Genomic DNA, 72,089 nt, shown 5'->3' with positions numbered 1-72,089 from the left:
TTTTTTACACTATTTTATTTTTAATTAAGATGAAAATATATATTACTTAAAATTTAAATCTTAAAATTGCCAATTAACAACTGACATGCAATATACAAACACAGATTCTTACCTTTATGTTTTATTATTTACTCTGTCTCAAAAGAGAATAATCAGTTGTCAGACCAATTTACATCTGTGCTGCGCATCTCTCACCAACTTTCCGGTGTTAGCTTGATCACATGGTTCTCAATTTGCCAATCGCATCATTCACCATGCTTAAAAAATGATAATTCTCTTTTGATACAGAGTAAAGGTGACGACAAAAATGAGCTAAGTACAAATGTAAGACTGAGATACCAGATGCTGTGGAAGGTCTTCTTAAGTCAGCTTCTTTTATTACATATATACTGATTTTATATGTTGCCTATTTATCATCAATTTTATTTTACAATTCAATAACAAGTATTGTGGGTAAACTTAATACCCTGAAGTAAATAAGTATTCATTATATTTTGACTTTTTAATTTTTGAATTTAAACCATTCTTGTTTACAATATTAAAAATATACATAATTCACGTTTTGTTTTATTTAATTGTATTGTTACTTAATAAAATATATTTTATTGTTTCAGACATGTAATTTAAATAATATATTTGATCAATTAAATGCTTTAGCATACAAAAACACGAAGTCTAAGATTCCATTAAAAATAATTCTTATGCTCAAAGATGTCATAAATGTACATTGTACGTATAAATAATTGGAATGATGATCGTTATGATGCTTATCAAATATTAATCAATTATATAAAGAATGTATCAAATGAACAACAACCTATGTTAGTAGCTAAAAATATACCTGAAGAAGAAGAATATCATCTTCACATTTATAATAAAATATCGGTAATATACCAATAACATTAATACTTGTTGTAAAACTTATCTAAAATATTAAACAATAAACTTTCTTTTAAAGTCTATGGAACTACCAGTGTTATTGAAGAACACAGCAGTTGATTTTAAAATGTATACGAAATGTAAAAACATACTTGAAGAATATGAGCGCCTTCAAAATTTAGATGTATGTACTCAAGACATAAATATTAATTATAATCATGATTTAATTGCTCTATTTATAAAGGATATAATCCATTCAATATCTGAAGATGAATTTTCGGTAACCCACACAAAGTATGAAGAATTTGTGAAATCGATGTCTCTTATAACTTTAGATAGTCCTATTACTCAAACAACAGAGGCAGGAATGATTTTTGCAGAACTTTTATCTAAAAAAATTCTTTCTATGGCGGCCATCACTCAAGGGTGGTTATTAATTTTTTTTCAAAATTATAAAACATTCTTATTTTTGTTAATATTTTTGTTTTTGCAGATTTGATGATATTCTAAAATGTTGGAATGATTTTTCGATAGATTATCCTCAATTTTTCTCCTATATTGCTGCCATTATTGGTAATTTTTTATTCATAATTTTTATCAATTATTTAAAACATACAAACCTTATTAGTTAAAATGTTTCATTTATAGCTCCACTATTATCATCACCGAATGCTTCCTTCGACTTCAATAGTTTAAAAGATTCATGTACATCCATACGACCAGACAATTCTAGTAAATTGTTCACTGAAATATTATACAAAATTATTAGTTTCAAGAAGAGGCAGAACTTTAAAGAAGTATGTGACACTATAGTTTTCAGTTCTACTTTTCTTCTTTTGCTGTACAAGCCTTGCAGCTTCCACTAAGTCTCCAACGATTTCTGCATCTCCTATTCTTACCGTTCTATCCATCATTTTTTGCACGGCACATACAACTGTATTGTGGTATTCTTTGTGGGCTCTTTCTAGATGGTTGATTGATTATAACATTATAGATAAAATCAGGGCTTTCGGATATTATAAAATTTTAAATGTTTGGTCTATTAAATAGACTTCCAATGTCTGAGTTTTTCCTTCGTTCATATATATCAGTCCATATTTCATATGTTTCATAAATTTTTCTCACAATCTTTTAAACCTTAATAGTTTTCTTTCATTGATATTTGTCATTAACCATGTTTCCCATCCTTACATAGGACAAAGGTGTGTAGAGTAGAGTTTTATTTTAATCTTGACTTGAACATCCTATTTGTAGCAAAATAACTTTGATTTTTCACCGTTATTTTGAGATTTATCTCATTTTTTATGTTGTTTTTAATTTTTTGTGTATCTTAACCTCTAGATTTTGTCATACAATGTACATTCGTAACTTTTTTTAATAAAGTTGAAAATAACACTGCTAACTAACAAAATATAATGAAATAACTACAGTTACAAAAGTAATTTTGTTACAGTAATTTATGGTTTACGTTATTTTACTACCCAATACTGAGTACCTAGCATATTGAACGAGTAGAGTAAGTTATAGAGTAATTGTATTGCACATGGAAATTAATTTAAGTACTAGCTATACCAGTGGTCACAAAATAGCGGCCCACGCCCGTAGTCAAAATAAAAATAAATAAAAACTGTTAATATTATGTACGTTTTGTTGTAATTTATCATTTTTGTTCATTGGTTTTTACCAAAGTCAGCAATTTTGAAAGCCTGTGAATGATTTCCTGATTCTTAACCAAAAGGTGAACAGGCAAAAAAAACAAATTGTAGAACTAATACATTTATTGTTCTGCTCAGAAACTAAAGTATTATAATACTCTTTTGAACACATTGGGTAGTCAGGAAAAATATTTTATACCATGTGTATGTGGGTTTATAAATACAATATTTTCTACATTATTTCACTCTAAATTGACATAGCCCAATTGTGCAATTTTATGCTTGATATAGATGTGCCAATTGCTCTTTCATAAGAAAGCATTAGAATTTTCACTGCTGTTATAAGTGTTACAGTAATATCACTTTTTAGAGAGTTTTTAAAGTACTTCTCTAGCAGCTTTAGGTATTATAAACTTTTATAATATTGATGTACAAGATTATTATTACCTGTAACAGTAAAATCATCTGATTCTCCGCAAACGTTTGATATTACTATTTTTGTAATTTTAGGAACTACGTGGTGTATTGTGGATTTACAATAAGTGGAATATGTTAGAAAATGTTTCCCTTGACGTCTTTATGCCCAATAATCAAATAAATAAATATTTTAAAAAAGATGTAAGTTTTTAAACATAATTAATAAATGAGTGTATTTTTATTCTATTGCGTTTATTTTATAATATAATATTCATAACATTTTAGCAAATTGGAGTATTCCTTTTATCTATTTATATTTATGATAAAATTAAGTTAACTGATGATAAAGAACTGTACGATAATCTGCAAAACTGGATATGTGTAAGTAAAATAATTAAGGAATCAATTTAAATTATTGTATTGTTTGTTGTATTATGCATGAATAATAAAACATTGTTATTAAATATTTCATTTTTTAAAAATTTAGACTAATATCAGTGCAGAAATCATACAAAGCTCTCGGTTTGTGCGAGCATTGACTATAGCTCTTGTAATTTTATGTTTGAGTAAGTCACTAGATACTTCTGAATGTATAGTAAAGTAGTTGTTCGATTAACCAATATTAATTTTTAATTTGTAGAGTTAAATCATTCATATGAGGATTTCTTTGATCATGTTCATGTGAAATTGTTGACCCGCTACATTAATTTTAAACCACTCCCAAAACTTAAAATACAGTTAAGAGAAGTACAATGTATGTTTGGCATTCAAATAATGTCTGCTACACTTAAACATCCTCGAGGTTAGTTATTACCCACATAATTTTTAATTTCATTAATAAAGATGTGATATTGTTTTTCTTTTAGGAATGGTATTAAAACTGTTTAATAAGCTCTATCAAGAGAAAGTTATAAGCAAAGACTCATTTGAACTGTTTATTAAGGAATATGAAAAAATAGCTGAAATATAGACTGTATTATTTCAACGATCTACACAACATTTTTTTTTTGAATAAATTAGAAATGAAGTTCTAAACATTTATCAATTTTTCATATTAATTTTTTTGGAGTTCAGTTATTTATAATTTTATAAATATTTGTTTACAGTTTTTTTTTTAATGAATTTATATTTTGTAAAGCTAGTTCTATTAATTAATTTATATTAAAGCTGTTTCCTGAATAAGGAAATAAATATGGTCCACATTCTTTTTTTTGGCCTTACACTCTTTTTGAAAATTTGATTATTACAAATTAATTTTGGTATTATAACTATGTATAATTGAAAATTGTGTGTCTATAACTACATTCAATTTTAAACTTTGCTTCAGTACAAATATTATACAAATTATTCTAGTTTAAAATTAATTTTCTGTCATCAAACAAGAATATGTTCTGACAAAAAAAATGTTATTTACAAAATTATAATTGTTTTGACATAAAAAGATTTTATTATTGGAGAAAATAATTGTTTATTTCTATTAACATTTATACTAAGGTTGAAATGGTGTACAATTATATTAATTCGGGCAATGTGTATATTTTATCCAGAGTATGTGTACAGTGTCTAATTCTTTGTGGGCATTGTACATTTTTTCATGGGTACTTTTATTTAAAGTTGAGTGTAAATTCCCATTAGTTTTCTTTTGAGCGACTAAAGTCAGTTTGACGTTGGATATAAAAAATATGTTTATATGTTATATTTGTTAAAATTTTTTGGCCACAGTATAAACTAGGTACTCGTGATAAACCTAGTTTAAACTTTCAATCCTCAGCCAAAAAAATTGAAAATGTACGAATTAAACTTCAAACGTTCATAAAAATGTATGTGACTCCATTAAACTTTTATTTTAGTCAAAGTTAGAAAAATTTACGAATATTGCATTCAATTTTCGATTCTTAAATTAACAGTCTTAAGAATGTATAAGTTTCTAACAAAAAAAAGTTTTCAAATTTTCGGAGTGAATCAATTGATTCTGTTAATTTATGACAATTCTTAAACAAGGAGTATCATCCCTACAAGTTCTATTGGAGTTTGTTGAAGACTGAAAAAAAGTACAGATTGCTAAAAGTTGAAAACAATCTCGACACGAATTTTGTATTTACATAGGGGCTAAATAGTAATAATGTATCCATTATTCATACATTTTAGGAATCCTACTACCCACCAACTGCCCACCGTTGTTCGATATCTGTTGCAAGCTCGGGGCCATGTCACTCCCCCTTAATCCAAGTTTCCGCGTATACTATAAGTTGTACACTTATAGTTTATACCACACTACATCAGCAATTAATCAGAGTACCTATATCAATTGAAAATATTCAAATTTAGACTTTAGCCCAAGTAAATCTTTTAACATTAATGTCGTATGTCTGGAGGTCAAAAAAAATGTTTATACGTAACGAAAAAAATGCTACGTTTTTTGGCGCACTTCTTTTGGTGCTAGAAACTTGAAACTTACACCATGTAGTTTCCTGATAATGGTCGCATTGCGAATTATGCATTGATATGGAATTTTAAATTCATCCCCCTTCATCCCTTTCAATGTCTATCGAAGTGCGATCTGTTGTTCCTTTAGATGGCTAAGTTTCGACATAAATGAAAAATATATTGGCTCCAATGAATAGGTCATAATATTAATGATCTTTCCTAAAATTGTGAAATGTTTAATACGTACCTAGTATCTAATGTGATGAGATATGTTTGACTAGTTACTGTTTTGACTTGAGTATATTATTACCTATATGTATAACTCACTATAATATATTAACTAGGTACTATGTCTATTCGCATTATACAGGATGTCTTGCATTACCATTTTGTTTAAATTCGTTAAAAATAGATACAGAATACCTAATAGAAAAAAATAAAATACTGTACCGAGTTTCATTGACTGGAGTCTTTAGGTAACACTTCATATAGGTATTTTTCAAGTTAGGTATAGGTATAAGGTTATACCTTAAGGCTCAAATATAACTTAAGACACTTCAAGAGAAAAGGAAAAAACGGGAGTTATCAAGTTTAAGTTATCGATGAAGACGAGACTGGACTAGTATTATGTACATTGTAGGTAGGTATCCTCGGCGATACTAGAATATTAGAGACAATTATAGAGACTTGATGAAAAAGTAAATCTGAGGCCCTACAATATTAATATCTAGTTACCTAACTTGCAGGTTTATAGTACCTGCAAATTGTTTTTTAAAAATATTTTTTGCTTCCTAACTATAGGCTCGTCACCGAAAGATGTCTATCACTTTCTTCCCCGACTAATTCTGTATGATGTTCTATATTTATATATCATAACATAACTAAATGGCAAAATACACTTTACCACGCCCCTCACGAATTTCTTATACTTTATTTAAAAAAGACGTGTCTCGAAACTGTTTGAATTTTTTGCTGAAACTATTGTTTTGGAAGTATTATAGCCTTCTAAAGTTAGCGATTTTACGTTTATATACGCATACGTGCCACGCGGAGCAACTCAAGTTTGCTTCAAGACTGCCCACTATATTACTATAATATACTTACATACTTATGTTAGTTTAACAGACTGGCCATCGAGTCTATTGACATCTCCAAAAACTGCTTAATTCTGAGGACTCCCCGAGGTGGTCTCACACAACAAGCCGAGGGATGTTTTCGATTTTTTTGTACGAGCGCAGCGCAAGCAGAATATGCGCCTTTTTACAACATTGTTGAAATTCCCAGGCTCTACTTGGCAGTAAAGTAGTGTAGAGCGCATGGTAAAATCTCAAACTCTGGATGGCTATAAATAATGGTTTCTGCAAAAAATTCAAACACTTTCGAAAACAGCGTTACAACGTCTTTTTGAAAAAAAAATTTGAAATTTGTGAGGGGCGTGGTAAAGTGCATTTGTTCCATAACTATTATTATTAAGTGATATAACATAGAACATGAAACATTCAATTTCGACAGCCCCACATCCACAAAAGTAAATGTTGAAAATGTGTTCATGCATTCTTAAAAAAAAAAAAATATAGAATATTATGGAGGTTAAGTACCTATTTTTTATATCTACTGTCCAGTGTCCACGAACTAAGATATATCTTAGTATGTCTTAGTTCGTGCTACTGTCAAACGGATATTCAAAGGTATCCAGGATGAGCGAAAGTCCAAAAAAACTATGTCGTCTTCCGTGTCCTTTGGTCAAACCTAGTCGGACATTAAACTATATAATGCGCGGAGATCGCTACGACGTAACGTGTAAGACGAAGCTGAATATGTTATACCATCACTAGGCACTAGACATGAGTTCGACCACTTTGGACACCATCGCGGACAAAAATAATTAATGTCGGGTTACCTGGCATCCTGACCGAGTTGACCGGCTATGGACCAATTGCGCCTAAAACCAAATTTGTATTTTAGGGTCAATATACCAATTGCGCTGCATATAGGTTTGGGTCAGTGCGTACCAATTGCGCTTCTTATATTTTACGGTTAGTGTACCAATTGCGCTCTTTATATTTTAGGTCAATATACCAATTGCGCTTGTATTCAAATTTGCCTGATATTTATTGATCAATTGATTACTAGCTAAAGTGACTGGTTTTAATATATTTTATAAAAGTATCGGGAATTTTATGAAACATTATTATTATCACTCACATATCCCTACATATCCTAACCTAACCATCAAAATATTGTTACTGATTATTAGTGTACCTATTCATTTATTTTTATATTATTTATATTTATAATTACATTTTTTTAAACATTTTAATATTTAATGTAATTGCCCTGTTATACTTATGATTATATTCTCCTTTCCTCGTAGTGAAAAAATGTATTAGGTATTTAACAAATATATTATTTTGTAAACTAACCAAATTATATTATTCTAAATTATAATGCCATGTTCAAATTGTTATTTAAAAAAATATTATTATTATTAAAGCATGCAAAATACAAACATCGTGATTACGTTAAACTCAAAATTAAACCTTATAAAACTGTATAATACATCTCACAATATTATATTATGCATTAACACTCGCAAAAAATCGGTTAATATGTAATAAAAACCAAAAATATGTACATATATATATATTTAATCGAATAATATAAGTTTTCCTAAGTTAATGTAAAATGTATAGGGCACAATTGGTCTATCGACCTTTAAATGTTTAGAGCGCAATTGGTAAACTCCCAGTTAACCATCGACCGTCGTGGTTTACAGTCCATATTATTATGACACATTCAACAATCAACAACGTATCAGACCGGTGGATTTCCACCGAGCGGTATCCGACCGCAGCCGCCCACTATGGATGAGCGAGGGGCAGTTTAAACATAATATCGTGCGATGAGTGTATGAAATATGTGTGCGCAATGCATTTATACATTTAAAGTCATGACGTGTATAGTCTCGTAGATAATGTGGTTTATAGACGTACAACAGGTAGTAAGGTAGGCATGTGCATAGGCCTATAAGACCTACAGGTAATGGGTGGAGATCTCTTTTTCTAGTTATGATTTAATGGCTTATAAATTAATATAACTATTACGAATAGGGACCAGCCTCCAGAATGTTGATGACTTTCACATCTTTTTTGGAACATCATAGACGATACTTTCCAATCTTAAAGTATGTGTCGATAACCTACAGAGTGTAACAGGTAGATCTGGCAAATTAAATAAATTGTTCCATTATCAATATTTTTTAATTTTACTTTTGTATATAATTAACAGCTGCTTGCATCACATGTACGTTTAACGAGTTACTTTTATTTAAAAAAAAAAATTTTTTAATTTTTTTAAAAAAATTATATTATTTTGTATCAACTCTGAAAATAACGTTTTATTGGGTAAATCTTTATTATATAATCTTTGATCTTTGCATATTAATGATTGAAAATATAAATTTACACAGACTTTTGAAAATCGCAATTAGAATTACGGTAAGCTCCGATACTTGCGAAGTTTTTCGACAATGTGGCGGATAAAAAAGTGGCTAAGATCAAGCATGCTTCAGCAAAGGTTTACTAATTTATCTTTGCTGCATATTGAAAAAGATTTATTAAATCAGCTAAATACCGAAACTATTTCGAATAAAATATACTGCACGAAACCCAGAAAAATTATGCCGATTTAAAATGCATGATATATCTTAGTAAGTTATTTATTAACAAGATTATGAAATTAAAATGTATCAATATGTTGTTGATACTGTACCTAGTAAAAAAAGAGTATTATTAATTTCTTTTCTTTTATTTATTTGAAGTGTTTGAAGTATTTTAAAGGTTTGATTTATCGAGTATTGTAGGTTTAGGTGCAGGGGGCTTTGCCCTCCACAACTCTGTGGTGCATTCACAGATTTAGCACCCCGCGTTTTAGAGGTATAGTAGCGCCACTGGACCTTGAAAACGTTTATAGAAACATTCTGCTTTGTCTTGGACGGTTTTTTGGTGGAGACCAGTGTGAAGTGTGTGATTTGATATGAATGGAGGAGAGTTAGTCATTTTTCTTAGAGTAATATTTTGAAACGTCTGTATTTTTATAAAATTGTTTTTTTTTGGCATTGCTCCACAGTTGAAGATCGTCAAAAAACTCAAAAATGCAATACCTATAAAATTCCTCACAAGTTGCTGTTAGTGGAGATTAAAAAAATTGTAGAGCGTAAATCCTCAATCATTTTTCACGAGTAGATATTTAAAATTTAAATTTTTAAAAAATTCGTTAAAATCAACAAAATTTGAAAACTAGAAAATTTTTCTATTTATATCTAAACTTTGAAAACTCAAATCAAGGTTCCTCTTAAGTTTTGATAATAGTAGTTCAAAAATATTAAAGATATACATAATCATACATTAAAAAAATTTATTTATCTATTAATCTTCGTTAGGTATATTTTGGAGTAACTCTGTGGCACGACGTGGGTATGCGAGTCTGCAGACGAACTACTGTTTTATTATACCTAATTAGTAGGCTGATTCCTGTATCTACGATTTGGCTTAGTAAATCTTCCGAGTGTCAACCCAAATAGTTTGTTATTCTTAATTCGTCCTGATTACTGTTTAATCTATACTTGTACAGTGTTTCTCCCAGTTATTTATATATTTTATTAATAATATTATTGGGTCAAAAATGACTGTAATATTGCATCTTGCGGCTTAGACGCTAAGTCCCTTATATATATATATCAATATATTATCATCATTTTATATGTATCTTACCTATAAACGGAGAGAATGTAGTTACTTCGCGCATGCGACTGGTGCTGAATAGTGAGGATTTGGGTACTTATGGCTTGGTATGATGCGCGGTTTGGTTTGCGACCACATTCTATCGGCAAATATGAAGTTGCGACGAGCTAAAATGTAATAATTGTGAACAATATTGAACACTGCAGTAATGTACCTATTTTGCCTATACAATACGCCGGGCAACATTTTGTACTTGCGCAAAATGTAGGACCCCAGGTACCACGCATATTTTATTCTTATACTATTCTAGACAAGTAATATGTGCCTACCGATAACAATGGCATAACGGGCGACGATATAACATCTCGCAGTGATGTAGGCTGAATTGATGTCAAAATAGAATCTATCCTAATATAGGGTTGCCATTTATACAAAAATACAAGTCGGGACACTATAATACCCCCCCCCCCCCACAACACATTCTTTGGAATTTTTAATATTACCTTTTTTAGTCTAACGTTATTTAATATTTTTATTATATTATTATTTATAATAAATAAAAAAGTCAAAAATTAGAAATAGCACAAAATGTAATAATAGTATTATTATTATCTTATTCATAAATATAATTTTAAATTATCTAAAAAAATTAATTAGGTACACAATTTTTAGTTTAAAACAGAGTGGTCTTACTTATTTAGTATTTACTAATATGTGTATTGTTTAAATCTTATTTTAAGAAACCGGTATTTATCCACGTCCCGGCTGGGAAATGAAAAATATCGGGACTCTGTAGTAAAAACCGATAGTGTCCCGGCGAAATCGGGACGAATGGCAACCCTATCCTAATATAATAAAGAGGAAAAGTTTGTGAGAAGTTTATACAAAGGTACACTCGTACACAGACTATTGTCCAATTGTAAGCAGTAACATCGATTAAAATTGTAAATAATATTATTTGTGATGAATAGTGGTGAGAAAAAGACAGAAAAAAAAAACTTAGATTTGCGTGTATAAGTTATTTGTTAGATATTTCTACTTTGTTGAATCATAATATTTTCTACTTTTTAAGTATTCCTATAGATTTAAATTATTTTATTATTGAAACAACAGTAAATTATATTCCAGTTTTCAATGTACATTGTTTTTCAAAATTTAAAATTATATAATTTAGTTGGATTTCAGTACAAAATTTAGGATTTTGGAGTGGGCCCAGTCAGCATTTTCCGACTAAACGACCGTTAATCCACCACTGTACCTATAATATGATAATTTAACTAAAAAATTTTATTCTTCGTATTTTATAACGTATACGACCCATAACATCAACTATAGGTGTATACAAATTACAAATCTCGAAGATTGTGTTCTACCTATCTAAGTAATAATACAAACAATTTAAAAGAAAATCTAAAAAAAATGAATTAATGCGTTTTAGAATAAATAACAGGGAAAGCCATATTATTAGCAGTTAATATACACATATGGAAGAATTGAAACAAATATTTAAACTTAGAAACAACAATCATACATAACTTAAGTACTACTTAAGAAGTGTTCTGCGGTGACACAAACTTCTGTTTTTCAAATGAGAACCCCCATATTTTACTGTAAATTAATTAATGGATTTTTTTTTCTTCAAAATGTTGATGTATCACACTCAAAATTCAAATGAGCAGTAGTTGTTAAAATGTTTATGTTAAGGATAATAGTCCTTAAAACTGGCTTTACATAAACATAAAATAGAAGTAAAATTATATTTATTATTTAGTTTATTAATGTATTATTTAAAATACATTTTTACGAATTATTAATATTGATAGATTAATATTAATGACTATAATTTTCAAATCATCAAAGTCCCCATATCTCATAAGCTCATTACTATGGACCTTTTATCCTTATAACTTAAAGTTAAATAACTAAAAAACTATTAGTACAAATGTTGATTCAGATATGTCAAAAATTTCAGAAAAATAATCTACTGCATAATTTTTAGTTTAATAGGGGTATTCTCATTTGAAAAACAGAAGTTTGTATCTTCACAGGACACTCCATAAGTAGTACAAACAATCTTAAGAATTTAAAAATATGGTCTGAAAGTATTTAAAAATTACAATCAGATTTTGAAGAACTGCATTATTGAAGGAAAAAAGTGGTTGAGCATGCTTGGTGAATTACCCTGTACATATTTTAAATTAATTACAAAATATTTCATTGTTTTCATTGTTAAACATTTAATTTTAAAACATATCACATTTGTGTTGTTTGGATAAATACATTGGGTAGACAAGTATTCAAAAAATATTGTACTAATATCCAAAAAAAAAAAAAAAATGGGCACATCACTTATCTAATTAAGCATTTTAAAATGTTATAATAAATAATTATGATGAGAAATATTAACTAGTGCAGGGGCATTAAAAATAGTTCAAAAGAATTGTTAAGACTTACAACTATATAATATATGAGCAGCAAAAAAATTTTAAATATGTAGATACATCAATAATAAAATAAAACAATTAATATAACAAAAATAAAAAATCAATAAAAAAATTGGAAAGCACATAATAGTGGCAATAATTTGTTACTGTCTATAGTTATTACCATATAAAAAATTATGATTGATTCTAATAAAGTACATCCATGTTTTGTTGAGGTAATTTTTAGTTATTAACTATCAATAACACTAAGAGTATAAAAAAATATCCCTGAAATTCCTTTTATAGGTACATAAAAAATATTTTAAACAATATAAATAACAAATACACTTATCTATTTTTAATGAGGATCTTTGGTCATTATAATTAACAACATTTCTACATATTATATAATGTAAATTATTTAAGTTAAATAATTATTTAAAAAAAGCATGTTTGTGCCCTTATGCGTGAAGAATTAGAATAGACGTGTTAATGATTACCAAGCAAAATAGAAAGTTGCTTCATAATTAGTATGAAAACCATGAACACAAGATAATGACTTAGATCAGCGATACCCAACACATATTTAATTATTAAGTTGAAACAATATAACATATAAAAAATAATATTTTTTCTTTTTAAATTATTAAATATATATTTTTCTACTACAGATGGTCCATAGAATAAAAAAGGTTGGGCCTCACTGACTTAGATAGTCGTTATAATAAATGTATAAATATGCAGAAAGTGCGGCTGAACAAAACATCGTTTTTAACAATAAATTTTAAGTCCTCAAGACCTTTAAAAGTGGTCTTATAAGCTTTGAGGTGAATTGACGCCGTGCAACATACCATCCATGTGTTCAACTTCTGAAAGGTAAATAGAAGACAGATGATTATATTTTCAGTTATACTAATGGTTTTTGTTGTAGTTTTGAAGAGAACACACAAACACAATCGAATAAGAAAACATAAACCAACATAACAGTACTCAAATGTTATATTGTTTAAAAATAAAAATAGTTATAAATATTATAATAATATTATAAAAATAAATAAAGTAACATACAGTCTAGTATGGTTTAACAAAAATTAGAAATATATTAATAAATAATAGATAATATATATTAGTGTATTGGATGTGTGCTGTGTATTCCCTCGTTGTTACAAAACTTTTTCTTTTATGCCTGCTGCTTTTTTCGCCTCATTCTTAATGATCATTTGAGTAGTAAGGTAAGACTCTCGTTTAATCCTGTCGCTGAGAGCATTTGGAACATCTGGTATCAACCATTGAACGGCTACTTTCACTAATGATACAATATTCTGAAAAAATGATGGATTAGCACACAACAAAATTATGTAAATAATTTTTATTACTTGAAATATAACGACGAATGTTAGGCGTGCAACAAGCACTTCATAATAAAATGTGGGTCTTTCATACTTCTGTGGTGACCATGGTGGATTTCTATAATCTTTATAACTACAAAATTGATATAAATGTTATTAAAATAAATGTTGTTGTGTTAATATTGATATATTTACCGGCAATAAGTAACATTATTATATGATGATGACAACGGAGCGATACCACTTTCAAAGTCTTTGGTATCAAAGTAAGCTAGAGTATTGTTTAAGAAACCTTTGTCTGTGTGGTCTTCACTCACCAAACTTATGTACACCATACGAGGTATGTAATTGGAAGAAAACGCTATTATGAATGCCTATAAAATTATAATTTATTTTTAATAAATACAATTAATTTGAAAAAATGAAATACAAACATTTGTGATAACTGCTAATTTTCCCAAAATATCTAATACTCGATACCACACACCAATATTAGGCACTCTATGAGGAATTGGTCGACGGAAATACTTCATAAACTTTTTTGCATCTAATCTCATTTCAAACACATTGTTTAACAATGCAAAGAAAGGACCCAGTGGAAATGCAGTAACAAATAATGTTACAAAACCATATTGCATAACTAGAAAAGTACAAACATATTAATTTTAATAAGCCGATAAATTAAATTATTTTCAAAATATTACCCATTTCTAAATATTCTGGGAAGAGTCCTCTTGGTCCCCAATCCAAAAGTTTATAATCTTCAATCCAAGGTTTCTTAACAGCTGTAGCTAAATCTTCTTCTTCGGATGATGATTTCAGATTGTCTAAGCGACCTGTGTTCTCAGTCAATGAATTAAACCAATTCAAACCAACACTATAATATAAAAAGTTTTAGTTTTTGGCTTTTACTAAAAAACCAATATAATTTTACATACGGAATTATCATTTCGACAACAGTATTTAACGCTTGTTGTCCAACCATAATAATAAACAATTGGATGCTTAATTCCATGAGACATCCACCTGGACTACACTAGAATCATAATGCTCGTTGAATACTATTGATCGAGTATAGTTAAATGTTTATGTGCATATCTTACTTCTTCTTGTCGAAGATTGAATATACGCAAATATTTAGCAGGATAACCAACATTTTTGCCTTTCAAAAAAGCTATATAAATTATCGATGTATAATAATTCACAAATTGGAAGAGGTATATTTTTATTGTCAAAGATTCGTCAAATTCGGTTTGTGTGCGTAGTAGTTCCATTTCAGTCAGATAAATAGCAACTTTATCATAAACCTAAACAATATTATAAAATATTAAAAAATAGATTTGTTTTTTTTTTTAATCAGTAGAATATAAAAATTAAGCTATGTTCATTTAATGTAATCAATAGTTCAAACCAAAACGAATATTAATAACTCTGTACTTATATTTTTTCATAGATTTCAGATACTTATATTATTATTTGTAAACAATAGTTTGATTTTGGTGTTAATCTAAAGCGACCCCACTTAGAGGATGCTACACAGGCGTGTATTTTCTCCGCCTTAAAAATGTACGACACAGCAAAAACTGTTTTGCGTGGAATATTACTACTAAGGTCAGAGTGATAGTTGAGATTCTAAATTGATATACAATATAGTTGAGAACATTATCTGTGAAGTATCTTTTTATTTTTTTTTAACAAAAGTTCTTGATGTTTCAAAATCCATTATTTTTGTGTTTTTCAAAAATGAATAAATTTTGTAGATCTGATATCAAAAAAATAAATGATTATTTCACAGCCTAAGTTCTCTTTTTAATGTGGAGAAAATTTTGTTTCTAAGTTATGATTGTAGTCTTCTCAATTTTTTAGCACATAAAACAGTTTTTGCTAGTTGTACATTTGTAAGATGGAGACAACACACGCAGGTGTAGCGTCTTCTTAGCACGTTGACCCGTAAGTGACATAATATGTATTATCAGTACACCAAGCATATTTTTCAACATCATTCTAAATTTGTATATACTATTGTTCTTGAAAAAAAATTTAAAGGATATTTAATTAATAATGTAAAAAGTATGTTTAGGGAATTAACAAATAATATGTTTGTAAAACACATCATTATAGAACCAATACGTTCATCAATCTGCTTAGAATCTAATAAGGAATGAGTATATATTGAAGTATTTATTTTTCCATTTTTATTTTATGAATATACTACTTTCAGAGCCTCAAGTTGTTACATAAATTAAAAATATAAATACTTACAAAATTTAATAATTGAATGCAAACCAAATTAATGATAGCTGCTGTAGTTGGAATAAATATATTGCTATATGTACTCATCCAATCGGATTGATTTGTAAGACTAAGTGATGCTAAGACAGACATGCGATATAACACAACTCCAAACACAGCAGCAATAGCAACCACAATCTTAAAAAAAAAAGAGAAATTAAAGTTGATTAAATCAACACCTTAATTCTTAAGGAACCTTACTAATAGTAAAAGAACAGAAATGCTAAATAATGTTGCAGGGATTTTCTTCCAGAGAGGTACGGTTGGTTCAACATTTCCTGTGACTATGTTCACTTTAGTATGATTAGATCCAGCTAAACGTGCCAAGTATTGAGGTCTTGGATGTTCAGCTTCAAAAGTGAAGCCTGTCAATCCCCAGCGATGTGTAATGGTAGCTGAATACCGTTTCCACAGTTCAAGAAATAGAGTAGCTTAAAAATGAAATATATTTCAATTAGTAATATTTACATTATTGGGAAATAAATATTAACTTACCCCAAATTGACATCAGGAAGGCAAATATCACAGTCAGGTCGTTATCAAATAAATATGTTAACCTTGCGTAAAAACAAGTGTTTGAAAGTTCCCAATAATCACATGTACGGTCACACAATGGGCACATTATTGTGTCTGTTGCATTACAAATATCAGAACTAAACCAAAAATTGAATTGAATATATAATAAATTAACTTCAATATATAACTATGATACACAATATGAAATTACCTAAATCTATTATTAGGAAAGGTGAAGATACCATAAAAAAATACAATTAAACCCAAAATAGCAGCTGGAATCAACAGGTGTGTGTAGAAACCTAACCATGTGAAGTAAAATGCATATTTCACACCTAAATATTCTTTAATCTGATCAATTGGCTGTTTACGGATCCATTTACTCATCATAGCCCATTCGACATATAGCTGATGGCGTAATGAATTTTCAGTAGTATGCTCTCCCTGTAAATTATATTACATTTAATTATATTTACTTAGTAAATATATAATAAATATTAAAAATAACAATAAATACCTACATAAAATGTATCACAGGTTACCTTTACTATAAGCCGACAATATACTATTCCATAAAATCAAATCTACTAATGATTGTCACATTTTGCAAGATCAATTCAATACTTTGAGTAAATGAGCCCATTCTAATAGGTTTATCTCTCAATTTTGATAAAATCCAAGTTCATTCCATTCACAGATCACAGTCTCTTATTGTTTTCTATAATTCTATTATAGGTACTCTAAATAATTTTTCACTAATTCTTGGTCTTGCTACATTTAAAGTAAAAATTCCAATTCTTTTGCAATACTATACTCATATTAGATACCTCTTACGTATTGAGAATCTTCAAGTTGGATCCTAGCTAACCAAAATGTTCTTATGTCTCTTCATTTCAACTCTACAGATGCTTTTGAACTTCTTTCAAATATAAGTTTTAGAGTTAATTTTAACATTATTTTAACAAAAGTCCCTATTATTTTCCATACCTACTCACACCACTTATTATAGACACAACTGTTCACTACACCAAATGCTCCATGTCATTGATATTACATATTTATTTTAACATGTAAGTTATCTGTTATTTTTCTCCTATTTAATTACATAGTTGATTTTTAATACATCCTAAGCCTAACTCAAGAAACACAGTTTAATATTTTGTGCTTTGTAAAGTAAACAGAATATTAAATGGTTTTAACTTGATACGGTATTTTAAGAACATTTTGTTTGGATCCTTCGTTAATAGTCATAGTCAATTAATTATTTGTGATCAGAATATCTAAGATTTAGTCATTAGCTTGGATTAGACATTTCAAAATGTATTACCAATTCATTGAATGAATAATAAATAGTAAATAATATAATATATTGCAACAGCTTACAACATATATTTTATCCTAAATGGCTAAAAACCATAGAAAACTATATACATAGTGGCGGCTCATGCTATGGGGCACACGGACATGAGCCCCAACTACAAAATTGAAAGACAGAAGAAAAATGAATATTAAATTAAATTTAAGTAGGTGTTTATTCCATCATAATATAGTTGGTATATTATTTACAAATCATATTGAGAAAAAATGTTTTAAAATACTTGCGTACAATACGTACATACTATAATATCGTATGGGCATTGGACGGTGGGCACAAATTTGCTGTGCCCTGATGGCCCAATCTACAAAACTAGTTTTCCCCTACTTTTCAACACAAATTAAAATGGCGTTGCCGGGAACAATCGGATGGTATTCGGATTCTATTTTTATTGCGATTTATGAGATTTTGTTGGTCTGATCGTCTTTTGTTTAACTGTATAATTATATTTATTATTTACTCTTATACCATTATTTTATTTTTATAATATTATTTGTTATGCAAGACGTATATTAAAAAGTTTTTATATACAAAAAATGAATTTTATTGTATATTAAAAAGTTTTTATATACAAAAAATGAATTTTATTTTATTTCAAAAATCAACAGGAATTGGTGGTAAATTCAAAGTTGTGATTGTCAAAAACGAGGGAAATATTTGTGCCCCACCTTCAATGAACCTCACAAGCCATATGTAGGGCAAAGAATATTAAATTGTATAGTTGTACCTATCATCAAGTATCAATAATAAGTACTTTAGTAATCTAACTTTATGACAAGGGAATAATATTTGATATTTAGCCATAACAACTCTAACAATAATATTTACTATAAACTTAACTTATAGTATCACAAATTTATAACAATTTTTTTTTCTAAAAATTGTTTTTAATTTTAATATACATTTTTGGTGGGGAATTCAATCACACTGTAGTTCAGTATCATACTCATTCCTCTGACCTCTGCCCTACCTAAACAATCATTTTGTGTTTAGAGAAAAGTATGGTTTCAACGATTTTGTATATGGGTGCTATATTATGCAAGTAAGATAAATTAGCATAGAGTAGAACAGTATTAGTATACACAATATGTGGGTAGACCTATCTAAATTTAACAAAAAAAACTTTTCTAATTTTAAATGTAAGAAACAATTTAACCGTATTACAGTTAAATATAAATCAATTCATTTTTACAATTATGTAAAAAAATGTTTACACACATGATTTCTATACTTCAACGAGCAAAACTGTGTAAAAAAGTAACAAAGTTAGTAAGATAAAAAGGAATAACATTTAATAGTCCAAACCAATAATTAACTTAAGTTACTTTATTTAAATTTGAATCTATACCTAGTTAGTAACAAATGGTTTGTTGGAGAAGCTAAGACAGTAAATATCAGTGGAGTTATATTTTAAAAAACTCAGTCAAACGAGTTTTTTTTTAAATTTCATGAACTAAAGAAAGAAAAAAAGAAAGCGACCATGTTCTACTTTAAAAAAATAGTGAATTGGTCTTGTTAGTTAACAGAAATAAATGAAGATAAAACATTGAAACTATAAATTTAGTTTCTAAAATATTATACTTACATCATGTAAAGGATAAGCAGCTCTATAAACACCTCCATCTAAAAGACACTGAATTCCAACACAATTGACATCTGCTTGATCTTTTCCCCAGCTAACCCTGTTTAAAATGAAATCTATAACTAATGTTCGAACTTCAGCAGAAAAGAATTCTGGATCCTCCTCATTAAATCTAAAATATCAAACATCAAATATACATGTAAAATAAAGTAAAATGTGGTTGCAATAATGATATCCGAAGACTAACAAATAACTTTTTTCCCGTGAATACTCTGCAGTCAGAATGTATTTAGTTGGTGCAAATGGTCCAGGATCGATAGTAATAAAAACTCTTATAATGCGACCAACAATTTTTTTAATCTTCTCCATTAGATCAAAACCTTTTTCAGGAACATGTTCATTCATTGGATACTAAAATAAAAAAATTTATAACTCAAATATTAAAACGACTACAGTACATAATGCAAAACAAAGCGGTTTATTTGAATATCTATTTTACTAGAAATTTCACAATTAGACATTTACCAAAGAATAGTTCTACATAATTCTTTATTGCTTCAAGCGTAATCTATTTATTTTTTATTTATAAAATATTTAAATATTTATTATTTGCAAACTTTAAAGTTATTTTTCAAAAAGACTAGAAACAAAATTTACCTCTTTCATGGGCATTCGCAGTTTTAATATTTCACAATATCTACGTAACACTGGTATAGGTGCATGCACTTTGACAAATGTCAACCCACCAACAACATCTTCTTCAAGAAGTAATCCTTGTTCTTTAATTCTTTCCTCAAAAGCAGATCTACGGTTCCAACCATCTATGTCTACTGGTGCTTTGGCTTTGGATGATGAAACAAGTACAAAATCCACTGATATATCACCTGGCGTCGAATCAAATGTTATGCTCTCCGGCTAAACAATAAAAATCTATTAAGATATATTCAAAAATATTAAAATAAGAAGATTTAGTGCATTATTTATTTTTTCTCTGATTCACTCACAACATATTTTGAAATAATTGATCTATTATTAAACTTAAAATTTAAGTTTAAATTTTTCTGAAATACACAAGCATTTTTAAATTGTAATTTTTTACATAGGTACTCATAACTTGCATACAATTTGGAATATTGTAAAAAAAACAATGTATATCACAGATAATGATTTTAACATTAAGTTTGATAAAAAGTATAGGTTGGTTTAAGCTTGGTCAATTCATTTTAATGTTAAAGGTAACAACACAACATTTTTCTGCTTCATGTAAAATTGGTATTGTGTGGGTATCAGATAGGGGAAATAAAAAGTGCAAAAATTACACTCTACAGAATTAAATCAAATGGTATTTCTTATACAATATTAATACCCTTATATGCCGAGCAGCTTCTGGAGAATTATGTATCAGATCTTGAGAACTAAGATATAAAGACATACGAGATAATTCTAGGTCATCTTTGTACATCCTGGTAGTCTCCATTGAGGCAGTCTCAGCCTCAGAGTCACTCATCTATAACCATAATTAAAATTATATTATCTAAATTGAAATAAATATATATATTTTAAATAAGTTTTGAATTAAATATTATTTTCAATTTTGATAGTCAAAATGTGTTGGTTTAACTTTTTGGAGCAGAAACTTTGCTTCAATCTTCAAAATATTAAGGGAAGTTTGTGGTATTGTGTAAGTTATTGGATCTAGTAAGTTAGGTTTAAAAGTAAAAAATTGTAAGAATACTTTTATAAAATATAATTGGTAAAAATAACAAAAAACAAGTTTTTGCAAATTGCTGTAGGTACTATATTCATTACGAAGCAATAGTTATAAGAAATTTAAATTTTCATCGGACATTAATTACCATTTCTTCGATATGACATATTTTAGCAATATGTTGGCTCTTTTTAAGCTATTTATAGGAATATAACATTTTTAGTCACTCCCTTTGCCACATTTTCAGAACATGAACTCTCTGATTACTGTCTTTTAAAATTCATACAATGTTTCTACTGCTAAATTTAAGAATTTAAAAAACTAATTTATTTTTTGCCTCTTTGCAACTCTTAGCATATATTGCAAACAAATAAGTAAATACTATAGCATATTTTTATGATGTAAAAGCATATTATGAAAGTAGTTGAGTTAATGAGGCCAGATATCCTAAGAGATTTATTTACTATATACGCTGTATAATAGGTATATTAATATAACTTATGCAGTGTCCATTACTGGGATAGCTTAGTATACAACTAACAGAAAGGCTTCACCACAAATTTTTTTTTAATTTCCTAATTTAAAAAATGTACATAATATGTCATACAGCCATTTCTATATTCAACACAACTTAAACAGTTTAGTTAGAGAATCTAACTACCATTTTAACATAAAATAATATTTTTAAATTAGTTTTATTAAAGGATATATTTCTTATCGATATTCTTAACTCTTAAGTTATAAGTATTACCTGGGTTATTTATGGTTTAAATATCAATAGATAAAATATGCCAAACCAATAGATGGGTACACTTTAGAAGTTTATAAAATATTATGGTTATGAAAATTAAAGTTACTAGGTTGGCTGTCATATAGAATGCCTAGTATGCTTTTGTTTTAACATGTTGACAGTGTTATTGAACCATGCTAATAAATGATCACACATTTTTCAACAACTCTTGTAAGTAATAACAATTTAATTTAATAAATGTGAATATGCAATAGAATATTTTTAAAAATTCAATCATTTTGAAATAGTATATGATATTTATGAATGGTATGTGTAACTTTATGGATTAGTACATAAATAGGTAAGTAATAATTTTTTATAATAAGCACACAAAATTGATCAATGGCTATTTATATTTTTTATTATTATAAAGCTATGCTTAGGGTCGTATGAATGCATTAAAATACTAAAATGTGCACTGAAAAAACCTTAAATATTCTTTATGAAATGCGCTTAAAAATATAAAAATCTCAAGTTTAAAATATTTAAAATTGAAGATATTCATAATTAAATAGGTATGATGTTCATAAGATCAAAATAAAAAAATAATGGACGAAAATATTTTTATTTTAAAGAGGGGGGGGGGGGCAGAAGTTTTAACAGACAAAAACTTTTAAAAATATCAACAAGAGTCATATTAAATCAAAAATATCAAAAATATGCTAGATAGTAGATATGAGTTTCAAAATTGAACTCATTAATACTTAATTTAAACTTTGTAATAAGAACGCTGTTTTTAAAATTAATTAAAATTAATTAAAAATAATGCAATTTTTCCTACAAATGCACATTCTTTGGCTATGATAATTTAGTATTGTAAATTTAAAAATATATTACTCGAATGTACCAAACAGGCGACCAATTTCAGAAGCACATAGATTAATACTACACATTAATACTCGAAATTAAGCAAACAATTTACCAATGAGTACTTACATACTGGATATCCAAAGGTGAATCATTGACTAGAATAGAGTGTTTTGTAATCAAAACATTCTAGCTCATTGGATATTTTTGAGGGTCAATAAAAATCCCCTCCAGCGTGCAACTAAAATGACTATAACACAAGCGTAATGCATATAGCACACACACATGCACTAAGAAAGTTAATCAAGGACAGCAAGATAAATACATACTGCAATAATTAAATACCAATGATAAAACTTAAAACTCAAACATTAAGCTTGAAAGTCAATAGGCATTTAAAGGAACATACTATTGAAAATGTGTGACGGAAGATTATCAGAATCTAACAGATTGCACAAATTATCTGAAACAAAATTAATTAGCTTTACATTAGGTACCTATCTGTTTGAGTATGTGAGTTACTGTGACATACATACAAAACGAAGATTAAAATAATAAACAAATAATAAAATCGATTAAAAATATAGGTAACTATTATTTTTTCTTAAATATTAATAACAATAATAACAATCTAATAAACTATACTCGAAATGTAAGCGAATCTAACTTGTTGAACCGGAGTGCTTTTAATTTTTATTTAACAACCGATAGTGACTAGTGATAAGCTTATCAAATTTTGTTTTGTGGGTTAAAATTTTAACTTGTAATTTGATACCATCGAGATGTATATATTAGTATATACATCTCGATGTTTGATACTAAGTACTATCAAGGTTCAAGTCTCAGATAGTCAGATTTAGCCGATTTAGGTATAATCTAATGATCTAAGGTTCAAAAGTTAATGTTCAATACTTCAATAAATTTACATAATGTATGAGATTATACAATAATATAATATTGTTATTATTTATTATTTTATTAAAATTATAAAATATTATAGTGCGAGATTCAATTTCAGTTAACCTTTATTTGGTTCTTGCGTTTTTTCACAGTTAAAATGAATAAAATATTGTTTTTATAATAATTATTATTCAATTTCACAACATGGCATTTCCTACATAGGTATAATGGGATGCTTGATATAAATATAATCTATTACTTACCTGATAGTTTAGCAGCTAAATGGTGTCAGTAAACAAAAAAATATTAATAAAAATAAAATGCTAGGCCAATGTGCCAAATGGCAAAACTTCAATAAAATATACAATAGTGGAAAAAAAGATCTTTTATTGCCAAAAAAACCTTTTACATATTAGATACAAGAGTAAATTTGAGTAAGTTATAAAATAAAAGTTCATCAACCATATTTGAAACTAGCAAAATGCACATTATTCAAATTTTAAATATTTGATTGTGTATTACTCAATCACAAAAATGAAAAAATAAATTAATGAAATTGAAATCGTTTACTTTTGTCTACCCCGTTTGCTATAATTTCCCTTCTTTGCTTTCTTGCTGGCTTCTGCTGCTGCTTTTGCTTCCTCAGCCTAAATATAAAAATGCATTATGAATAAGTATTTGTTAGAAAACAAAAGTCAAAATGAATTATATGGTTTACAAATTGTCCAAGCATGAAAAATGTAGAATTGTATTAATAAAAATTGTACAATTATGTAAGTGTATACTTTATCTCTTATAAGAGACAAATGTAACTTAGAGCTGTGGTTATCTGTGCACGGCAGAGGCTAATGTACTTCGTTTGCATGGCACACACATTGCAATTCCAACAACTGTCAAGCTTGTTATTGTAAATACCAACAGAGATAAACAATTTGTTTGCTATGACCAATCATTGGATACAACATCTGACTACAAAAATCGATATTGAGAAGTGTGGACTATCCAGATAGTATGAAAATCTGAATATACTGTATATTATATTTCGCTCAGCAAGAGAACAAACCGTGGCCTGAAAAAAATTTGATTCTTCTGCACATCCTAATGTGATGGGAGAATGATCTTGGGAATGCACTGCATTGGTGCATTCTCTTGCTAGACAGAGTTTAGTTATTATTTAGGTACCTAAGCTAAGCTAACCTTTTTATTTAAAAATTGTAGTAGTTGAGATAACCAAGTTGTGCACCTAAGGTAGTCGAGATAACCCAGAAGTACCATTAATTATTAATAACTAGTTAATTAGTATTGATTAAGTTAATAATATAATATAATACATTTTATACAACAAAATAATGAAAATTATTTAAAAAAAAAAATCTAATATTAATAAATAACAATTGAGGTTGTTTCAATAAATGAGTAAGTTAACTTAAACTTACTTTACGCTTATTTGGTGTTGAAGAGAATGAAAAAAATGAATCCAACCTTCCTTGAGTTGTACCAGATCGTGCTTTGAGTAGCTTCTTAACTCCATTCCTTACTCTATCTTCACTGAATCCTCTATTACCACATAAAAATTTTACTAAGCCTTCTTCATCTGGATCCATCCATTTTAACTAAAACATTTGTTTTAATGTTAATATAGTGAGAACTCTATGTTAATAAGTTTTAAGAGAAACAAAAATAATATTTGTTTAACGGCAGGTGATCTATAGGTACAAGTTTTAAAATATTTCTTTTAAATACTTATAAGTATAACATTTTTCTAAAAAATCATATATTTTACTATTTTTTATCATTTTTTAATAACATTGTGCATTTTTAATTCTTTAATCTATAGAATATATTTTGGATATTAGGTTAAATCAAATTTTGGATTGGACGACTAGTTTTTAAGTTATAAGTATTTAAAGTTTAGATGAGTGAGTTGAGCGGCTTCCCTGTAAAATGGTGGTTCACTCATCTAAACTTTAACTTTTAACTAATAAACTGCTTTTCTAAAATTACATTTTTATAGATGAAAATACTTCAGATATTTTGCTTTGAAATATAAAATTAAAATGTAAGTTGTAATTCAAAGAGTAAAAACATAAAAATGATGATTGATTTATTTAAAATATTAATTAAATTAAATTACTTAGCTTTAGTTTATAAATAAAAGGGAATTCAAAAACAGTTGAAGGGGAAAGAAACAAATACAAAATATTGGAAATTGTGCGTTACTAAGAGAGCTGTATAAATAATATAATTTATAACTCCTATAGTTAGGACCAGAGACTCACAGATCACCACAAACTATCGGCTCATCTTGTCTGTCAAAAATTGTCATAAGCTCTATCCGCCTTTCCTTCAACCATATCAAAAAAACACATGGTTTCCATCCAGGTCATTCTACTTCTATATGCAAACTTTTACTAACTTTTAAAACATCATACAAGGTATTATACATTTTTTTACAAGCAAACTAACCTAACAGGCCTAGGATTGCCACCTAATCAAGTTCCTAACTTCCTAGCTATAGGTAACTGATTCCTTGACTTCCTGGTTGCAGTGCTATATAACAAATCATTTAAAAATTTTGCTTCCAGGGATGTTTAATGAAGCCAAGCTACTAATTTTTTTCAATATGTGAACATGTGTGTCAATTCAACGGCAAAATGACCTAAATAGAATGGTTAATTGGGACTTATCCCCTAAACAAGCGTAAATGCTCTACTGCTTATGCTTTTCTGTAATTTTCATCAATTTAATTAGGACTCTTATTGTACCCACCGAAAACTGTAGATAGGTGATCTGGCCTCTACTCTCACACATAACTTCTTACCAATAAGGTGCATTGAGGTATCCCGTTGTAAAGCATTTAAACTATTAGTATTCATACTTAGCACATCTAGCATTTTAAATTTATAGCATCTCTTAATCCTCTATATTGAACTCTAGTATATCAAATCTTCAAATATGGCTGGGGATCTATCAACTGTCAATAATATGATTGAACGAGTTAGAAAAAAAATCCTACTTGCGATTACGCATTCACAAGATATCCCTTAATCATCCACACAAATACACCCTGGCTTCAATTTTTTTCAATCTCCCACTTGCTGATTGCAGACATGCGAAAAATGTCATAGAAAGACATATATCCTACTTTATAACTAGTGAAATCAACACACCAGCAAGCATAACTTTCAATGTCCCTTCTAACTATACCCGCTCACATATCCACTAATTATCCGGTTTATAAGTACCTCAAACCATGGCCCCGCTATTTAACTTTAAGTTGTTTATATTGCATCAATCTATCTGTTCATCTGCTAATTATAACCTCATCGTTTTTTGGCTCGACCTGTACTAAAGAAATAAAAAATAAATGAAAGAAAATATTACATCTATAGTTTCAGGATCTGTTATTTCTGGTTCAATAAATAATCGTCGAGCTTCCTTATATGGCCAATCTTCAGGTACTTGATATTTTTTGGTATCTAAATTTTCAATTATGCTTTCTAATGATTTGTATTGTCGCATTAGCTCAATAGCTCGTTTTGGTCCAACTCCTTTAATACTGTTACAGTAATCACATCCTAATAGTATACACAGATCTATGAACTAAAATCATAAATACATTAAATACACTTATTTTTGAGTTGATAATATCAAAAGTAAAATTCAACTAAAATTACTTCATCTCTAGACATTTCCATTGTTTCCAATACTAAATTTAACTGAAACTCTTGAATTGGCATTTTTCTGGCTTCGCTGAATGTCATATGACGTAATAACACAGGAGAACCAAATGTTAAAGCATCCATATCCTCAGTAGCAGTGGCGTACACTTTACCAGCTTTTACCAAAGCAGCACATTGAGCTTCAGCTTCACATGGAGCCTATAAAATAAATAATTCCACATTAATATTTGTTAAATAAACCTTAGACTAAAAGACAGAATATTATTTGATTTACTAAAAAACTCTTTATATTATACATAATGCAAAATATTATTCAAGTTACAAATTTGTATAACAACTGCAAGTTTAGGACGATTTAACCTCGCAGGAATTAACTTAATGCTGTTTAACTTTTAAATTAATTGAGGTAATAGAAAAGGGTTAGTCCCTAACTGTAAAATTCAGAAATGCAGCAAATGTATAGCACATTAGTTCCTAAATTATGGAAAAAACATCAGAATTCTAGTCTTAGGTCTAACAATATAATATAATAATCATATTATGTTTGAGTAAAATTGAACTCAACCAGTACATGGAAAAAAACCATAATTTCTAATGAATTAATATCCTAATGTAATAATATAAGTTTCTAAGACAAATAATTTTAGATTGTTAGCAAAAAGAAGAAAACAACTTTTAATAATGACTTTTTAACATTGTAAAAATAAAATAGCCATACAATAAAAATAATAAAAATGCAAAAATTAAGGGAAATAGATGACCTCCTTCATAAACACCAGAAGTTGCAGCAATGGCGTCAGATTTCACACATGAACTATCTGTTTACAATCAAAAAGATATGACTAAAACCATAACACCAGCTCATCAAATCCCAAGTTCAACAAAACTTTTATTAGAAAAGTATGATCAACACAGTCAAATGCTTTTGTAAGCCCCAATAAATTACATCAACATGTGAACGGGTTTTAAAATTATTAAAAATACATCATTGGAAAAAACAAGGTTGCCAGGCAGAAACCAGGCTATTTATGTACTGTTCATATGTTATTGACTATATAAGTCGGAGCATGACAATATATTCGTGGACCGGATCCAAAATTGTATTTTTAATGAATCTATCATTTTGATTATAATATTATTATGTGTCTATCAGTAGTAGTGGTCTATAGATATTAGATAAGGTTTAAAAACTTGAAACATACTTCTACAAAAGGAACTCCCATTAATTTTAGCAATTCTTTGCATTCAGTTGTATGAGTTGATGTTACTTTTACCAATCGTTTACTGAATTTGTCAATTCCGGTAGCATCGCCTAGAAAACAATAAATCAAAATTAGACATAAATACTTTATATTCAAGTCTAATAATCATATTATGTTACAATACCGGCTTCTTCTGCTTTTTCTAACGATTTTTGTGCTTCCTGCCTTCTATCAGCTCGTTTTTCTAATTCTGATGATTTCATTTGAGGTGGTTTACCATCAAATACATATACTGGTTTAATACCATTTTCCAAAAGTCTTATTGTACGATAGAATGTACCCATAATATGACTGGGACAAAAACGTGTACATTAAATTGATTTTATTATACATTATATTATTATATATTAATAAAATACCTAGTAGTTTCACCATCAGAGCTTGTCAATTGTGCTCCCTCACTGCGGACTGCAATCAGAAATTGATAAAGACTCATAGAAGCGTCAATCGCAATTTTCCGGCCTGAAATCAAATATAAATATTAATTATAAGGTAAATCCTTAAGTGATTAAATACCTAGTGAAGCAATAACTTTGTTATTTGTATTCAAACTGTTAGTTTATTAGGCATAAAGTAACTCACCAAAATGATTTTTAATTTCATTTTCCTTAATGGCATTTGGAGCAAAGTCTGCTATAAGTTTCGCTAAACCGGTAATACCCATAACGGAATTTGTTTTAAACTAAATGTCACGCTTTTCTACAAAAATATGGTTATTAAATCAGAATTTGGTGTAGTACTCAAATGAGTAAATGACGATGATACTATTGATGAGAACACAGAAATTAGTTCTAGAATCGTACATGGACTATTTCAAAATATAAAACACGATGACAAAAGAAAAAGTAGGCACAACAGCAATGCAGTAATGTAGTTCCAATTTCTGAAACCTGGCCGAGTTCACTATTAACAAAAAAATTGAAATAATAAATAATAAACAAACATTTTAGCGGCAAAAATACTGAACTCAGAGATAAGGAGTTTTTGAGGTTAAGCCATAGATAAAAGTTAAGCACAATTGCCACGATTAAAGATAGTACTATCTGTAAGATAAGATCTATCGTGTAAAATAGTAAAAAAGATCATATTATCATATACATTTGTATATATGTGTAAATTGTATATGATCTAAGTGTATAATGTTCATGGTTTAAGAGTTAAGACCTAGGGTAAAAAACCACTATTATTAAGAACTTGTTATAATTGTGTAAAAAATCAAAGGCATTAACACGGCTTTAGATGCTAGAGGTAGATACTAGATAGTGAAAAAAACACCTTGAGTGTAATATTATTATTAGTATTTTATATTAATTAATCACAGAGTGTAAAAATATTTATCTGCAGACCTGCAGTATTATCTAACATAATATAAATATATACTTTAATATCTATATGTCTTGACCTAGCCAATGTTATTCAACAATCAACTTGTTCTTTGTATCATTATTATAATTTAATATCATGGTGTAGGTAGGTACATAATTTTTCGGAAAGGCTAAAACACAAATTATACTAATTATTATATTACCATTGATTATAATGTACAAATAGTGTACCCATAAAGTAATTTTACAAATCACAGAAATATTAATCTTTTTACCTTTATTCTGGTAGGTAGTAGTTATGTTTTGTATTAAATTAATAATAGGTATATTTGTAATATAATCAATTATATTGCTGTGTATAATAAGCTAATGAGGGCCCATAATTTGTATTAATGCTTATAGTTATTTCTATGGTATATGTGTGTGTAGTAGGTGCCTATAAAACCTATTTTAACCTATGTAACAAATTGAACAATTGAATAATATTTTATTGTCTAATTAAATTGTTGTTGTAGGAGAGTGTGGGAATACTTTTGGTGTTCAATTTTTTTTTGGACCCTAAAAATATAAGGTCTGTAAGGTTCTAATCTTTGAATTACACAGAACATTTTTAACATATAAAATTGATTTCAGAAACAGATTACTAAATCCCTGTACAGTGTACACTCAGTACCTAGAGCAGCGGTCCTCACTAGGATTGTAGAATGGGCCAAATATAGTTTTCGAAAATTATTTGCGGGCCACATACTTTAATGATAATAATTAAAAATATAAAATTGTACAATATATATTGTTAGGAAAGAGTATTGTAGGGAAAAGTACATGAATGACACACATTTTTTTCTTGGATTTATAATTATAATTTTAAATGTCAATTCATAGTTTACTTTATGCAAAATACAAATCATTCATATTATTAGCATTGTATATTTTTTTGTTCATTTATTAAATTATTAGATTAATATTGATATTTTTTTAAATTCAAATTAATTATTTGATTTAATGTTGTTTTGATGTTGATAGACGGTATCTTTTTGATTCTTTTATAATCTTGTTTATGTCTACGGGTGTATTTGATGTTGACAATAGCGTACTACGTGGTGGAAATGAATAAACTCATAATCGTAGGTGCCTACTTGTCTGTCCAACTGGTAATTCAATACAAGTTTAAAATAGAAAGATAAAATAAATAAAAATAATAAGATAATAAGCAACGTTCATATTATTCATTGTTTATAGAATTTTGGATTTTAGAATGAACAATTTAATTTTAGTGCTGGCCTCACTTAAGTTGCTAAAGGGCCGCATGGGGCCTGCGGGGCGCGTAGTGGGGACCGCTGACCTGGAGTATTAAGTTATACCTAAATGTAACTAATAGCTATACATTTAAATGCTTATTGTTGGTATTAAATACTTTATTTTGATTTTTTAGTGTTTCATTTAACACAACAAATTAATTGTGCTATTCAACTCAATTGGAAGTTATATGATCTGATAATTTTATAATAAAAAGATGTTAAACTTTTTTAACCATCATGGCTAATTGTACATAAATATAAATAGATTTAATCCTCTTAAGAACAGTTTATGAAGATTTTCAAGCTTATTGTAAATAAATGTTTTTTATCAACATTTATCGAAAAAATAACAAAAAAATTGGCTTAAAAAGAATCTTAAAATAATATCATATATAGAAAATGATAATTTTAATATTTGTTGAACATTTTAAGTTTATAATTTGAGAATCAAAATAAAAATGGTTGCCTTGAAAATATTCATATTTTTAAAATATTTTTTTCAGTTTTTCCTGGTTATCTTAAAAACTATAACTGACATCATAAGGTACCAATTAGATCTATTTGCTATCAGACATCATGCTTAAAGTTTAATTTTGAAGCATGTTTTAAAATGCCTAATAATGTAAGATTTAGATCAACTTGTATATTAATTATGCTCAATTATTATTTACCTCAAGATTAATATTTTATATTGAAGTTACAAATTTATTCTGTAGTTAAAAATGATATAAGTCTACAAATAATTACAATAATTGTATAATTCTAATTGAAAAACCATAACTATTTAAATATCAAAATATGTGTTTCTATTAAATCTTATCTTTAGTAGAGGTATTATTGTATATTCATACAGGCATACAGCTTTATAAATATGTAAGTCTTTAGGCTTATGATAACAATCTAGCCAAATAGGTATAGAGGAGTATAGAAAACCATGAATTAGAATTAGAGTTAGTTTAATTTATAGAAAAAAGTAAACTACTAGAAAAATGTTAATGGCATAACTTTTTCATTCCTTTCTAAACAATAATATTAATGAAAATAATAAAATTGCAAAGGGCAATCAATTCAAATATAAAAATGTACATTCGGTGTAAACAATTTTTCATTATTATTAATATTGAAATAAATTGAACAATTTCCAATATTTTGTTTTAAAAAAATTTGATTCGGTATACAGATTTTAGTGTTTTAGTTACAGAACATATTTTGAGAACAATAATTTCATCATCAACATAATGAAAAATGAAACACTGATAAGATTTTAAATTTGATTCTCAAAATTATTCTTATTTTACATAATACAAATTACAATGTACTCTCCACTAATCAGGACAAAGCCCTCATATTAAGTGATTCAGTGCAATCACCTCCATAACCAACATACATACAAAATGTAACCTCGCCCAAAACATCCAAAATACTATCCTCACAAACCCCAAAACAATCAAACTCACGTGGGTCCCATCACGCATTGGCATTCCAGGTAAAAAATGTGCCGACAAATTGGCAATGGAAGCCACAAAATCTCCGGACACCAAATTATACTCACATGTAACATATGAGGATGTATCCCATGCTCTAATAATCAAATGTTACTCTCTATGGCAAAATACATAGGAAAAACAAACTAACCATAACAACAAATTTAAGCAAATAAAACTCACAACAAAAAAATGACCACATCGACTAATTAAACTTACACGTCACGAGGAGATCATGGTTACCTGAGTACGCATTGGGCACATCAGACTCACACATTCTCACTTGATGTATAAGGAGCCTGAACCCAGGTGTGAAACGTGCCTCACCGAACTCACCGTCAAACATGTATTCTTAGAATGCCCCAACTATCAGAAGCACAAACGAAATCAAACTTAAACACAATCTCACTCAAAGGAGCATTCAACCACGGCGAAGAAAAAATGATATTAAACTTCATCAAGATAGCTGATCTTACTTTGAACATTTAAAACAATGGATCAACAATACTTCACACAAGCACATTCACATATAAAAAAAAAAATTTAACCTAATTTTGTAAACCATTGTAGGCGAATAAATGATGTATTTGAAGCCTTAAATAAATAATAATAAAAAAAAATTACAATGTTTTAGTGAAAATAATATTATGTCCATCAAAATAAGTAAAATTACTCATATACTATAAATAAATTAATACCTGTTACAATGTGTAGACAGAAAATAAATTGATTGATGAAATAAAATCTTTATATTTAAGTATTAATATAATTTAAATTAAATTAAGTCAAAATGACTCATAAAAAATACCAAAGTCTTAGAAAAACCATAAAATATTGATTCTGTACATATTACAAATAGGAAAAATTGTTATTTAAAATATTAGCATTCATAACACTATGTATGTAATGTATAAAGGAAAGAAGTTATATACATAACTAAATATATATTAACTGGACTAAAAAGTAAGCATTTAAATATATATATATAATAACCTAATAAGTAATAAGTTCCTTTTGGCTAAAATGTATTTAAGTTACATTGAATTTAAATAGAATCATCAGACATTAACCATGTGGGTTTTTTGGTGATATTTGAAGTGACTTGAGCTGGTAAAAGATTTTAAGCAAATTTCACATTTGAATGGTCTGTGGCCAGTATGTGTGCGGTAATGAACAACCAGTCCACCAGCGCTAGAAAATAATTTATCACATACATCACACTTCAATGTTTTTTTATCATTCGAAATCATATGCGATTTTTGGTGGTATTTGAAATGACTGGAACTGGTAAATGACTTGAAGCAAACTTCACACTTGAATGGACGATCACCAGTATGCATTCTGTAATGAACTACAAGGCCACCTGAACTGGAGAACAATTTGTTACAAATACCACATTTCAAGGTTTTTTTGGTAATCAACTGCGAATGAGACTTCTGATGATACTTGCAGTGACTGGAACTAGTAAATGTTTTAAAACACACATCACACTTAAACGGCCGGTCACCAGTGTGAGAGCGGTAGTGAACAGTCAGGCCACCGATGCTGGAGAACAGTTTGTCACATACATCACATTTCAGCGGTTTTGTATCTTGTAAAAAGTGATGAGTTCTCTGATGGTACAAAATACCATTAGCACAAGAATATTCTTTGTTGCACACATGACATTTAAATGGTTTATCTCCTGAATGTACACGCATGTGGTAATTGTAATGACTTGAATTTGAGAAAGTTTTATTACATAAATCACATTTGAAAGGTTTGTTACCTGTATGTGTTCTGTAATGGACAGTCAAACCACCAGAACTAGAGAACGATTTTTTGCACACATCACATGTAAATGGTTTGGCTTTAATCTCGGCTTTTTTCAACCCAAACTCATGCAAATATTTTTTGGTATCTAAATTTTGACCCATTTCTTTAGGTGTAGAGAATTGTCCATTTAACAATGTGCTACTTCTATGACTGAAATCAAAACTATTCATTATAATTAGTAAATAGCTAAACAAAACTATGGTTAATTTAAATCTTACTGGGGAGGTCTGAAAAAGTCATTTCTATTAAATCGAAATGCTGGACTGATTTCTATTTCACTCTCAAATAGACTACTGTTGAACATTTCTCTATCAAACCTGATAGTTAATCGAGCACTGGAATTTAATTCATAGGCATTAGCTGGTAGACCAAATGTTGGCATGTGACTGTAAATAGAGCAAGAAAATGATTGTGATTAATATCTTTTTATAAATAGTTGTTATTAGAGTATACATTTTTAAAATATTTTTAATATGATAACCGTACCATAATTACCTAGTTAAAATGATAAATAATAATCATTATTTAAAAATAATTATAATACCTAGATAGTAAAATGTATTATAATAATGATACAAATCTAAAATAATACATAAACTATAATTATATTACAATATTAACAAAACCCTAATGCCAGGTTGCATAAAAAATTGATTAATTAATGGTTTACTAAAATGTAATGGACCAATTATGGGCCACTAAATATTTTTTTAAGGGACTATTAGCTCACTATTGATTCATTATATGTCAAGTAATTGTTGGTGCAACTCGGCATAACAATACCTAATTGATAATAGACAGTAAAAATTGTTTTCTAACCTTTAACTTAACCTGACCTAAACTTGAAGGATTAAGTCTTATTGAAAGATACATAAAAATAGAACATTGGTAAGTACTTTCTTTCATCAGTAAGTCACAATTTGTATAATCTGAATACATCATTTTTACCTCATATTGTTGATCCGGGACCCATGGCTTGGAGAGCGATCATGTTTTATGTTCTCCACGGCATCGACAACCTGTGACGTTGATACTGGATGATTGGTTTCCATATTCGGAGTTGTCCGATTTAATAACAGAACTGCACTATAAGAACCATGAAGAATACATGAAACGTATGCTTCATTGATAGAAAAACCAACACTGCCTATAAAACAGACGAATAACGCATTCTACCTACTTGCCAATGAATATCACAACACGATCACATATTATGACAAACGTACTCAGAACATAATATTATTACAGTGAGTATAAAACAAGAAAGATGTTTTCTAGTGGATGAACAATTATTATTTCTTTTAGTTGAAATGAAGTTAATGAAGATGGTTTTAAATGTGTTAAATTCGCATAAAGGTATCTTATTATTCGTGTTATCGCAATCGTATTGTATAAACAATAATACCGACTCAGCGTAATTTTGATAAGAATCGAGCCGCAGAGCCAGCGTTCTGTTGATCCAGCAATGCCAATAATTATTGAATTATTATTATAGTTAAAACTGGTAACCACGTATTAAGATGTCTGTCTATATTGTAATATTGTAAAAATTATTGTGCTTTTGTTAATTTCCTACTCGATAATCTCGGAAGCTACAAAACCTATCGAAACATAACATATTATTCATATATTACGTTCGGTTGGTGCTCCTATTGGTTTTTGTTTTTGTGAGGTGCCGCCAAAATAAATTTTTTTCTCTCGGTAATACACTGTAATTTTCCGGATCAGTTAGTAGGTAGGTAGGTACCTACCTAATAACTAATAAGTAATAGCCAGTAGGCAGTAAGTATATTATTACAAAAAACTCAGCTTATGGGTTTAGAATAATATCATATTATATATTATCCATAAATTCATTATTTTAACTTAACATTCATTACAATATATAGTAAATTATAGATAGGTAGGTAGTAGGTACTAGGCACCTACCTATAGAAATAATGGCAATAGACAGTTTTTTTTTATATGACTATTACGAAAATACGTCGTTTGCACTAGAATTTGCAGTATTAAAAAAATATGAACAACAAAATCTTTGTGCAGCTAGGTAGTAGGTACTAAATAATTTTATTACAAACCGTTTGCTTGTGGATAAAATAGGTATTAAAAATAATCAATGTTATGAAATTTGAAGTTTATTATTATTGTTAATATTTATGATTGATAGTAAGACAAGATCTACATATATCTTAACGCCATAGATCTACGGGGCTAACTAAAAAAATATACTCAGTTCAAAAAGTTGGAAAAATAGCTACCGATGGGTAGGTAATAATATTATATTAATATATCAATACTAATATTGTGATAAGCACTTAGGTCAGAGATTGTAAAAATCTTAGCTCTTTTACTGCCTATCGTAATTATTACTTGTCGAAGGTACCTAGGAAGATATATTTTATTATTTTATTATTAATCATTATATCATTATAAATTATAAAGTTCTTAAATTATTCAGTGTTCTAGAAATTAAAGGTTAGATAAGATTATAAATAAAGGATTTATCGCCGACATGAATCTTTGTAAAAATTTGAAAAAAAATAATTAACTAAAAACAATAATCTATATATATAAGAATCTAACTTGATTTTGGAGACGAAGGAAACCGGTTTTGAACCCTCATTATAATAATAATAATAATAATAATAATAATAATAAACTAATTACCATTTATTTTCATATATTCACCGATAACGATGTCTGTTTTTTTATTTTATTTTTTATTTTATACTCGTATTATTTGTATAGCCAAAAAATAGTCTTATGTTTTTTAATTAAATTTAAAAAAAATAATTTCTTCCGGAGGAAGATCGGGAAGCTAGTAATTAATAAATGAATACAAATGTCTCGTGTTGAGGAAATTAAAGTACCTATAATATTATTGTAGATAGTAATGGTAGAACGTAGATACCTATTCACAATATAAGTTTATTATATTATAGGTGAGTATACCCATGAAATATATTTTTTTTTATTGATCTAGAGCCTGGCAACTATAGCCATTATAGCTGTTGTTTGTGGAGCGGTACTGTTGGTTTGGAACACGTATTTATATGTGTGGCAAGGATTTTGTTGTTAAAAAGCCTGGGTGGTCACCCATCCGGGAGCTAGCAACGTCGACCGCACGTACACTCAGAGTGCGCACTCAACTGAGTGTAGACACCGGCACACCGCGCCACATATTATATATTATATCAAAGTAATTTATTTTACTATAAGTATTAAACTACTATGCGTTACGTTGATTTCATTTTTGTTAAAAACATTGTATTTATTGCTATATTGCATATTAATGACTTAGGTATTGTAGAACTGTTGACCTAAATATGTTGAAAATGTCATTGCGTATGGTAAATTTTATAATTTTGTAAGTGCCCACGAATAATGTTTTTGGATGACAACGAAATAACTAACATAATATTTAATTTAGACTGAATTTGAATTGAAAATGTCTATAAAATAAAACTCTGAATATATTATATTTTTTAGATTTTCTGATTACAACATAAACTAGATGCCTACTTATACTATACCTTGTTTTAATTTTCAATTTTTCGCCATAGTGAATAATTTATATATTTTTTACTACAAAATTAATTTCAAATTTTCTTGATTTTAATGAACTTTAATTTAAACTTTGAATTTCAAATGTTTATAAGAACAATTATGCTTATACGTATCTTTAATATAGGGTGTTTCATAAATACTGCAGTTTTTGAAATGCTGTGTAGTTTATCGCTGTTAGGTTGGTGGTATTGTTCTTATAATTTCTGTTACCTGTGGATGTTGAGATTTTTACTTTTTAGTGATTGATAAATAATATATTGTGTATTTTGTTTATTTCTCTTTATGGAGCTGTATATACAATTGAGCAACGTGTCTTGTCCATTAAAATCCTTTATAAATACGGGGAGTGTGCTGAGCTTGTGATAACTGTTAGAAAACTTCGTACAATCCTCGGACAGCGTGAAGTACCGCAACAACAATAAAGAGGCTGACCAGTAAATTTTAAGACAGAATCAACTGCGTCATTAAAGAGTAAAACTAAAAACTGAGTTCTTAATGAAAATTTCTACTATAATAACTTTTGCTAGGAACCTTGTATTAAATTTGTATGTTTCTTGTACAAGCAAAGAATTTTTTATCGACAATAATTTAAAAAAAAAAATAACAAAATTCGTAAATTACTTATGCCTATATTATGGCGAATAGGAAATATAAACATGTCAAGTATTTACAGTATTTTTTTTGTTTTAGTTGTATCTAGATGCCAATAAAACAATATCATTTTTGGTTTTGAGTCAAAATTTCAGTTCTTAAGATTATTAATTATTGACTTTAGGATACAACTATTGATAGTTGAAACACGTCATGCTTAAATATATAGGTAGGTAGGTATCGAAATCGGTTCACGTGGTTTCATCGTGACAGACGAGGTACAACAGATAATTTTTCGATTGGACTATTGGAGTATCGAATTTTTTTCTGCAGTGACATTGTAAGAAATATTATAACATTAACAAAATAAAATAAACTAGGTATTCAACTGGATGAAACTTTGTTACAATGGTCTGTCAGCCAGCACTCAGCCGTCAGCAGACTATAATACTTTATTAATTATTTACTATTAGTATATTTGTTGATATTATTGCTATTAAAATGTTATGGCGTAAAGAAAATGCTAATATAAACACTCGGTGAACATTTCAAGTATCTACGGTTTTCGTTTTTGAGTTCCACTAAAAACAAAATCGATTTTGTCGAAAACTAATTTTTATTATCAGTTCCCGTTTTTCAATAATTCATTTTTTGTTTTTCTCAGCGTATATAATAACTACTGGAAATTTTCAATTTGACCTCTCGAATGTACTAACCGGATGAAAAGTTACTGTATAGAAAATCGAAGCATTATTTCAACTAGGACCCATCGGCTGAAGATACAAATATAAAAAACACACATCATTGTAATATCAATACATCCGTTCAAAATCTAAAATGGATGATGAAATATACTTATACCTAATGAGTTATAAATATAGGCCTTCTTCACTCAGAATCGTTTTCGTGTGCAATTGAATTTAAATATAACACATCATACATTAGTGCATTACTGTGACAGTCTGACTTATTCAATGATGATAGTAAACCTACTGTATATCAGGGGGGTTATAGGTACTTACTTTCCTCCTTTTTTATTAGTTATTACATACTTGTTACTTAAAAGTGATAAAACATAATAATTTAAATAAATTATGTAAGTTACATCATACAAATGATGGTAAGTATATTTTTTTAGAACTATTAATTATTATGAAATATTTGTGTCATTAAAATTTTTTTGTCCCTACCCACTATCCCACTTTATTCAATTTAAATATAAATCATTTTAAAATATTTTTATTATAACTTTTTTTTGGTTGTATGAGTTGAGTAAATAATGAAACCACCGGATGTTGTATAAGGTTATGGTTGACATTTGATATGGATGGCAACGTCCCAGCTGGCGTTAGGTGTTGACTTCTAAATATTATAACAAAAATGAATTTATTAAAACGAAAAAACTACCTACAAAATTATATTCTGCAGGCGCCATTCGAATTTGCGCGAATATCAATAGACTGTATAGATTCAAGTAAATGTTCGAAACAAGTATTCAAACCTTCAAGGTTAGGTAGTTGTGAATATTTTTAAAATTTCCATTTTGTCGTTTAGGTATTTACCTATTGATTATAAGAAAACAATTTAATTATGGATTCTGATCGGAACAATGAATGCATTGATTTTACAAAATTGTGTTTCAGGTATTTTTAATTTTAATCTTTTTTATAGAAATCATCTCCTTCAGAAATAAAATTAATTTAATTTTCATCTTCAATAACTTTTTTGGTGGGAAAGTGAATCAAGCTAATACTTTTGGAGAGGACCAGTATAAATTCCTGTTACTTTTCTTAATAATTTGGGGGAAAATAAAGCATAGGACATTTTTAGGGAAAACCAACAGTAGTTTTTGACAAAATCAATAATTTTCTTATTTTGTTGAAATTTAAAAAGAAGAGCCACGACGATACTTTACATTTTCAACAAACGCTAAACATTTTCTAGACTTGCAAATAACATTTTCAAACCAATTTTTTTCTTGTGCTATTATTGGACATTTCAAATTTTTATTATTTTATTATTTTTTCTACTTATGCCGATGAAAAATGTTTCACTTTGTCAAAAAGCTTGAAATTGAATTTAAAATTAGGTTTTTGAATCCTTATTTCTGAACTAAAAAAAATGTTGAGTGTAAATTTAAGGTAACCCGCAATGGCTGTTGGACTTGGGTATTGATACTTGGTCCTCACTGAAAATATTAAAAATAATGAAAAGTAACTAAGTATGTGCTTATGAGACCTAATTTAAATAAGTAACTAAATATTAATATTGGTGGAGCGTAGGTGACGCACTAACATTGAATGATTTATTGGAAAAACATATCTTTGTTGTTCAATTATTCATATATTGCAAGTGTAATAATGCAACCAGGACGTAGATGAAAAAGAATCGTTATCGGTCGTATAATGTGATTATTTTAAGGCGTTAACCCTTAATGTTGTTTATCAAAAAAGTTGATTATATTTACTATACACATTTATGAGTGGCAAAAAAAACAAAAATTTTACATTTGTCAGGTGTGGGGTTCGAACCCACGCTCCCGTTTGGGAACCAGAGCTTAAATCTGGCGCCTTAGACCGCTCGGCCAACCTGACTGAGTACTAGGATCCATTGATATTACATTTATTAAACTTAAATATTGTTTTTTTTTGTATCATTAGATAATAATACAATTATTTTATGTTGATGTAAAAATAATACGCCATAAATTACAATAATATTATTATTTTCTACAGTTCTCTAGTTTCGAATATACATAGTATATAGCTAATGCGCAATTATACCCAGCTAAATAGGTATTTTATAGGTAGTAGACACTAGGCAGGCGCCAGGCACGGCTCTTAGAAACCTAAAAATTGTTCAGTCCTCTCATTAGATCAGACTACCCACTGAAAGATTTATTAAAACGTTAGAATATGTCATGTTCGTGTCGTTTTTTCCATATCTTTTTTTTACCGATATCTCAATATAATCAACGGCGCAACTAGAATACATTTTCGAATATTTTGAAGACGAACCAGAACAATAATAATTTTAGTAGGTACTTACCTATATTACTAAAATTTTCATTAAATAAATTCAAATATCGATGTTATGGCACAATATTCAATGATCATATTGCTTAACCCATCGTTTTAATCTTATCTCATCGTTCTATCTATTAAAAAAAAAAGATTACATGCATGACAATCTCATCAACCTATTATAGAAATTGTGACTCATTTTTATCGGCTTCCTGAGTAGCCATAATACATAGGTCGATTGAGTCCAAAACCATTTATTAAGTTCCACCTAAAAAATCCTCACCCACCTGGAGTACAAGTCTGTTTGCCAGGTTCTTAAACTTGTGCGATAGGTGACAGGATCTTGGTTTTAGTTATTCAAAGGGCGATTAAAGGTCAACTTAATGGTTGATGCCCATGAATACCTACTTCGACCGAGGTCCTGCAACACTATAGAGTCCTGCAAGGTTCTTTTTACCTCCTTATTAATAATGCCAACCTTATCATCAATGCACCGTGCAATCAAAAATCATTCTCAATTACAATACATAAATTGTATTCTGATATTTAAATAAATTCGTACTTTGGCAATCATTTTGTCTTTGGTATTTTATGTTTATTATTAAATCACCTGTTTTAATATAAATATTAATTGTCTGTTAATTAAATCCTAACAATAAATCATTCATTGTATTATTACTTATATATAGTTGTTACGTGTTATATATTATGTCATTGTTATGTTACCTTTGTAAAAAACCGAATGACATTTATTTTATGAAATAAAAATACAACATAGCTTACCTACTTGTAAATTGTAATCACTGCATAAATTGTAAGTGTAGATAATTATTATTTTTTATTCTACAATTTTCAGCTCGTCATATAAATTATAGGTCCACTGAATGAGTGTCTAGACGTAAACTAATATCTATTCAGTTTTCGTAGTATACTTGCGGTCTGCGATCAATGAAAATATTTATAGAAACAGGTATATTATATTGTGGAGAAAATGTTAGATCCACGTACGTCGTACACCTAAGTACGGACCAAGGGCATACGATGCGTACCTACGTCGGTAAGAGATAAAAAGGATTTTGATATTTAACGTCACCAGTTGACAACACTACCGGAATCTTGTATCATAAAATATTATGATGGGTGCAAATGAGATGAGCACAGTCGAGCCATCTAGAGAACATCACAATAGTATAGCAATATACTTTATTTTTATTTGCGCATAAATTTGATCAAATGCGTACTTATAATCATTTAGAGGTAATATTTAAAAAAAATTATAAATTGTGTGTTTGAGTATAGGAAAAAATATGTAATATTGTTTATTTAATTGCAATTAAATATACAAATAAATACATTTAGGTATAATTTTAGATTCTGAGTAGAGCAATTAATGTATTGAATATTGATTTTTAAATTATGTGTATTTATTTTTATTTTTTGTGTTTGTATACCTACCTATATATATACATAAAAAGTAATAGAAAAATGTTTCGATTTTAAGCGTCGAGGGTGATCATACCTAACCTAACTTACAAATTTTTAATTTATTTATCGGTAAAAAACGAGGAAAAAAAGCTTGATTATTTAATACAAATTTCTTCTTAAATTATTATCTCAGTAATAATTCAAAATTTTTAAGATGTAAAAGTAAATTTTTTTTACTAGAATTTGAAGTTAACTTTCTACAAAAATTGTCAAAATCACGAACATTTATAATTTATTTTGTAGTTAAAAATATATGTAGTATTCAAATTGTATAGCTTTATGGTCTGAAAATTTAATACAACGGTTTGGCGTTTGACATTAGTATAAATCAACTTAACACAATACAGCAGAAAAATGGGAATATTTAATCTACACAAATTTTTGTTTTTTTTCTTTATATTTCATTGAAAAATTGAAATTTTTACCAAATATTATATTTATTTTTGAATTTTCTATATACAATATACATGATATAATTCTTTAAATATATTTAGTCTATTTTTTCATCCTTTCATAGACATTTGAAACTTTTTTACTTGTTCAAATTATTTTTTATAAAAACGGAAAATTAAAAAATATAATGGATTTAGTTGTTCTGTTGAATTAAAAAAAATATTGATCTTAATGACTCGAAACTATCTGATTCGCATAAATACATAATAATATACTTATATTATTTTTTCCTTCACATAATTACATATTTTTTAGATATTTAATTTAGACATATTTTAAACTATATATACCTAACACGATATGGATATTGGCAGTTGACACCATTCTATGGTAAATTGATATGTCACTACATCAGTAATTATTATTATTATACTAAGTTATTAACTATAATAATTAATATAACGTGCTATAATAATATTAAAATATATGTGATATTTTTGGCAAAAAATAGTCTAACCAACGCTTTATGTATACTAAAAAAAAAATAAATTACTTATATCTATTTAATAATAAATTATGAAATATTCTTAAAAATAGAGTCTGACACACCGTATCCTCTTAGAATCGTTATTATTTATCATCTAATTCGTATTTAACACATTACACATCATCCATGACAGAGGTAAACTTAAAACCTACTATGCAACACTAGTATACAAATATACTACGACCCCTACAAACAGCTAATGGCCTAAGTTGCCGGGCTTTAGTTCAATAAAAAAAATTTTATATTCCGAGTGATGCGATAAATATATAGATTTTACAAGGATGTGTGTGTGTGTTTTTTTTGTGTGTTTGTGGACTTACACAATAAGTAGTCAAAATAAGGCTTCGATTTTATTGATTTTTCGATAAAAGACGGTACTATAAAATGGATATGATCATGTCATATGGAGCATAATATTATATATATATATGTATAAACGTTAGCCTTTGATACTGTGTTAGCTATATGTATCGATTAAACTTTGCATTATTGAAAAGCATGAAAAAATAGATTTTTTAAAGTCTTATATGATTGCGACATGCCGTTAAAACGGTTTTAGATCCACAGATAAAGTATTTTTAATGGTAACTTGTATAATTCAACCCATCAGTAAGAAAACGAGTACCCAAGGATGCCAAATTATTTTAACTACATCACATAAAAGTGTTAATTTAATGTTGGTGTAAAATTATAATATGCTTATTGCATATATTTTAATGGGTTCAAAGAAATTATTGATATATATTTTATATGATGTTGATATTGGTAAGCATGTAAGATAATGTACCGAGTGGTTCTTTTATTATCGGACATTCATTATTTCAAAAAGTATAAATGTTTGGAATACACTTTGTATATGGTTTCTATTAGTCGTCAAAAATCAATTCTTAAAAAATATATATATTATTTTAAATCATTTTTATCTTTAACATTTTTTTCGAGGTTTTTCTTTTTGAATGGCAACAATATATCGCAATAAACGTTTTAATTTCATAATCCAAAGCAAAATATTTTTCTAAATATTCTGATACATACAAATTGAATTTAAGACAAGTAGTTATTATATGAGTTATGTATTTAAAGTAAAAAGAGTGGAGTGAAATGGTGCGGAGTTATTCCGCAAAATGTTAGTCCACTACTCAGCTGCTCAACAAAACTTTAAATACTTACTCATTAACTACTCATCTTAAATGCTATTTTTATGTATCGAAATACTAAAAAAATATTCTACATTCGAAAGTAAAATTCAAACTGTGTGTTAAAATAAAAAAAAAAGTAAAAACTTGAAAAGCTATAATTTTTTTAAGTACCTAATGCCTTGGAACTATGTAAAAAAGTTTTTTCAAAAACATTAATACTTTTCGAATAATGAGGGACCTACGACTCCTACATTAAATTAAAATAAACTCCGGCCGCCACCAAATATAATTGTATGCACTTATAACTTATAAGTTATAAGTAAGTTATATATTATTGCTCCACTAATATATTAGTCCATTAATACATCTGCATATAGTGCACAATAAAATACAATTAGGTAATGGGTTTTCTTAATTTTATAATTAATATTACACATTAAAATGTAGGTATAGCCGTACCGACTACAGATGGTAAAAATGTCTCATGCACTGCAATACTTACAATTAGTAGTATTTATAACTATCTTGCTACCTATCTATATTGCAATACTAAAGAAATATTATCAATTTTTTCATGTTGGAGACTAGGTACGGTTTCGGGCGGATTCAGTAGCGGGCAAATTATTTATATTTTTCAATAATTGTATTTAGTTTTTATTGTATTTGAAACACGAGTCCGACAGAGGCTCAGTTTACTAGAGTGTTGTTGTAACTATGATCATATTTAAAACTTTAAGTGCTTAAAAAAATCTCAACAGCTTGTTGTAAGCCAGGAATCCAAGATATTTGTTTTTATGATGGGTGCAGGGGGCAGCCTTTTCTATCATCTACATAGTTGCGATCTATATACTATGGCAGTATGTAACAGTCGAGTTTTGCGTTGTCCACTAACGACGGAGTGTTCCGAATGGTTTCCGACTCCGCGGTGAAGTCCTACACCCCCTACCGACTACCTACCCGGCAGTGGTAGCACTGGACAAGTGGACAGGTGGGCGAGCGTGGCGTAGCGGTGGATCCCCGACGACGATGAGGAGGGTTGGTTTTAAAATCAACACGTTGGCGGCGGTGTCACGGCGGGCCGCTACCGCTTCCACCGTCCGCGATGCCGGCGTTGTCGTCAACGGCGACGGCGGTGGCTGCGGCGGCGGCGCGCGGCGGCAGCGACGACGATGACGACGACTCGCGATGGTTGTCGGTTAGTAAACTTTTGTCCACGGTCCGATCGACGCGCCTGTTGCCGCTGCTGACGCCGCCGTCCACCTGTCCTTCCGTCCGTCAACGAATATTATACGAATAAATAATTATTATTTAAACTGGAAGACGACGATTCCGCTACTGCTATAGTATGCAATCCATCCGACGGTTGTTGGCGTGCGCTTTCGTCGCGGTCGTCGTGTGTCGGTGCATCGGTGCCCCGTCGTGTTCGCCGGATAAGCTAGCAAGGTACCGGGTGGTGGTACGCACGTTCTGGACCCGTGACCGGTTCCCCAAACATTTCCCCGAATGGAGACCACAAGCACAGTGGAGCAAAGTCGTCGGTGAGTCGATTTTAATTTATCCCAGTTTAGAAAGTCTTATGATATTTACCGGCGATTTATATCCTAGACACACATTGCCTAAAGTATGATTACTTAGGTAGTGCCCAAATACTTTTAAGTATTTATTCATTTGAAAAAAATATGACTTTAAAACACTGACAAAACATAGTAAAAAAGTAAAATTATATGGGGGTAATTATTGTATTATAATATTATATTGATTAGTATTTATTGGGTATATTTTATATTATTATACCTATCTGTCTTCAGATAGGTATAATACATTAACAGCATATGTATGTAAAAACTGTTAGTCTAAAATACATACAATTGAATGGGACCGTATTGGTCCCGTTGGTTTCAATGACAAATAAATATTGTAATTAGCAAACTATTTTGATTATTTCGATTATTATTTATAAGTAGTAGGTACCGTATCAATGTACCTAAACTATGAATAGGAGAACCAATAATTTAACCAAAAACTTATAAATAATACATTTTAATTATAGTTTCTTCCATCTCAAGAATGACAATTATTATTTATTACTTAAATAGAAATGGGGATAAAACTTCACATTTTATACAGGTATCTCATACTTATCTAAATAAATATATTTCTTAGAAAATAATAAATTACTTAAATAAGCAATTCATTTTTTCTATTATTAATTATTATAATAAACATCATGTTTAAAACCATAGCTAATAAAATATTTAGTATCTATAATATAAATTAAATCGAGTTTAAGTTAAATGAGCCTAGGATGAACTAAGGAAACTTAGGAAACCCATTAGAACATTGCCAATGAGCCAACTCTGATTTTATTAGCAAGAAAATGCGAATTTAACAATAAGGGCTCTAAATAGTGTAGATATTGTCGCCATAGACTTGGTTATGTCACCGCGTATTGGTGTATATCGATTTTATGACATGTTAATCACCTGGAAATATTTAAAGACATTTTTAACAATCATAGGGTTGATTTTTTTAAGAATAATTGCTTAATATATTTTATTTTATTTAGTCTATAATAAGTGTATAATATAGTATTTTAGTAAAACAATATTTTTGTGAAGTTACCAGGATAGGTAGCTTTATATTTTATAATATAATAATGTTCCATATCGATGTCATATTTTGTCATATTTTGTCATTTTTGTATTTTTTTTTATTGACATTTAAATTTTAAATTAAAAAATATTAATGTTTTATCTTTATAGGTAGAATATTATTCAAACGCTTGTGTAGTATCATCTTCTTGACTTATGATTTTATTATAAACTGTATTTAAATTTATGACAAAGATTAACATTTTTTCTTACCTTTAAGATATATTAATGTTAAATCTGTCACAGAAATCGTCTTTAAAAATGAAAAACTCATGATGAAAAACAATTCATTAGAAATATATAGGTATCTTTAAAGTGACAACCACAAGTATCAAAAATGTAATTTTATAAACAATAAAATTGATTAATGTAATTTAATTAATTATATTAGGTACCTAATATATTCTCTTGATAGTTCTCTTGAGAAAACAATTGAAGAAAATGATTATGTTGTACATAGTGCATTGGATAGTATAAAATATTTGATTAGTACGGCGAAACTCCTAAATTGTGGATACTTATTATTCAGGTGTAATTTTTTTTTAATTATTCACTACCCATATAAAGAAATATAAAAAATTGTGTATAATGTGTGAAAAACGAATGTATGGATCGACTACCTAATGGCTAATATAAAAACCGAATGTTTTAATAAACAGAATAATGATCATTCATAAAATATTTTAATCTTAACTTAAGATTTTTTTTAAAAATAAAATGTACAACTGTTTTTTAACACATAAAAAGATTTGTGACATTTGTGTGTAAATTCAATTGTTATTCTGACTTCTAAAGTTATACTGTGAATTAAATTAAATTAAGTTGGAAAATATGCACTTTAATTACAATATTATCACTTATTAATTATTATCATTATTTATAAGTGTTAAATAAAAATGCTTAAAATCTAAAACTTATTCATTTATCATTAATTAGTATGTGGATTTGTAGGTTTATTACAACTTGTAAAACATTTATTTTGTTTTACATTTGTAAACTATAAGTTACTAATTAGTATTCATATTTTTACTTTATTTTAAATTTATATCGCTTTATATAGTTCTCGATATTGTTTTCAAGTGCATAAATATATACGCATCTGTAGCGCATCAACAACTCATTTTAATTAACGTTGTAGAAGTCAAATGACTAGCGTATAAAACTATAAACTTTACGTACACTGTAGTTTTTCTTATAAATAGGTAAATATAACACAAACACACACACACACATGCGCGCGTGTACATTATACATTAGCATATAATATAGAGGTATATGTGTGTGTGTTTTATGCTACGGATATATTGAAGGTAGGGTCAGCCAAAAGCCGCAAACAGTTTCCGGAGGGGAAAGGTTTTTTTGACGTCTCGGCTATATAGAAAGTACTAATGGTAGCGAAGTGTGGGGTAAGTTTTGAAAAGCTCCTGCTGTGAACCATCGCAATTGCCTTGGCGTTTGAAATCCATTGATGAACATGGACCTCGTTGTCGGAAGGATGCACACGCTATGTGAATACAGAAAAGGTACCTACTGTCGTTACGTGGATATGAAGCTCTTCTTTATTTTTTTATGACCATACTCTATGGTTGTCTGAGTAAATATATATTTTCTGTGTTTCTAGAAACTTTCTGAAATCGGCTAGTTTTATCATTTTGCATTATATTATACATTTAAATCTACATTATGTGTTATTATATATATATATATATATATATATACATTATTCACAAATACTGTAAACAAAATTACAAGAATATAAATGAAGACAATATTTAAAAAAATAAAGTAAACTAAAACATTTGAATGAGAGATATTGGTAAAATATTTAAAAAAAAAAATAATTCTAATGTAGGATATTATAATATAATATAAAATATAATATGCATAGTAAATTATGAATACGTTTTATGTAATTATACATTTTCTGATTTTATATGATGAATGTCAGAATGTATGAGTGTATTCCACTAATGCGGAATGTATCTTAATAACAAAAGTATCATCTAACTTACACATGATTTGTTCCTCTAAAAATATGTTCAATCAGTCAAAATAATTAATGACTAATATCACAAAAATTAAACAATCAATTGTAATCAAATCAATTTAAAGTTTTAAAAGTCATCAGTTGTAACTATACGTACTATAATAAATGTGTTAATTAATAAAAACAATAGGTATTTATAATTTGTTATAAGAAAGTGGATAATTTAATGCATTTTAAGGAATTTTCTTCATTGCCATGTTAATAAAAATGTCAGAATGTCACCCTTAAATTACCCTTCTATCTACCACAAACAAATAAATAACCATATTGTTACAATCTTTTATTTTATACACACACACACACATTCACACATAATAATTTGCTTATATTTGTTTGTTTTGTTTAAATTATTCCAAAAGTCGCTTGACGTTTATTCAAATAAAAATACAAATAAAATACATAAATATATAAACTCAACACCACATAATTGTATTCGTTTCTCTATAGTATGTAAAACAAATTCTGATAAAATATTAGAAGAAACCTTTGGCGCAAAATCAAATTGTCTGTTTCTCTGTCAAACGGGTTTGGCTATTCTACTATTCTCGGATTGTCTCAGTGAGAATCGAGAGTGTACTAAAATAATTACTAGATAATGTATAAATAATACATTTCAAACTGTAAAATGCAACTATCAAATTCAATAGGTAGGTATTGTTGTTATTACTTATTATAATATTATGGCCAATACTCCAAAACGAGGAGACATGAAAAATACCATTGTGTATCGGAGTGTATAATAATAATTATACTATTCTGTTGATGTATTATAGGTAAATACAAGTAAATAATATACACTAGAAAATAATACTGACGAAATAGAAAAACTTTGGCGTAAGAACTATGGCCTTTCTAACTTAAAGGTATTCGCACACAGATACGATATTGCTGCAGTGGGCGATATAATAATTAATAAACTGTACATGCAAGTATGTAACATATATTTTTAAGACCACAACGGAAACAATAATGTCACCATGGCCTAGTGCCTACCGGCACCTCGGAATTCGCAATGCCGAAAAATGTGTAGGAACCTATGTAATAATATGCATGAGTATGACTATCCATATTTTCCTATTAGTTATGTCTTCCTAAAATTATTGTAAATTAAAACATTTTCGTTTTATTCGATTTTTAAAAAATTACGGACCCTAAAAATTTGTCACTCTAAGTTACCCTCAATTTGATTCCTTTAGCTCTTTTTAACTACTTTTTTTCTGTTATACGTCATAAAAACCTCATTTTTAATTTTGCGTGATACGAATGTATTTTATTAATATATATTATATATTTATATAATTATAATAATAATTATAGAATTATTGTTGTTGCATTAATTATTTATTTTGATTTATAAAGATACATAAAGATACATAAATCGTTGAATATAATAATTGTATTAAAATTAAAGTCACGATCGTGGGTCAGATGTATTGACTTTTAATAAAGCATTTTAACTATCTTATTTATTTTGTAATATTTATTTTTACATTTTACTATTTTTTTTAAATAGGTAGGTATTAAATTATTTTATGAAGGTATGACGTCGTTTTGAAAAACGTATGTGTCTTTGAGTTTTTCTGATGCTATATTTGCTTTTGAACAATTTTATAACGCAATTCAATTTTGAAGATTTTCTTCATCTTCTCCAAAGGGGAGTACTCTTTGATAAACATAGGTTATCGGGTAAATAGCGTCTTATTTAACCTAGCTAAATTACCTACCAAACGATGACGTGGTTTGATTTGTTGTTTTAGTTGATAAAAGACAGAGAGAGGATTACAGTACCTGTATAATGTATAGTTGTTTACAATATAACTCAAATAGAATTGAATGCTCTATTAGTAGATACCATATTGAGTAGCAATCCGCTTGGTCCTCGGTATGCTAACATGTTTTCGATCCAACATACAACGAATAAACAGTCACCTAAGTAACTAGGTATTTTTAATAACTGTAATAAGTAATGACTAATGAGTAACTATATCTTAATATATAACAAAAAATAATAATATAAATATACATAATACATAGGTGCCTAAGCCATCGTTATAACTACTAGTTGTTGTGACTGTCACCACTCAAAAAATATCACGGTCTATGCTCATTTATTTAGTGTTACTACCTATCTGCCTATATATTATATGTTTGTAAATTGATGTATTCTTAGTACACTTATTGGCTATTGAGGCCATTCAGATATTGTAGATTGTACTCGTACATTAACTGTAAAACTAAATGTAGGTCCCAGCTACTGCAAATTCAAAATTCGTATCTATCCAATGCAGCATGTGTAGCTGAATTATAACATAAGTTACTAATAGGCAACAGTTAATAATAATAATATAAATTATCAAAATATATGATAAATTCATTACCTATTGAATGTTTTTGGCCTTTTGGGGTTTTAGATTCTGAACAGTGAGCAGGTAATATAAATACATGTAATTTTACAAAATATTGTGTTTTTATTTTTATCTGCAGACACTTTTTTAGTAGAATAAATGTTTTGACTTTCAACTACGAGTGTGGTTTCTGGTTGCAAATTAGATCTATTTAGTACTTTAGAGGACAAAAGTAAAAATTATATTTTAGCTTTGTTTATTACCATAGAGACATAAATAAACAAAAACAAAAAAAATTAAATTAAATTCCTAACAAAATGTAACATGCTACTACTAGATATTTTTCCACTGCACTGTACCCAAAAACATATACAGAGTGGCATGCTATATTTTTCATTGTAGTAAGGTCTTATTTTAAGGCTAGTAAGGTTATATTTTTTATCGTACGATTAAGGTCTTTACGATTATTCACGATTTTAAAATTACTGTTTGATACATATTTTTGTATTGCATGAAGCATAATGCCTTTCTACATTGCTATACATTGGTTGCAATTTTTGTCGTTTTCGAACTTTTGAATTTTTGGCCTATTATAATTTTATTTTTCAGTGTTGGTAATATTTTAGATTCATTTTTGTGTCTTAAGACATTTTTGTTGTAGAAAAATGCTTAGAATTTCAACTTTGAGCTTGGTGTCTAGTTGAAAATAGTTTTAAATAATCAGAAAAAAAACAAAAACAAATTAAGAGGAGCTGGAATTTTTATTAGAAACCAGTTTTTGTTAAAAATCAATTTTGTTAATTTGTTGTTAATAATACGTTTATGTTATAGTTATTTAAAAATAGAAACAGTTTTTTTTTAAGCTTTTGAAATTAACATTTCTATTATATCTACAACATTTTATTATTTGTATTTATAAACATAATATATTATGTGTAAATTTGATCAAACACGTACAACTGAGTATTCCTTTTACAGTGGTTGGTGAGTACCTCTATTATATTTTTATTAGATAAAGTCACAATGTTTTTTTATAAACATTTAAAGTTAACATTTTGACAAAATTGCATATGTAAACAAAATATAAGGATTTCCCTTCAAATTATAAGTCATTTTGTTGTTATTGAAAACATTTTTGTCTTAAAGACTTGAAACTCTCCACTATTACACTATTAGGTACTTTCATCATAACTGCCTATAGGTACACAATAACATTTTCAAATTATTTATATCTACTAATTTTAGGTTAAGTACCTATTTATTATTATTATGCTATATTATACACACAATATACCTAATATCTAATATATTGATCACACCTTACTGCAGTAGTAACTGTACTAACATTATACCTATAGGATTTTTTTTTGTCAAAAATTTGTTCAACTAGCTATTCTAATAATATAATAATAATAATAATATAAATATAATTAAATACAAACTATCATTAGAAATAGAAAATAGAGGCTGATCCATCCGTCTCCTTAGCTCCGAATCTTTTTAGTATAATACAATGAGTTATCATTAAATTTAACAAGTTACAGTGACCTACTCCTCGAGAATTAAGTTCCTCTATTTCTTAAATAATTGATTAATATGCAAATATGCTAATTATGATGCATTTCGTCATAAAAGGAATGTCAGCAAAATTGAAGTCTATGTATAATATACGAATTTGTATAAGCTCATCTGGAAATAAATCGTAATAAAGTATACATTTTTACTCAAGATTTAAAATGTGGGTTGTAATAAAAAGCTTGTTTATATTATTTTGCTTTGAGTTTTACACAGGAATTCTATTTTAGCTATGGAAATACCATAATAATGCTCTCATAATATCATTATAATACGTATAATATGCGCGAGAGGAGTGGTTGTGTCAGATACGTTTCCACTAGCGACGTTCAAAAAGACCGGAAATCCCTTTTACTATTCTCCCACAATTCTTGAAAAGTATTAATGCAATTATACGTTCCGGAGGTGTAGGAAAAGTATTGTAATTTATTTTACCTCTTGGGTACTAAAATGTAGAGGCAACCAACGACATAATAAACACAATATTTTTGTTCTATTATTTAGTTTAAGTTTGAGGAAAATATTCGAAATGATGGAATATATTATTTATTCAACTAAATTATATTAACATCAACATTTTTTTTTTAACAAGTAAAAGTAAATAAAGAAATGATATATTTTATCGTTTTTAATTTAAATAGGTAGTTGATGAATGAACTATAGACGAGAAAAAATGGGTTATTGCTTGAGTAATTTCTGTTAGATGCCACTCAAACGAATTAATTTATACTATAAAAAAGTCTGTTTTTATTATTGGCTTACATATTTGTAGTAATTTTTGATTTTATTCATACAATATTTGTGTTATTTTTTATATCTAAATAAAACTTGAATAAATTAATCAAAATACTTTTAACACTTAATATCTTCTTTATATTACTTGGAATGAAAACAAATTAATGAGGATGTCGTACCCGCGTGTATTGTCTCTATCTTACAAACTTGAAATATATCAAAATTGTGTTGAGAAAAATCAATTTTGTGTTGATAGCTTCGATATTATAGGATATTGGTCTATTATCAAACTTAAAGGTAAGTAAGAACTTTATATGTGTTATCTCGTTTGTTTTTACAATATTTAATTTTTTTAAAGAATTAAATAGATATATAAGATACATAAGATATATAGATTATATGGATAACGCATCTCACTTAAAAAATTAAATATTGTAAAGAACCAACGAGAGAACACAGATAATTAAATAAAGATTTTAATTTTTACCATAAGTCAATTCACACTATATGTTTAATAAGTAAAAATTTACTCCGTTAAGTCATTTTACTGCCATAAATGTAATATATCTCTGTATTTTTTTTACTATAATCATAAAGCACACGATTTATTTATACACGTTTCTGTATTATGCAATTTATATTCCTTTCCGCCAACAAACCGGTTTCGAAAAAACAAAAATTGTTTAATTTCCATGTTCTGCCAGTTTATATTTTTGAAAATACTTTTCTACAAAATATTGGTCGGGAAACATGTAATAGCTCATCAATGTAACAATAACCACAATAAGTGAAACGTTTTAAATTTTTATCATTTTAATTATTTGTAATAGTATAATTGCACGTCATTATAAATTAATATAAATTAATTTTATGAATAAACAATAATTGGATTTAATAAAAACATATAAATATGTATTTGAGCTGGGTATAACTTTTTTTCTAATCAGTTTTTGTGAGGCTGATTTTCGTAAAGGTTTGTTTATTGCCATAGAAACATAAATCAACAATAAAAACGAAAAATTAAATTAAGTTCCTAACAAAATTTAGCATGCTACTCGATATTTTCCCACTTCACTATACCCCAAAACATATTATATACCTTGCTAGTAGCATGCTATATTTTTTATCATATGATTAAGGTCTTTACGATTATTCACGATTTTCAAATCACTGTTTGGTACATATTGTTGTATTATACGTGAAACATAATGCATTTCTACGTTGCAATTTTTGTTATTTTCGAACTTTTAAATATTTTGGCCTATTAGTATTTCTTTTTCCAGTGTTGGTAATATTATTTTAGATTTATTTTTGTGCCTAAAGACATTTTTTATTGTAGAAATATGATCAAATCTTCAACTTGAAAAATAAAGAAATATAAATACTAATGAGTGTTTGCAAAGTGTACAAATACAGTTTTAATGTGTAGTTAATTTATTATATTATTTAGTGCATATAATATTATATACGTAGGTACATAATACCTACAATTAATAGCAATACCATTTTACCGTCATAAATTTGGTTTGAAAAAGGCATCCGGTGATTTTCGGAACCCATAATTCTAATGTACCAAAACTATCATTGTCTGCGCTCGATGTGGTATAGTATACAGTAGGTACATAGTTGTATATAATATATATAGTTATCTGTATATGCTTTCACCTACTCTAAAATGGTTGTGAATCAAACCCGACGAGGAGAGCAATAAGTTAGAGCTAAGAAGAAGTGTTTGCGGCGGCGAACGCGCCGAGATATAGAGAGTCAGAGAAATTTCGGTACCGGAAATTTACGATCGAGAGGATATCATCTTCCGGTATACATTTCCGTCCCACCTAACCCCCAGACACCGGGACTGCAGGCGCACATGGTTATACCTATACGCGTGTCTGGCGCACGTTTCTCACACCAACAAATCACCACCACCACCACCACCACCTCCAACACTCCCCACTACCACTACCACCACCAAACTACCACCTTAATATGCCACCCTACGTTCCACCGCTCTCAGTACAATAATATCATTGGCGTGGAGGTGTGTAAAGCTGCTCCCAGCTTTTGTTATCTTTTCGGCTCAATTAACCTATGCCACTTCTCCAGTTCTCCCTACCAGTCTACCACACCCCTCAAGAAATCATGTGTCTATATATTATATAGGTAACCCACCTCAGCGGGCTGAGCGAGAAAAGGGCCACAGATTCATTTGTCAAACGGCTAAGCCAAATCGATGCCCGTGGTGTCAACGAGCGAGCGAGAGATAAACATGATTTGGCAAGACGCCATGCCGCCGGTTTCCTTGTGATGGAATTTATAATTTGATAATAACCGGCCGTGACAAGGATAAACGACAAAGGTTTACCAACGGTTAAATAATTGATCACATGAGAAGACTGCTACTGTATACGCTATAGCTACTATATTCCACCTTCTCATTGCATGTGTTGACAATATCAATCTATATAATATATTATTCATTTATATTTAATCGTATATCCCTGAAAATCGAAACATCGTCCTCGGCCTTCGTTCATAATATATAATATTATGTACCTGTCAAGGACGTTGAATGTTGACAAGGAAAATCTCAGGTAAAAATATATAGTAGTTAATGTTTACCTAAATGGTTATTTATATACAATGTACATTGAACCGACAATGATGGTTGTGTATAGTACAATCAGGCGAGTAACCAGGATTTTTTTTAGAAATAGAATAACCATATGAAAACACATTTTCTTATATATCTAAAGCACTTACTAAACATATTTTTTTCATAAATGCGGTCGTGGTTGGGGGGTGTTACATTACCAACACCGTAACCCTACATATGACTACACCGTTGAGTATAATAAATAGGTACCCTGCAGTACACCTTCCACCAAACCGTATTGTAATAATTCCAGTAGTAGAAATGTTGCATGGTATTATGGTAATATTATATGGAATGATTTATGGTATTGGTTGGCTAATGCGAAAAAGTCAATGCAAACAAACATAATTTTTATAAATTATGAAAGGTGTTGTGGTGTACAGTAGGTTGTTTGTATAATTTCAAATACTATGTCTATAATAAGTAATATATATATTAAAACTTTCAGTTGCATAATATATTAATATACCTATACCACTGTAAATACTAAGTATAAATTTCTCACTAATTAACATTTTGATCATACCATTTTTTAGTGTTGGGCTTAATGTAATTATTTTTATATTTCAAGCGTCATTCACAATGTACGCAGCTTAAGAGAAATGAGGATTTGTATTATACTTGACGCCATATAATACTCTTTGAGCTTTAAATCATTTAACCACGACGGGCGAACAAATTAAATTATTCGTCATTAGACACGGTTTTCGTCCGAAAATGTATACAATTTGGTCACGTCCACTTGCCGCAGGCGATTGCGACGTTCCTTACAAGTCACAAATATATCTAAAAAAAAAAAAAGAAAATCATTTATGAAATGCAGTACATTATTATTATATTGTATTATTATTACAGGACGATGCGTACGGCGCACACCTGTGTGATCCGGCAGAGTTCAGTAACATTAACTGGTGTAGTCACGTGATAACACACACGCACACACTTTATAGTATGCACGCAAATACTATCCATTCAACACCGTGACAAATTGTGTCTCTAATTTTGGGTTCCGCGTACATCCCGGCGGCCATCTAAAAATACGCGTATTGCCGTGACCGGCCGACATTGTTGGTGTGCCAACTGGGCCCGGCGGACACGTGCACGTCTCGTATTCCCGTCAGATACTCATATATCGTGGTATCGTACCTCAAATGGTTATGGCGTGTGTCCGTTGACGTCCCTTGTGATACAACGTGTGTACCATTTTTTCTAACTACCCTTCCATCCCCATCGGTTACCTGTACCGACCACCCCGATTATTGATTTACCACCGAACACAAGACCATTGGAGATCAATCACCTGGACGACAAAGACCACACTGAAATAGATAACAATGTATCCCGGATTCTGACCGAAAGTAAAGTTTGATGTTACCCCAACCACCGGAGTGAAAAAAATCGAACGTCCGTAAGATTAACATAGAAGATAGAACTATAAAACATTTAGTCATGATTAAAAAAATACCCATTTTTTATAACGGATCTAGATGCTTTTTCTTCAACTCAATAATAATTCATCGAATTATGTTAACACGTTTTTATTTTTACTTATGATACGTGGTTGTTTTGTGGGGGAAACATATTAGAATAACCCCTATGACAAATATGTGCGACGATCGTGGCTCAATTTTTATTGGCCGTATTGTAGATAAATCGGTGTAATTACAGTCATAAACATCACACATTAGAGAATTATGTTCATGGTCGCAGTTTTAAAGACCCTGTCAATAAAATAATAATATACTAAATTATTAACCAAGTAATCTCATCCCATTGTTTTATTTAATAGTGAATTTATTCACATTTTAAAATTTTCGGAATTGTTTATGCAATTACATTTTTTTCCTTGGTTATACTAACTTTTTTTTTAATGTGAACCCAAAGGTGCTTTTTTCCCGGAGTGTCCTGTGGAGATACAAACGTTTTCCAAATGAGAACTACCCATTTTTAAAGCAAATTGTAAAGGGGATATTTTTTCGATAATGTTGGTGTACATAATTCGAAACCTGAACTAGTAGTTTTTGAACTATTTGATTTTAAGTATTAAGGATAATAGTTTTTGATAACAGGTTTATAAGATATGAGAGCTATGATGATTTGAAAATTACCTTAATTTATTATTTATTGCAATCTTATAATATTTGTAAAAATTATCTAAGTATAAAAAGAACTGGACAAATTACTCATCACATCTATTTTGTATTTTATGCATAATCATTATTAAGGACTATTAACTATCATCATTATTAGACCTTAGTTGAAAAATGCGAAAACTACTCGTTTGAATTTCAATTTAGATGCATCAAAATAATTGTTCGAAAAATCAAATGACTTAAAATGTACAGTAATACATATTACGATTCTCATTTAAAAAAATAAGTTGTATCACCATAGAAAACTTATTAAATGGTAAAAATAATAAGTCTATAATGTCTATATTACAGTTATAGTAGTTGTATATACACCAGAGGTATTCAAACTTTTTCATCCCACGGCTCCTTTAAGTCTTCACAAAATGTTGACACCTCGAAAATTATAAATGGCAAAAAAATCAATGTTTATGTATGAATGTAATTTATATTTTATAATTTATACTTATTATTTATTTACCATATTATATATATAAAAAAAAAATTAAAGCTATATTTAGGGAATGATTGTTGTAGACAATTCAATGTTTCCCAACCGGTGTGTCTCAATGATAATAGCAAACGTTTTTCGTAAAAATATTTATTTGTTTTCAATTTTATTTTACTACACGGCTCCCTTCGACAACTCCCACGACGCCCCTAGCTAGGAGCCGCGACGCACAGTTTGAATACCTCTGGTAGGTACACACTATGCCTAGTAGTATACAGTGTAAAGTATGTTAATGAATTTAAATTCAGTAACCTTAGTAGGTACTTACATAATAACTATTATGTAGTGCAGATGTTTAAGTGCAGTTTTTTTTATGTATAAGTAATAAATTACATATATTAATTATTTTATAATGGTAAAAGGGAAGCTGCACTAAAATATTCTCACCACATTCGGAACTCAGGTAAGGTTAGCTTACTTTCCAATTAACCAACACACTGTATAGTCAACCCCTATTTCTTCGAGGGTTTTTAATAATAATTATTTCTTAATGTATTAATGTCTTTACCCTAATGGTAACTTTCGTAATCACTATTCAGATGTCAGAAGCCATTAGTCATTACGCGAATCGAATAAAACTTCATATGAAAAATAAACATTAGGTTTATTTTCTGGTAGTCATGAAAAACTAGCGAATGTGACGATTCACATTTAATATAAATTAGAGACGATCAATAATTTGTAAATATGTCATAATTAGTCAATCTTAAGAGTTGAGGGTGGCCTTCTAAATATTTAATTTTTATTACCCAGCGTCCTTTACATAGTTTTAATATAACTATTTACTAAGTAGGTACTTTACATATTAGATATAACTAAGTAAATAACAATATCATTTTAATACAATATGTGTACAATTAATATTGTATAATTATATGAAACTAGGAAACAAAGAAATAAACTAATGCTTTACTTGCATTTAAATTTTCCATTACTATATTTGATGTTTATTTGGATGATTCATCATCCAAATAGTGTACGAAACCAGTAAATATAAAATGACTATTTTTCATTAGTTGATTATCATAATGATATACCTCAGATACTAATTATTTATTAAATTGATGTAAATGTAAAAACTTAAAATTATAATATATATAGGTACCTAATATCAAAAATCGAAAAAAATGTATTTATAATTATAGGATAGGTATCCTAATATGCTTTAACTTTCAAACATGGTTTAAGTTTTCGAGTTTACCGTGGGAACCCTACTTATAAAATACATACACTAAAATAGAAGGAATCTAATGAGTTATATTTTCATTAAAAATAAAATCCTAATCACAAATCTACAGTTTTTGATTCAAGTAAATAACTTTACTTTTGATTTCTGAATTGTATCTGAAGTATATTATTCCGACCAACGAATTTGTTTCTTGAGATCCCAAGTATTATGAATAATTTATTGTAGATCAACATTTAATTAAGAATATCGATAACTATTTTACGTTGACCGAATTAAAAACTGTCAATAATTTTGTTTACAATTTAAAAAACTATAAAATCTTTAGTTAATTTATACATACATATATTTATATTTCAGGATTGAAAATAACATTAGTGTTGCAAATTTATATAGGTTTACAATGTTAACATAATAATATTAAGAGGATGTCTGAGCATTAAAATATGTTTTTATTGTTTGACAACTGACTCACGGGCATCATATCATGACAAATTGCTGTTTTATGTTGTTATCAAAAAACAACACTAATTTTAATAAAATTCATCTAGTTTTATTTAAAATTAAAAGTAATCTTAAGTTAAAAAGTTATCAATACCATTAAACACCTTTCTTCACAATCGCTAAAAATATATTAACGCACTAGTCTGACCTAAGTACAACATACCAAATTGGCGTTCAGCTGCAAAACCAACCCTGTGTTTTTAGATTTAGTTTATATTAGAGTGATATAACATATTACCATACAATACTATTATAATAAGTACTATGATTAATTTAATTAATTATGAGTTAAAAACATTATTTGTGTTTGTAGTTTGTACGTTGGTTTTTTACGACACAACAATTTATATCTAAGTTTTAATTAGATAAAATATTACCTACATATCAAATAAATTATTATAATATCTAACGTATAAATATCGATATTGTTTTTTAATTTAAGTTTGATGATGACAATACATTTTCTATGTTACACTTGGGTTGGATAGAAGGGAGACAGTAGATAGTTCGCTGATATTCAATTATTAAGGGTATTATTGAATTTACTTATGGTTTTTAGGTAGGTTAGTATAGTACTCATTTAAAATAGCTCGAAAAAAATGAATTATTCTAAGAAACTTCTAATATTTTTAGTGATATAATCTTAATTTGTTTACCAATATTGTATTTATCGACATTTGATATGCAAATATAATCATTAGCATTCATCTTTTCCTCAATGACAATGTCTTGCCTCTGTAAATTATAAGTTATAAAATTGTATTTGTATTTGAACAAGTACATGATAAAATCAACTAAAGACACATTCCAAAAGTGCAAGAATTGTTCATTAAATTTTATCAATCTGAGTGTAGATTTTTGTCATTTACGGGCAGAATAGATTTTTTTCAAGACACTATACAACGGCTAAAACGATATATTATTTAACTCAAAGAGGACTGAAAAATGTTTTTTTTTTCTTTTCAACAGTTGTGGAGTTGAAACGAATAATAAATTGCATTTTAGAGTGAAGGAATGAGCAAGTAAAAAAAAAAAATGCGAAGTTAGCTATTTTTTATATTTAAGCTCAGAAAGTATCAACACATTTTTAGTATAATAAGGATTAATAAAATGTACATTATTAATATTGAACAATAACTCCATTTAATATAATTGGTATGAAATCAACGATATTTCAATTTACAAAATGTACTTCCTTGATGGTTAGATCGACCTACTTAAATGCACTAATGTTTATTTTTGCGACGTTGAAGCTTTCTGCAATAAGTTAATTTTATTATATGTCACAATATTTTATGATTAACCACCAGTTTGCGATGGAACGAATTCTAGTAGGATAAAAAATTAGTTTTACGTAGATCGATGTTCTAATGTATACATATATTGAGCCTTTATGTGTTATTATACTTGTTTATTCGGGGAATGGAAATTCAAAATGTATATACCCTTATTATTATATAAGTGATGTAGTTTAAGATGAAAATAACTTTTTTTAGTATATTTTTAATTTTGCAGTTCGCAAACATACTGCAGCGCAATATTTACTAACCACAACTTCACTATATTAATTATGTTTAAAGTGTTTGGTTTAAGCTCGTGTTTGTTGTGTCTGAGTACACTGCAAAAAAGGTAGGTATTCACTTAAAACGATCCAATATTTTTCCATGTGAATTGACGGCTGGTTATTTACTGGTTTCGGGTATATATCCGCAACTGTTTGGGTTGAAAATGGGCGTAAACGAATAAGTGGAGGGAATAAAAGAAACAGAGATAGAAAAAAAAGGAAAAAATAAGGTAGGTATATGAGAGGAAAATTGTGAAAGAGTTTTCTTTTCGCCTTATAATATAATATATATATATAGGAATAGTGCGTAAAGCTCTTAAGACGATAAAGTCTGGCGATAATTTATCGGTATACTGTTGTAATTTCCATTAACGTAATAAACGGTTGAACTGGGATTTATGGTCGCTGCTATAGACGCGCGTTAGAGACGAACATTAAAATTGACAATGTCCCAACCCTAGTACGGTGTACTAATACGGCTATACAGCAGCCCACCAAGTGTATCAACTCTATTGTGGTTGTGGTGTTTTCATTTTCAAAACGTCACGATTCTCGATTGTTATATATTATAATAACAATACTATTATGTTTTAAAAATAATAGAAAAAAATAATAATAAACGTACATTGTGATTTGTAATGGTCATACAAGATTAACTCAAGTATTTCAAACGGCAAAATAAATAACAACCAATACGAAAAACATGCGTAGACCGAAGACCGATACTTACTAGTTACAATCAGTCTATACGCCAATAAAATCTCCTAATTGAGCTGCATTAACACACCTCACAAACTCACAAATTGAATGCAACACTATTTCCGGACCAGAATCAAATAATATATATGTCGTAGGCATATAGTCAAATCAGGCATTTTATCAAATGCCTAGGCATATAGTCAAAAAATTTAATGTTTATGCAATTTCACTATCCGCCTAGACATTTAGTTAAATGCCTAGTCATTTAATTAAATGACTAGGCATTTGACTAAATGCCTATTTCATGCCAGGCAAATAATAAAAAAACATTAGCTGTGTATTATTTATTAATATGAAAAACACGTAGATACTCGTATATGAAATAATATGTTTAATTTTGTGTTAATTATTATTTAGTATTGTTTTAAAAATGAAATCATAAATATATTCAGGTAATAACTAATTAGATGTGATAGACATAAATGATAGTACGAGTATTTTGTATAGCATATATAGTCAATATAGTCTATAGTACGAGTAGTGAGTACTATATATTCTTATTAAATAAAAATAAAAGTTCCATTGGTTTTTACCTTGGAAAATTAACGTGGGTACTAGGTTGTATGAGAACCTTATCTATATTGAGTACCGTGGGACAAATTATAATCTTATCGATTATAACGACAAAAATATGACGTTACCAAAAAAGATACAGAACATGCGATTGAATTGTACAATAATTTAGTTTAGTACGTCTATTACGTTTACGTAAATCGTATGTAGTGTGATCGTGATTGCATGTAATATTGTAACATAGGTATACCAATTGACATTTTTTGTATATTTAAAATTTTGATTGTTTTTATTTGTATTTTAAAATATAATATGTCACACAGTGTATTGTTTTATGAAAAATTAAAATCAATTTACGACAACCAAGATAAAAAAAAGCCATGGAGTCAGGAAGACTACGACAAAGCTCTAAACGAAATCAATGATGCGAAATTGAATCCAGGTAAAACTAAAACTCAAAACCAATATTATTTATGTCGTAAATATGATCTGATTGAAGTAGGAAATGTTAAACATATTATTTTAAAACCAAAAACTAAAACCGAAAATATTATTTATGTTGTACCATATGAAAACTATTTTGAAAAAATCGAAGAAAGCCATAAAGCGACTGGTCATGGTGGAAGGGATAAAGTTGAGCAGAATTTAAAAAATAAATACAACATTCCTCGAATAGCAATCCAAATATTTATTAATTTGTGTACAACTTGTAACAAAAAAAAATCAAAACCTTGTAAAGGCGTCGTTATAAAACCAATATTATCGGCAGATTTTAATTCAAGAGGGCAAATTGACCTTATTGATTTCCAATCAACACCCGATGGAAATTTTAAATGGGTCATGAACTATCAGGATCACGCAACCAAATATTTATATCTTCGACCACTTACTTCAAAACGAGCCACCGAAGTTGCACACGAACTTTTAAAAATTTTTTTGAAACAAGGAGCACCTCAAATACTTCAGTCTGATAATGGGCGAGAATTTACAGCGAAAATAATTGAAGAATTGGCAGAATTGTGGCCTGAATGTAAAATAGTACATGGGCGGCCACGGCACCCTCAGAGTCAGGGATCTGTAGAAAGATCAAATCAAGATGTTGAAAACATGTTACGAGCTTGGGTCGTAGACAATAAAAGTACCAAGTGGTCAATCGGAGTTTATTTTGTACAATGGCAAAAAAACATTTCACATCATCGAATTTTAGGTCGTTCGCCATATCGAGCCTTGTTTGGCACTGAACCGAAGGTAGGTCTTAGTTCTACAAACTTACCTGCCAAAATTATTCAAAAATTATCAAGTGAAGAAGATTTTGAAAATATTTTACAAGACAATTCAGAACATAATTTTGACAATATACCTTCAAAGAAAAAAATATATAGTGACATAAATAATATCTGCAGTGTTTGTGAAAAATCAGGTAGTGAACTAAAATGTACTATATGTAAAAGAAATATTCATTCTGATAATTGCAGCTATTCTATAAATAATAGTAACGATATTGAAAATATTTGTCTGCTATGTAATAATGAAAAACAGATAAAAGTTAACCGCATTGAATCTTACAAACGGCAAACAATAGCAGCTAAAAAAATGACAGAAAATAGTGAAAAACTATTTAAAGAACTAAAGGTTGGTGATCAAATAGTAATTAGTGTTCCAAAAGTAGACCGAGGACCTCTCGATAGTCAAAATATAAATGGGTTAGTGATAGACATTCGGAACGGCGTTTACCAAATTGGTACAGAAGTTGGTATAATAAAAAATTGGTGTTCAAGAGAAGAACTTCAACTAGTGTCGAATAATGGTTTAGAAGATAGCAAAATACAAAAAGACAAATTCGTGTCCATACGTGAAGCAGTAGCAAACTTATCAATTTTCAACGGTCAAGGTTTTGTTAAATGTCAATGTCAAGCAGGAAAGCGGCAATGTCAAACCAATAGGTGCTTATGTTTTAAGAAAAATCTTAAATGTTCCAGCAAATGCCACCAAATAACAACATGTGACAACAAGCAATAGGTAACAAAAACTTGTAATTATAATATACCTTTTTTATTTATTTTTTATTATTTCATTTTTAAAACAATACTAAATAATAATTAACACAAAATTAAACCTATTATTTCATATACGAGTATCTATGTGTTTTTCATATTAATAATTAATACACAGCTTTTTTATACATAAAATAGCAATAAATAACTGATAGAAAATATATTGAAATTTTTAAAATAATACAAAATGTTTTTTTATTATTTGCCTGGCATGAAATAGGCATTTAGTCAAATGCCTAGTCATTTAATTAAATGACTAGGCATTTAACTAAATGTCTAGGCGGATAGTGAAATTGCATAAACATTAAATTTTTTGACTATATGCCTAGGCATTTGATAAAATGCCTGATTTGACTATATGCCTACGACATATATATAAAAAAAATGTAATTTTGTATAACGAAATATAATATATATCCTAGTTACAACGCATGATTGTTTAAATTAAAATCAGGTGAACTACCTAGAATATTTCATAGGTTTTTTTTAAAAATATACATAATATATACTACGACTAGGCATTTAACTAAATGTCTAGGCGGATAGTGAAATTGCATAAACATTAAATTTTTTGACTATATGCCTAGGCATTTGATAAAATGCCTGATTTGACTATATGCCTACGACATATATATAAAAAAAATGTAATTTTGTATAACGAAATATAATATATATCCTAGTTACAACGCATGATTGTTTAAATTAAAATCAGGTGAACTACCTAGAATATTTCATAGGTTTTTTTTAAAAATATACATAATATAACGATTGTCATTTGTAGCCAAAGTCAATAAAGAACAGACAAAAATAAAATAAATTTTGCCTTGTACCTATTTACATTATGCTATTTACACTTATAATTCTTCTTTGAACTTTAGAACAAAATTTATTTGTTCATAAAAGAATAAATTACCCAGTTACCCATGGTACTTCAAAGAGTGATAAAGTAAAATCGAATTTCTGGGTGATAATAATAATGTTTGAGATGATCGTTGATCGTTTATTGTTTTGTACATTATTATATTATCTATATAAATAATTATACCGTTGCATTCAATTGCAGTCGTCGAATATACCATGCGATATTATCGTTCATAAAATATAATCGTAATATTTATTGTTAAGCCGGTTGACATTCAAAAGCGAAGGTATTAATAATTATAAAAAAATTATACTTCTTATAAATAATATAATTATAATAAAAACAACTTTATCTTAGGACTAAATAGTAAATTATACATGGTTTTGTAGTAACTAGAGTTCTGTAGTGGATATTAAAAGCACTAATTGACAGTTAGTGAATTTTGAAGATAAATTTCATGAGAAGTCGACTACTATTATTTGTCTATTTTTTAGACTAACCTAACTTGAACATTATAAATTATAATATTATATAAAGTAATTATTTCGATAATAAATCATATAATATATCAATAACGGTAGAATAAGTGTATACAACCTTTTGTGATTTTAGAATATTTTATCTCCTTATAAAAATCTACTTTTAACCTAACCATCAAGGAACGCAAGGTTAATAACGAGTAAGTAATTACTATTTATTAATTAATTAGCCTAAAATACTCCGTTAACCTAACATAACCTTTTTTTAAAGATTGATTTGTATTAAATTGTTGTGTATTTACACTACGTTTGAGATGTTGACACGGCTTGTAGATTTTGAAAAATAATAATAACTAAAATTGTAATCATTTTCAAATAAAATATTTCATCTAAAAATAATGACAATTTGAAAACTCATTACCCTTAGAACTGAGTGCAACCATAAAACTATTGTTGAATTGCTTGTTACAATTTCGGTTTTTAATGTTTCTATTAGTTTCTGTGAGGAACTGTGGAGCTTTATATCTTCTCAGGTAGGAAAATTATTCTGGTTGGTACTTTCGAGAGGCAGTAAAAATTAAAAATTCTCAGTTCTTTTCATTAATATAATTAATATAATGAGAAAAATAAAATTAGGGAAACCGGAAACTTTCGCGACAAATTCAATTTTCTGATTTTTTTGTTATTTAAACACGAATAAGATAATTGAAACATCTTTTCCAGATGCTTATACCATCATTTTTTATAGTTGCATGGTATAATTTTCAAAATGTTGACTTTTTTAGAACTATATATACCTATAATACGTATAGAAATGTGTGTTTTTTTTAGTATTTGATAAAAGAAATGTTTAATCGGACAAAGTGCTTAAAAACTGAATATTAGATTCTCAATGTTCTGTTGATATTATTGTAATTAAAAAATAAAGTTGAGCGTAAATACACAAATATATTTTAAGAGCCTCTGAAGTGTAAAATTTGACGAAATTTGATATTCACTGCCGAATAGTAAAATAAATTACTTTTATAGCAATATAAATATATCATAAAAATACTTAGTAATCACCTTTCGGAGCAGTAAAAATGCTTTAATTTTCAACTTTTACGGTTGTTTTCAGTAGACTATTTGATATAGCTGGTACTTAGTGCGGGGTCAAAAGTATAAAATTCCAAGTACCTACTGAACAAAATAACCAGGAAAAATTTTGACCCAAAACCGAAAAAATTGATTTAGTTATTATGTTATAACTTCAAAATGAATAACTTTACGGACTTTGCAGTTACTTAATTCCCCCCTCTTTTTTAAAACATTTTATGTCCACTTTTTACAATACAATTACTTTCGATTGGCCAAAATGTGACATAACAGACATAACCTAACCATGTTTGTTTTGTTATATTATAAATATGTAATGATTTTTTTAAGTACTGAATATGAATGTATTTCACTTAGTATTTTCATTCGATTTATTTACTAATATACGTAATATAGGGACACTTATTGGCTATTACGTAGAATTGTACATTATATTATATCCTGATAGAAGAATAAATTTTGATAAAAATATTAGGTACTTTTTTGACAAACTCTTATCAAACATAAATTATAATATTGACACTTGACGGTATTTGTATGAATAGAACAAAACAAATTAATTTGATGTTTTATTGGATTTATTTATACAAATATTTGTTTGAAATTCTAATAAAATAGGTACCTGCAGATTATTGTTAATGTGCTTTAAAAACTACCCACTCAAATCAGTTGCTTTAATATTTTATTTTCGTTTTATGCCAAACAGACTAAAAATCAAAAGCAAGTTGAACATTTTGTCAAAATCACAACCATTTGAAACTAACATTTATGTATTTAAACTAAAAATATCGACTTTAGTTATTATATTGTAATTAAATAATAATATTCTTAATTAAAAAATATTATTCGTTGAGACTTCAAGCATACCAACATTTTAATATTATTGTAATAGTTTCAGTATAACCTTTTAATATTCAACAAAATAATAAATTAGTTACCGATATTAAATATAATATAGGAATAGTTGTTAAATTTTAACGATTACATTTTTGTGTCTTTTGTCACCATATAAATAAATTATTTTAACTAGAAAAAGTATTTTCAAACAGAAATAAAAATACACACATTATTGTAAAATCAAAACATTTATCGCTACGTTCAGAATCGAATACATCTATATACATCTAATAGTATAACTTAATATATACATATAAATTGTTAGTATAACAATCTATGAGTAGACAAATGTTTATTTTATCATTTCTATCTTTATACTAGAATAAAAATGTATTTGAAATAGCTCAAATTATAAAAATGTTTTGAAATAGTATGCAGTAATTTTTTTTACTCCGCAGGAATTGAATACCTCGACTATTGAGTTTTATGTATCATATAGTGGTTTTTCTGTAATTTTTCGTAGTTAACTGTAAAATGAGTAGGCAATTCTAAAAATTACTTTTCTAAAGTGTCCCCCGTATCCAATTTTATAGAGAGGACATATACAACTTTTAAGTACCTATTAGAAAACTCTAATTATACTATATTTGTTTTGGCTTTACACTACATCTAAGATCTGAAATTATTTGGCCAAGAGTCGAGATAATACTATACTACAAGTCCACACAAATCTATTTATGCGACTTCACTAAAGAAGTGTTTTGGAATATCTATAATATGAAATATACACAAATCGTTTTACTTGATGCTATTACTTAAGTAGTAAAGTACTATCACTTATGGATACACAGAAGTACAGAATCATATAATATGTACCTACTTAGTAGGCATCTTTGGTTTTAGTTGGTTATTAAACTACAAGTAATTATTTCATAAAATATTATCTTGATCTTAAAATATACATTTCACAGAAATTGCATATTATTTTGTGGTTTGTGTCTGAGTATAAACCTAACTTTGATGCATTTACTGAGAAGCGTTGACCCGAATACTCTGTATAGGCGGCTCCGTGGTCCGGAAATTGCGTACGGACAGACGGACGGGCAATTTCCTGTTTGTTCATTGAATCACTGAGAAGATGTATCTGAAGATGTTATATACGAAAGATGTAAAATGTTTATGTTCTATCATATATATTTATACAAAAGAAACTCTCGTTTGTTTGAAAGAACAATTTTTTCCACTTTTTCCTCATCTTTTTATTTTATTCTAAAAAAAAAATCAATAGAAAACAGCTGAAAAATAGTTAAATATAATTTTAATTATTTAGTGAATATGAAAGATCAAAATATTTTAAGTGAAACGGAAATCATTCAAAAGAATTGTAACTATTACCTATCACAAAACGTGAAGTTGCTTTGACCAAATGAATGACCTACCTGATTGTTTACTTAATTTTAATTTTTATAAACCATAATGACATTACAAAATCAATATTTCAATTAATAATCGATTAAAAATTACGCTTAAACAACATATTACACATAATACAGGAGCATTGTTGCATAATTTGTATATTTAAACTGCATATCAAACTATATCTACCAATGTAGGGTATACGAATCAATAAAATAAAACATAATTTCGATTATTGAAGGTTTTTATTAAGACATCTGAGCAAAGCGATAAAGTAGATGATACTTCTTAAGTTCTAAATAACTTTCAATTTATCAGATGGTAAAAACAAATATTATGTAATGGAAATAATGTCCAATTTTCACTTAAGTTAATCGATTGTTGTCATCAATCGGTTTTAATACAGACTTAAAATAAAACGAAATCGGAGTGCCCTATCTCTAGGTACTAATACAAGCAATATAATGTGTATAATGTATATATATATAATTATAAAAGTTATGAGTTTAGCTATCAAATAAGTAATAACGCACCAATGGTCTGTAGTTTTTGCAATCTGCTTCGTTTCTATCAACGGTTCATTCGATTTATAAAGAACAAATCGTTGAAGATGAGACAAACGTTGTATCTATAGGAGTTGTATGGTTTAAGACTCTAAGTTGCGCAACGGAAGTATTGAAATTACAATGCTATTCTTATA

At 28.3% G+C, this 72,089-nt stretch overlaps 5 protein-coding genes and 1 non-coding gene across 15 annotated transcripts in view; 2 read left to right on the top strand and 4 right to left on the bottom strand.

Moving 5' to 3' along the window:
- The window catches only part of LOC111037420, a 10,411-nt gene extending 6,397 nt beyond the window's left edge, over positions 1 to 4,014 (top strand). The window contains 11 exon segments of the mRNA XM_022319993.1: positions 615 to 722; positions 724 to 885; positions 959 to 1,063; positions 1,124 to 1,305; positions 1,373 to 1,452; positions 1,528 to 1,676; positions 3,045 to 3,152; positions 3,237 to 3,332; positions 3,439 to 3,517; positions 3,592 to 3,753; positions 3,818 to 4,014. Coding sequence (XP_022175685.1) covers positions 615 to 722; positions 724 to 885; positions 959 to 1,063; positions 1,124 to 1,305; positions 1,373 to 1,452; positions 1,528 to 1,676; positions 3,045 to 3,152; positions 3,237 to 3,332; positions 3,439 to 3,517; positions 3,592 to 3,753; positions 3,818 to 3,921 — 1,335 coding nt within the window. The 3' untranslated portion in view covers positions 3,922 to 4,014.
- An 8,954-nt stretch (positions 4,015 to 12,968) lies between these two features.
- On the bottom strand, positions 12,969 to 23,651 carry LOC111037414 (anoctamin-1-like). 6 transcript variants are annotated; one of them, XM_022319980.1, is made up of 18 exons: positions 23,495 to 23,651; positions 23,372 to 23,425; positions 21,024 to 21,164; positions 20,315 to 20,572; positions 19,905 to 20,068; positions 19,661 to 19,829; positions 16,912 to 17,144; positions 16,680 to 16,837; positions 16,386 to 16,615; positions 16,155 to 16,322; positions 14,996 to 15,199; positions 14,831 to 14,928; positions 14,597 to 14,769; positions 14,327 to 14,532; positions 14,088 to 14,266; positions 13,920 to 14,025; positions 13,730 to 13,865; positions 13,357 to 13,412 (listed from the first exon to the last, which is right to left on the bottom strand). In XM_022319980.1, the coding sequence occupies exons 3-18, from the start codon at positions 21,162 to 21,164 to the stop codon at positions 13,357 to 13,359; spliced, it is 2,679 nt and encodes an 892-aa protein (XP_022175672.1). In that variant the 5' UTR covers positions 23,372 to 23,425; positions 23,495 to 23,651. The 6 variants fall into 6 exon arrangements, with proteins under 6 accessions (XP_022175669.1, XP_022175674.1, XP_022175672.1 ...); XM_022319979.1 differs by lacking the exon at positions 23,495 to 23,651 and adding an exon at positions 23,092 to 23,290 and having other exon boundaries at positions 23,372 to 23,411; XM_022319977.1 differs by lacking the exons at positions 23,372 to 23,425; positions 23,495 to 23,651 and adding an exon at positions 21,514 to 21,531 and having other exon boundaries at positions 12,969 to 13,412.
- Positions 23,652 to 24,229: 578 nt separating this feature from the next.
- Positions 24,230 to 29,772, bottom strand: LOC111037415 (flap endonuclease 1). The gene is made up of 8 exons (XM_022319983.1): positions 29,390 to 29,772; positions 29,167 to 29,269; positions 28,932 to 29,098; positions 28,748 to 28,857; positions 27,540 to 27,743; positions 27,247 to 27,465; positions 25,299 to 25,475; positions 24,230 to 24,509 (listed from the first exon to the last, which is right to left on the bottom strand). The coding sequence occupies exons 1-8, from the start codon at positions 29,469 to 29,471 to the stop codon at positions 24,429 to 24,431; spliced, it is 1,143 nt and encodes a 380-aa protein (XP_022175675.1). The 5' UTR covers positions 29,472 to 29,772; the 3' UTR covers positions 24,230 to 24,428.
- A 4,099-nt stretch (positions 29,773 to 33,871) lies between these two features.
- On the bottom strand, positions 33,872 to 36,154 carry LOC111037417 (zinc finger protein 836-like). Of its 5 annotated transcripts, none has more exons than XM_022319990.1 (4): positions 35,678 to 36,154; positions 34,948 to 35,115; positions 34,683 to 34,879; positions 33,872 to 34,598 (listed from the first exon to the last, which is right to left on the bottom strand). In XM_022319990.1, the coding sequence occupies exons 1-4, from the start codon at positions 35,779 to 35,781 to the stop codon at positions 33,973 to 33,975; spliced, it is 1,095 nt and encodes a 364-aa protein (XP_022175682.1). In that variant the 5' UTR covers positions 35,782 to 36,154; the 3' UTR covers positions 33,872 to 33,972. The 5 variants fall into 5 exon arrangements, with proteins under 5 accessions (XP_022175682.1, XP_022175681.1, XP_022175679.1 ...); XM_022319989.1 differs by having other exon boundaries at positions 34,683 to 34,891; positions 35,678 to 36,145; XM_022319987.1 differs by having other exon boundaries at positions 33,872 to 34,891; positions 35,678 to 35,815; positions 35,910 to 36,145.
- Positions 36,155 to 41,397: 5,243 nt separating this feature from the next.
- On the bottom strand, positions 41,398 to 41,481 carry Trnal-uaa. The gene has a single exon. It is a non-coding gene; the product is annotated as a tRNA-Leu (tRNA).
- Positions 41,482 to 63,980: 22,499 nt separating this feature from the next.
- Positions 63,981 to 66,738, top strand: LOC111037419 (KRAB-A domain-containing protein 2-like). Its single transcript, XM_022319992.1, has 2 exons — positions 63,981 to 64,684; positions 65,103 to 66,738. Exons 1-2 carry the CDS (start codon positions 64,556 to 64,558, stop codon positions 66,663 to 66,665), a joined length of 1,692 nt encoding a protein of 563 aa, XP_022175684.1. The 5' UTR covers positions 63,981 to 64,555; the 3' UTR covers positions 66,666 to 66,738.
- The last annotated feature ends 5,351 nt before the right edge of the window (positions 66,739 to 72,089 follow it).

The sequence above is a fragment of the Myzus persicae genome, unplaced genomic scaffold (genome assembly GCF_001856785.1).
Source record: "Myzus persicae strain clone G006 unplaced genomic scaffold, MPER_G0061.0, whole genome shotgun sequence".
Taxonomy (NCBI): Eukaryota; Metazoa; Arthropoda; class Insecta; order Hemiptera; family Aphididae; genus Myzus; species Myzus persicae.
This window is presented reverse-complemented; position numbering and strand designations above follow the sequence as displayed.

Coding starts and splice junctions, on each gene's coding strand:
- LOC111037414 (XM_022319977.1), bottom strand. Junction 15,200..16,154: donor GCATTCAATTATTAAATTTT/GTAAGTATTTAT, acceptor AATATTGTTTAG/GTTTATGATAAAGTTGCTAT. Junction 14,770..14,830: donor GTTGTCGAAATGATAATTCC/GTATGTAAAATT, acceptor TTTATATTATAG/TGTTGGTTTGAATTGGTTTA.
- LOC111037415 (XM_022319983.1), bottom strand. CDS start 29,471: ATGGGTATTACCGGTTTAGCGAAACTTATAGCAGACTTTGCTCCAAAT. Junction 28,858..28,931: donor AGAAAAAGCAGAAGAAGCCG/GTATTGTAACAT, acceptor ATTGTTTTCTAG/GCGATGCTACCGGAATTGAC. Junction 25,476..27,246: donor CAGATCCTGAAACTATAGAT/GTAATATTTTCT, acceptor CAAATGTTTTAG/TTAAAATGGATGGATCCAGA.
- LOC111037417 (XM_022319985.1), bottom strand. CDS start 35,781: ATGGAAACCAATCATCCAGTATCAACGTCACAGGTTGTCGATGCCGTG. Junction 35,116..35,677: donor TCCCGGATCAACAATATGAG/GTAAAAATGATG, acceptor CTCTATTTACAG/TCACATGCCAACATTTGGTC. Junction 34,892..34,947: donor GACTTTTTCAGACCTCCCCA/GTAAGATTTAAA, acceptor TATAATGAATAG/TTTTGATTTCAGTCATAGAA.
- LOC111037419 (XM_022319992.1), top strand. CDS start 64,556: ATGATAGTACGAGTATTTTGTATAGCATATATAGTCAATATAGTCTAT. Junction 64,685..65,102: donor ACCTTGGAAAATTAACGTGG/GTACTAGGTTGT, acceptor AAAACTAAAACT/CAAAACCAATATTATTTATG.